Source organism: Peromyscus maniculatus, chromosome 17, assembly GCF_049852395.1.
Source record: "Peromyscus maniculatus bairdii isolate BWxNUB_F1_BW_parent chromosome 17, HU_Pman_BW_mat_3.1, whole genome shotgun sequence".
Classification (NCBI taxonomy): Eukaryota; Metazoa; Chordata; class Mammalia; order Rodentia; family Cricetidae; genus Peromyscus; species Peromyscus maniculatus.
The window spans coordinates 4,682,224-4,743,171 of record NC_134868.1 but is presented as its reverse complement, the minus strand read 5'-3'; the positions used below and the strand labels follow the sequence as shown (position 1 = coordinate 4,743,171).

General features: G+C 38.7%; 2 protein-coding genes across 6 annotated transcripts; both read right to left on the bottom strand.

Annotated features, from left to right (window-relative positions):
* Window positions 1-645: 645 nt before the first annotated feature.
* On the bottom strand, window positions 646-27,546 carry LOC102908692 (uncharacterized). Of its 5 annotated transcripts, XM_076553241.1 has the most exons (6): window positions 27,361-27,532; window positions 10,009-10,144; window positions 5,328-5,447; window positions 4,854-4,980; window positions 4,591-4,651; window positions 646-3,449 (listed from the first exon to the last, which is right to left on the bottom strand). In XM_076553241.1, the coding sequence occupies exons 4-6, from the start codon at window positions 4,885-4,887 to the stop codon at window positions 1,721-1,723; spliced, it is 1,824 nt and encodes a 607-aa protein (XP_076409356.1). In that variant the 5' UTR covers window positions 4,888-4,980; window positions 5,328-5,447; window positions 10,009-10,144; window positions 27,361-27,532; the 3' UTR covers window positions 646-1,720. The 5 variants fall into 5 exon arrangements, with proteins under 5 accessions (XP_076409356.1, XP_042118801.1, XP_042118799.1 ...); XM_042262867.1 differs by lacking the exon at window positions 5,328-5,447 and having other exon boundaries at window positions 27,459-27,546; XM_042262865.2 differs by lacking the exon at window positions 5,328-5,447 and having other exon boundaries at window positions 27,413-27,534.
* A 22,396-nt stretch (window positions 27,547-49,942) lies between these two features.
* LOC107402806 (uncharacterized) lies at window positions 49,943-55,721 on the bottom strand. The gene is made up of 3 exons (XM_016008146.3): window positions 55,713-55,721; window positions 52,150-52,276; window positions 49,943-50,769 (listed from the first exon to the last, which is right to left on the bottom strand). Exons 1-3 carry the CDS (start codon window positions 55,719-55,721, stop codon window positions 50,174-50,176), a joined length of 732 nt encoding a protein of 243 aa, XP_015863632.1. The 3' UTR covers window positions 49,943-50,173.
* Window positions 55,722-60,948: the final 5,227 nt, after the last annotated feature.

Below are 60,948 nucleotides of genomic sequence, written 5' to 3'. Positions count from 1 at the left end.
TTAAAAATTTTCATTGCTGTTACATTATTGGCCATCTCTGTATAATTCCCTTTGAAGGCAGTACTTCAAGATGAAGTGCAAAACACATAACTATACTTGGACATGAAGAAACATGGAACATCAAGTAATATATACATATCCAAAGAAATACGAAGCTATGTTATGAGATAATACAGTTGATTGCTGATTATCCTACTTTATTATATCTCTTCCAGACAGACAAAATGCTGCATTGGATATACACATGAAGTATTGTTCCTTATATTCTCTTCTATTAAGTTTTTTAACATTAACATTGTTACAATGTATTGACAAAATAGTGCATGTTGGAGGTACATTATCTACCCTTAGACTTGTATTCATAAGGCTGACACATGAGGACCATGAGTTCAAATGTATCCCTGTCTAATTGTCAACATCTAAGACAGGTTGTATAACAAACAACATCTCAAGAGGATTCATAAAGCTATGAAAAACAAAACCAGGTACCCACCAAATTTTCAGACACCCTTACTTGAAAAGTATAATCCTCCACAGTCTGATAAATAAATAATGGACTACTTAGATGATGGGCACCCCATTCTATACACTGAACAGAAAACTACCTATCTCCAAGTGAAAGCACAATAAAAGATGAACAAAAGCCACAGAAGAAATATAAACTTTATTAAATAGATTTGTCACTCATAAAGCAAACTTTAATATCAATGTTTTCAAATGTTTCAAAATAGAAACTACAATGTAGGGATCTCCACAGTCTTGGGTAAACATGGTAAATAACTTACTTGCTTCATGTCTATGATGAAAAAGAGATGAAACAATTTTTTTTCTATAAACTAGAGACAACTGTGATGCCTAAAGTCTTTACCAAATTATTTACATGAATAGGATTTCTCTTATACAAGTTCTTTCATATTTCCTACCATCAAGATGATATATGAAGCTTTAAAATATTTACAGGAATAGAGATATGGCCAAGCAATGACAAAGTTCATTCCAGGGACCAAGGTCAGGTTTTTGATGACTTCCTGTAATTCCTGCTACAAGAATGTCCATGGGTCTAAACTTCTTGGGAACCAGCATTTACATGCACATCCCCACATAAGATACACAGACATCACATAATTAAAATTAAAACAATGTTTTTCTTCATTCCTGCATTCATTTCTGTAACAGGTGTTAGGCATCTAAAGGCTTATAGTTTTTTTTGTTTTTAACCAGGAATTGCTTCATGTAACAGAAAGACTACCATGAAGTGCAAAATTTAAACACACTGACTATTAATAGGGTTTCTCTGCATATGATTTTTTTTCTCATGACTTCAAGGACTACTTACACATACAAAGGTTGTACTGCTTACCTTACATTCAAAGGGTTTCTTCTCAGTAATGTTTTCTTTTATGTATTCGGAGACTACTGTCACATGCAAAGGCTTTACTACACTGCTTCTATTCATAGAGTTCCTCCCCAGTATGTGTTATTTTATGTATTTGGAAATAACAATATTGTGAAAAGCATATTGATTACATTTGTAGGCTTTCTGTCTGGTATTTATTCTCTTAGGTATTTGACGATGACTATGACATTCAAAGACTTTACCACAATGAGTACATTCATAAGATTTCTCTAGTATGTCTCATTTTCTGCCTTCAGAGATAACTATGATATGCAAAGGCTTTACCACATTGTTAGTGTTCACAGGGTTTCTCTCCAATAAGAATTATTTCATGATGCTGAAAACAATAGAAATATTGTTTTCTCCAGTATGAACTCTTTCATGTCTTTGAAGATTACTGTGACTTACAAAAGCTTTCCCACAATATTTACATTCATAAGGTTTCTCTCCAGTATGTGTTCTTTTATGTATTCGAAGATGACTATGACATGCAAAGGCCTTACCACATTGATTGCATTCATAGGGTTTCTCACCACTATGTGTTCTTTTATGTATTTGGAGACTACTGCAATGTACAAAAGCTTTACCACATTGATTACATTGATAGGACTTTTCTCTAGTATGTATTTTTTTATGCCTTTGAAAATTACTGTGACAGGAAAAGGCTTTATCACACTGCTTACATTCATAGGGTTTCTCACCAGTATGCATTCTTTTATGTATTTGGAGTCTACGCTGACTTACAAAGGCTTTACCACATTGAATACATTCATAAGGTTTCTCTCCAGTATGTGTTCTTTCATGTATTTGGAGATAACTGTGTTGTGAATAGGATTTATCACACTGATTACATTTGTAGGGTTTCTCTCCAGTATGTGTTCTTTTATGTATTTGAAGATGACTATGACGTGCAAAGGTTTTACTACACTGATCACATTCATAAGGTTTTTCTCCAGTATGTATTCTTTTATGTATTCGAAGATGATAGTCATTTGCAAAGGTTTTACCACATTGATCACATTCATAAGGTTTCTCTCCACTATGTGATCTTTCATGTGTTTGAAGATGAACACGACGTGCAAAGGCTTTACCACATTGATTACATTCATAGGGTTTCTTTCTAGTATATGTTTTTTTATGTATTCTGAGATGACTGTGATGAGCAAAAGCTTCACAATATTGAATACCTTCATGTGGTCTCACTTCAGTATGAATTCTTTCATGCCTTCGAAGAATATTTTGATATGCAAAGGTTTTACCACATTGATTACATTCATAAGGTTTCTCTCCAGTATGTGTTCTTTTATGTATTTGAAGATAAGTGTGATGTACAAAGGTTTTACCACATTGATCACATTCATAAGGTTTCTCTCTAGTATGTGTTCTTTTATGTATTTGAAGATGACTGTCTCTTGCAAAGGTTTTACCACATTGATTACATTCATAAGGTTTCTCTCCACTATGTGTTTGAAGATGACTACAATGTGCAAAGACTTTACTAAATTGGTTACATTCATAGGGTTTCTTTCCAGTATGTGTTTCTTTACATATTTTGAGATGACTATGATGTGCAAAAGATTCACCATACTGAATACCTTCATAGAGTTTTGCTTCAATATGAAATATTTCATGCTCTTGAAAAATATTCTGATATGCAAAGGCTTTACCACACGGATTACATTCATAGGGTTTTTCTACAGTATGTGTTCTTTTATGTATCTGGAAATAACTGTGTTGTGAAAAGGCTTTAATCCATTGATTACATTTGTGGGGTGTCTCTCCAGCATGTTTTCTCCTATGTATTTGAAGAAGACTATGAAATGCAAAGGCATTACCACATTGATTACATTCATAAGGTTTCTCTCTAGTATGTGTTCTTTTATGTATCTGAAGATGACTATGATGTGCAAAGGCTTTACCACACTGATTACATTCATAAGGTTTTTCTTCAGTATGTGTTCCTTTGTGTATTTGGAGACTACTGTGATATGCAACGGACTTAACACATTGAGTATATTCACAGGGCTTCTCTCCAGTATTACTTCTTTTGTACCTGCAAGGATAATTGGCACATGGTAAACTTTTACTATAATCATTACAGTGAGGAACCATTTTATCAATATTAATTAATTTTACAATTTTGTCTAATTATAAAGAGGAATCAGAACTTAGTTTTTATTACTTTGCTCACATTCATGTATTCCCCTTCATTAAGAATACCTGTGATGGAAAGAGTCTCTATTATATGGCTCACACTTATACCATCTTTTTTCTATACGAATTTTTTCCCATATTACAAGAGAACTAAAAGAACTCAACTCTTTACCACAGTTAATGGATTCGTAAATTTTCTAGACTATGAGTCATACTACATTTGCAAAGTGAACCAGACAAACAGAACTATTTGCACATTCTTAGTACTCATAGGGCTTCTCTGAAGTTTGAGTTTGTTGATACATTCCCAATTATATCAGAAAACCAATTAATTGTAAACTTGTATCACATTCAACAAGTCTATTCAAAGTGGGGACTACTACATATCTTCTAATTGTTTTGGGAGAGAGAGAGGAACATTGCTCCTTCCCATATCCCTATGCTAACATGCTTTGTATCCAGAGTGACATATGGTATATTCATAAAAGAAAGAGTAACAAATAAATGGTTTCCACATTGCATTCACATAGTTTGACTTTCTAGTCATAGGAGACATTTGGTATTGGGTTAAAGGTTTCTCCACAACAACCTTCTAACCCTCATAAGCTGTCTCTTTAGCTTAACTTAGCAAAGTGAGTACAAGTACACAAGTATATAAAACACCAACTTTACTATGGACAATTTGACTATTAGAAGGTCTTGGATATAAACTTATCACCTATTCAACATGTGTACATTTTGCAGTATCTGAGTGGTATGAAACTAAGTGGATTGGCAGTTCTACAGTATAGCTCTCACAGGGCTATGATCCAAAAGATGATATATATTACGGCATTATTTTCCTGTCTTCTTTCTTAGAAGAATACTTTGCAAACACAAATCAGCTACCTTACATTGATGTATAAAGTTTTGTGAGAATTTAGTAATCATCAATACTCTTAAAGCTGTGCTTAATTACACTGTTGTTTCTTTTAAAACTTCCAGGGCACATCAAAATTTCTTCAGAGGCACATTTGTATCACCTTGCACATGAAAATTACCTTCTCTGTCTTTGAGAACTTTGACAATGTTCTTCCATATTATGGTCTTCCCAACTGTAGCCTAAAATATAGTATCAGAAAATGAAAGGCATATTATAAGAAACTGTGCAATATTTAAGTTACTGTGTTAAGTGAACCTTAGAACCATGCCTGATTTATTCAGCTCATTCTTCCTCTTTCTCAGCCAAAACTACAGAAGTGCATTAATAACCAAGAAGCAGTTATCCCCTTATTTTAAAATGTGAAGGAAAATTCAGTCTTACCTACAGCAGTGAGGTTAGTGTAAGTCTCCACCATCACATCTTTGTAGAGATTCCTCTGGGAGGGATCTAGCAAAGTCCACTCTTCCCAAGTGAAATCTATATGCACATCATCATAGGTTACTGTATTCTAAAATATCCCATACATGCATAAAAGAGAAAGTGTGAAAATGACAATATAGTAAATGTATACTTCTTTGACAATATATTCATAGAATTCTGGTGCTTCCCACACTTATTCCATAACACAGAAATTGTAATGCAATCATCAAATTCCTTTAGGAGGTAGCTGAATAGGTTCACCTCTATCATCTCTGCACCCTATGAATAGGATATAGACTTGAAAGCGAAATGCCAATTAACAGACAGAGAGAGACAAGCAAACAGATCAGTGATACTGAGTATACATCAAAGAAATTTTATGAACAACTACTAAGTACAAAAAAAGATGGGCAAGATGGGTGTACTGGTTCATACCTTCAATGCTGGCACTCAGGAGGCAGAGGCAGGTGAATTTAATTGAGTTGGATTTCAGCCTGGTCAATGTAATGAGTTCCAAGACAACCAGGCATACATATTAATAAGAACCTGTCTCTGCTACAAAAAAAATAAAAAATAAAAATAAAAAGTACTCAAATGTTTTAATTGAAGTTCCTAGAAAGAGTTATGTATTTATTCCAGTTCTGTACTCATCTTTTAGAAACCTGAAGTGTTTATAAACCAGTTTATAATGTAACATTAAGAAGATCTTACTAGGGCTGGAGAGATGGCTCAGAGGTTAAGAGCACTGACTGCTCTTCTAGAGGTCCTGAGTTCAATTCCCAGCAACTACATGGTGGCTCACAACCATCTGTAATGAGATCTGGTGCCCTCTTCTGGCCTGCAGTCATACATGCTGTATACATGATAAATAAATAAATCTTTAAAAAAAAAAATCTTACTAAAGGAGATGCATGTTTAAGGAGCTACAAATAGACAAATGAAAATAATAGCAATGCAACTGTTGATCATAAATCAACAACATGGGACAGGAGAGATTAAATCCTCTGTAATGAACAGCATCTCTGGTAATGAACAGGTTTATTTGGCTGATTCTATCAAATCACAGTTTATAATTTTGGGAGTAGAGTATAGAAACTCAAGCTAGCAACTGATGGCAAAACCCACTGACAAACATTGTCTCCTCACTTTCTCTCTTGCTTCATCACTATCTCATGCTCAGATAGGTATCTTATCCAGCCCCGGCCCACTTGTTTAGGGACATTGCCACCATCAGTAGAGGAGGTGTTCCACATCAATCTTCAATCAACACAATCTCTTATATACCCAGCAGGTTCTGGCTATTATGAGTAAAGCCGACATGAACACAGTAGAGCAAGTGTGCTTGTGCTACAATGGAGGAGTGTCTTTTGGGGATATGTCCAAGAGAGGCATTTGGGTCTTGAAGTAGATAGATTCCCAATTTTTTGAAGAACTGCCATATTGATTTCCACAGGGGCTATACAAGTGTGCACTCCAACTAGCAATGGAGGAGTGTTCCCCTTGCTCCACATACTTGCCAGCATGAGCTGTCACTTGAAGTATTGATCATAGCCATTCTAACGAGTGTAAGATAAAATCTCAAAGTGGCTTTGATTTGCATTTTCTTGATGACTAACAATGTTGAAAATTTCTTTAAGTGTTTCTCAACCATTTTAGATTCCTCTATTGACAATTCTCTGTTTAGATTTGTACCCCATATTAATTGGATTATTTGGTTTGTTGATGTCTAGTTTCTTGAGTTAGTTGTTATCCTGAGTGAAGCAACACAAAGCCACATAGACAAATGTGATATGTACTCACTTATAAATGGATATTAGTGCTAAGTAAAGAATAATCACAGTACAAGCACAGACCCAGAGAGGCTAAGTAACTAAGATGGCTATAGGGAAGATTCATGGATCTCCCTGGAAAGAGGAAACAGAATATATTTTGCAGGTTGACTAGGGGCAGGTGTGGATGGGAACATGAATGATCAGGTGAGTAAAAGAGGGATGGAGATAAGGAATACAGAGAGAGATGACTGGGATGAGGGGAGGGGGTTTAAGGGTGGATACAAAAATTTAGTGCAGTGGAAACTTCCTAGAACCTATGAGTGTGACCCTAGTGAGTACTCTAAGTAATTGAGAATGTGGAACCTGAACTGGCCATCTTCTGTAACCACATAAGGCTCCCAGTGATGGGACTAAGACACCAATCCAGCCAAAATACAATCCTTCAACTCACACTTCTATTGTCTGCAAGATCTGTTTGGGTAATGGTGACTGGTTAGACCATGTCAATGACTGGTCTAACTTGAGGCCTATGCCACAAGAGGGAGACCATGCCTTGCACTGCCTGGATGAGCAAGAACCAGGAGTTGAATGACTGAGAGAATTAGGGCAGAATAAAATACAACTATTCAAAACAAAATTAAAGAAAAAAGCCAATGAAATGATTAACCATATTTTGCATTAAAATCATAAATTTGTGTCTAGCCCAACTGTAATTAGAGACGAATTCTCCAGCAGCTGATTGGAGCAGATGTAGAGGATGTTCATCCAAACACTAGGTAGAGCTCTGGGAACCCTGTTGGAGCACATCTGGGCTTTACCCAGCAGGTCTGCATAGAGAGGATAACTAGACCACAGGCCTGAGTGCAGGTGTCTGAGATGGTCTGCACTTGGCTGTGATGGGGGGAGGTCTTTTGCTCTACTCCTTAGCATTTCTTTAAAAACCCCAGAGCAGAGACAGTTGAGGCCCAATGGGTTAGGATCCAGGCTCTCCTGAGTCTATCCTATATTTTCTATCTGTCTCTCTCCCCTCTGTCCTTCTATCTAACATTTACTACTCTCCTACCCAAGAGTACTCTGGAGAAATGTGGGGGTGAGGGGTGGTCCCCCAGAGAACTCCATGGAAGAAAAGGGGTGAGGAATATAGAAGGCAGGGACATTAAGGATACCAGAAGAACAAAGGCTACAGAATCAAGCAAGGATCATAGGGGTTCACAGAGACTGAAGTGGCAATCATGGAGCATACATGGGTCTGTGCCAGGTGCTCTGCATATAAGCTGTGGTTGTTTGGCTTGGGTGTTTGTGTGATTCCCAACAGTAGGAGTGTCTCTAAATCCTTTGCCTGCTCTGGTACCTTTTTCTTCCTACTGGGTTGCCTAATCCAGCCTGGAAATGAGGGTTTGTGTCTAATCTTATCACATCCTGTTATGGTGTGTTTGGTTATATCCCTAGGAGGCCTACTGTTTTCTAAAGAGAAAGAGAGTAACAGTGGATGGGGCGGGGAGGTGTGAGGAGGTGGGGCAGAAATCTGGGAAGAATAGAGGGAGGGGGAGGCCTTGGTCAGGATGATGTAGTAGTAAACAAAGGACATACAGGCTGCCAGGATTCCATGTAAGCCACCGCCCAACAACTTCCCACACTTTCTTGGTGCCTCCCACACGATCCCCAATGCCCCCACTTCATCTTTTCTCAGCTCCCAACTTTGGCAAAGACTCTATGCTGGAACAGAGGCCACATTTGCCACCAGATTTTGAACCTCCGACTTGGATATGGGGAAGGAACTGCTGCTGTTCAACCATAGACCACATAGACCAGAAGACCTGAAGACCAGAAAGCAGATATGAACCAAGGAAGAAAACACACATTCAACAATGACAAGCTGGGAAATTAGCACCTAGATCCACCCCCAAACCCAGATACCTAGATGCTAGCTTAAGAATATAATCAACAGGGCTGGAGAGATGGCTCAGAGGTTAAGAGCACTGGCTGTTCTTCCAGAGGTTCTGAGTTCAATTCCCAGCAACCACATGGTGGCTCACAACCATCTGTAATGAGATCTGGTGCCCTCTTCTGGCCTGCAGAGATGTGTGCAGACAGAACATTGTATACATAATAAATAAATTTATATATATATATATAATCAACAACAACCAGGGCAATATGTCACCACCAGAGCCCAGCAATCCTACTACAGCAAGACCTGAATATTCTAACACAGCTGAAGCAAAAGTAAAAGACCTTAAAACAAACTTTATAACGATGATAGAGTTCCTTAAAGGGGAAATGGGTAAATCCCTTAAAGATAGCAAGGAAAATATAAACAAAATATTGGAGAAAATGAATAAATCCCTAAAAGAAAGCCATGGAAAAGAAATCAGTTGAAGGAAATGAACAAAAAAAAATGAAAATAGGAGCAAAAAAAGTACAAACCAAAGAAATTCTGGAAATGAAAAATGTAGGTAAGCAAACAGGAACTATAGAGGTGAGCTTCACCAAAAGAATAGAAGCGAAGGAAAAGACAATCTCTGGCATTGAAGATATGATAGAAGAAATGGACATATTGGTCAAAGAAAATTTTAAATCTAAAAAAATTCCCGAAACATAACATCCAGGAAATCCAGAACACTATAAGATCAAACCTAGGAACAATAGGAATAGAAAAAGATCCCAGTACTTATGCCCATAAAATATTTTCAAAAAAAAAATCATAGAAAAAAAAATTTCCTAACCTAAATGAGGACAAGAGAAGACAGCCCACAGAATCAAATAATCTAGGTTCATAGGGGATCACAGAGACAGAAGCAGCATTCATGGATCCTGCATGGGTCTGCACCAAGTCCTCTGCATATGTATTATGGTTGAATAATTGGTATCTTTGTAGGACTCCTGACAGCTGGGGAGTGTTCACTCTTTTGCCTGCTCTTGGGAACCTTTTTCTCCCTCTGGGTTGCCTCGTTCAGCCTCGATATGAAGCCTTGTGCCTAGATTTACCGTAACTTGTTATGCCAAATTTCCTTGATATTCCAGGGAGAGCTGCACTTCTATGAAGGGAAACCGGGGAGGAGGGGATCTGGGAGAGAAGGGAGCAAAGGAGGGGGCTGGGAGGTACAGAAGGAGGGGAACTGAAGTCAGGAAGGGCTATATGAGAGACGAATAAATTAACAAAGAGAGGAATGTGGACACAATGAGGGAATGTTGTAGCAAGGCAAGACTAAAACTCAGAAGGGAAACCATCAAATTATGTAGCTCTGTCTCAGACATGTGGGGCTTAATTCTCAAAGGGCTCAGATACCTCTATCCATGCAACTTTATATATATATATGTCTCTCCTTTGCTATTTCCACTACCTGTATGCAGGGGTCCATGGCAGATGTCTTATAGCTTGGGTCGCTCAACATCCAATGGTCTCAAAATACAACACAGGCTTCATCTTCATAACTTCATGCAATGAACTCTCACAGTCTTCTCACTGGGTTTCTGACTCTGCAAAACAGGATGGGTGCAACAGGGCTGAACTAGAACCAGAGTGGAAGAATCCATGACCTTTAAATTTTGCATCTTTCTTGTTTCCCCAACCAGTACAACATGGGTGACCCCCCAAAATTTGGCTTCTTAATTGGGATGGATCCTGCCAAGCTTAGACCAGAGTTGTAGCAGGTTCTCTATGAAGTTAGACTAGGAATCACTTTGCTTAATCACTCTTGGCCAATGTTACCCAACTATCTATGATTTTATGTGTTTAGAAATTAAACACGGACTTTACAACTCCCACAAAATTATCTCAAAATGACCCTTAAACTGTTATGTTTCTGAACCCCCAGCTACAGATATTTCTTCCTGACAGGCTCCATGCTGTAGAGCTCTCTCTGCAAATTAAGGTAATCTGCTATGGCTCTGCCAACTGTCATGTCCCCTTGTTGTTTTAGCCCCACTGATGTCCACACAGAAAACAATGTAGAAGAATAATTAAATTTTCAATTTCCTATGTGTGGACTATGGCACAAGATATGGAATCTGCCTCTTCCACCCACCCAACACCATGTATACCTGAGAAACCTCTGCAGTTCAGAAGAACTGCTCTTCCTGCTCTGTGACAGTGAAGACAATGACCCTCACACTCACAAAGGCATGGCTTGTGGAATCCATCACAACTCCCTACAGCTCCATTAGAGATGATCCCTAGAAAGAATCTAGAGCTACTCACCACTGGTACTCTTGATTACTAAGCCTTCCAAGGGTTCCACATTAGCTAGAGCCACCCATCTAAGCCTCAGGACATTAGCATCAGAGATCAAATGGCTCAGACAGCAAAGGTCTTCCCAGCTTTGCCCTTCCACCCCAGGAGACAGGTCTCTAGTATTTTAGCAGACATTCTTCCAGTCTCCCAGAGCACTTCCTGTTCCTCTTCCAAGACACATGGTCCTTTGTGTGAACATTCCATCACACACTCAATGTCCAGTGCATTCAACCCTTTGCTTCTGAGCCAGGAACTCCTACAACCAAACATATGCCAAATGGCAACTGTTGCTACTGTTTTTAAAGGAAAAGGAGGCCACAAATTAGAAAATAGTGAGGGGTCAATGGTAGGACTTGCAAGCAGGAAAGAGTCTGTGGACATGATGTAGTTATAATCTCAAAGAATTATTTTGAAGAGTTCAAACAGGCTTTATGGCCATGTGCTCTAGAGATTAGGGATTTGTATGGGATTTGTACTCCACCAAGGAGTACTCACACCTTTTCTCTCAGGCTGAACATCTTAAACCAGGAAAATAGTCCAGTTAGGCAGGGCCACACCGTTTTACCCAGATCTTCTATTCTGGTTGAACTAGTATAACTACAGCAATTTGGTTTCATGATAAGATCAGTCCTCTATCCAGATTGCCCTTATCTCTGGACCCTAAGAAACGACAAGTCAGGACACTGACGGGTCATCTAAAATTGATTGCCTGACTCCACATTGCTAATCTCAACCATTGTCAAATGGATAGCTAACTACATGACTAAAATAGATAATTTTAAACTCTGTAAGGATACAGCCATTAAATTTAAGAATTTAGTTGGTTTAATCAAGAGGACTGTAAGGTAATTGCCCTGGGGAACAACAGACTGGGATCAAGTCCACCTGAGTCAACACAGGAAAGCCTATCTCAGAAACATTTTTCTAAAAAGCTGGAAGTGTTCTACAATTAATATGACTTCCAAAGGAGAAATCATGCTACACACAATTAAAAGATTAATTTAAAAAGTCTTTTATTATAGCATGCATTAAGCTTTGGCTAATGCTCAAAGAGGAACCAACCTAGAACAGATTTTATATTCCAGGTATGCTGCCATCTTCCTTTTAGATTCAGATTCCAAGTTGCACTCTGAATAATTTAAATAGGGAAAGGAGACTGCAAGTCTAGCCACACAGACAGATGGGAGACACACACAGCAAAGATATTCCCAGAATTATTTCTTAAGTACACCAGTGACAAAATTGTGAGGTACAGGAGCCAGAAGATGAGAAAGATAGGAAAAACAGAAGGCAGAAAAGACAAAAGCAGGGTTGGGGAAGTCTTGCACAAGCTATGTCTCATGCCAAGTAAGGTCTTAAGAAGAATAGCATCTTGTATACTACATCCAGTGGAAAATGGAAGGAAACATGGAGCTTCTATGAAGTCAGCAGAAACTGTCACAAAATGGAACTAACTCAGGAGAAGGCAAAGAAAACAATGCTGCACAAGTGAGACACAGGGAACCCCAAGAACACCACTAATCACACCCAAAGCGCCCTTGGGACTGACAACCACAGCCCCCATGTGGTGGAAAGAACTGGGTTCTCAGGATCTGAAGCAACCCCTCCACAAAGGCCCTGGCCCCAGATCATTACCAGATCTTCCAAGCATATCCCTGGTTTTAGAGAAGGTCTGTTTTATCCTCTTATATTTTTTATTGTGAGCCTAGCCTTTAACTGCTGAGACATCTCTCCAGCCCTGTTTTATTCTCAATCATTCTGAGCTGGTCTTCAAGTATACACAAGAAGTCCTGAGGAGCAGGTTCTAACGACAGGAAAGAAATGAAGTTCCCAGCACAGCTAGAGCAAGCAAGCAAAGGGAAAGTGCTTCCTTCTTCAATATTCTTTACATATGTAGGCTGGCCCTTACCAGGTGGATCTCATCACCTCAAAATATCCAGATTAATGAAGGGTTTTCCTATTTCAAATGCTTTAATTAAGAAAAAATCCCTCAGGGATGTATCCAATTCTTTGGGTTCTAGTTAATCCCAGTGGTAGTCAGTTTGACTACCAAGAATAGCCATCACGATAGCCAAGACAGAAGAACTGAGAGAGATTTCTTACCTGCAGGAGGCAAGCAGAGCATGGGGATTTTGCTTAGGGAGTCTGAACATGTTCCTGTACAGTTCTACTTATTCCTAAGCAGTTTCAATGAACAATCCACTTCTGAACATGGTAACAAAGTAAACACAGAGACCTTTTGAGACCTTACCTCAAAGTCATACAGGAACAAATAAAAATTACAAAAATGATAGAAAGAAATGCCTCTGGCATATTGATCTTATACCACAAGATATTAGCTGAAAATCAAGTAAATGACATTGTGAAATTAGACTGCTTTGGAAAGTATGCTTCATTTAAAAAAGATAGATGTACTGATACCATAATTCTCACAAATACAAAGGACAGAGAACACAGCTATAGAAAACATCAAGGAAAATCACCTAGGAGCACTGTGGTTGCTCTTTTGAGTTGGATGGCTATGCTGAGATATTGTAACCTCAGAATAAGGCTGCTTTTACCAATGAAAAGGCTGGCTCAGAGGAAGGCCATGGCTGCTCTCATGCGGACCAGCAGGAGTTCATTTTAATTAGCCCTGGCCACTGTCTGGTTCAGGGCTGTGACATCACTCTAGAGAATTCCATTCTTTTCTTTTTTTTTTAATCTTTAGTTATTTTAGTTATAATGTGTTTTGCCTGCATGTGTCTGTACATATTACATACAGAGGCCAGAATAAGGTGGCAGATGCCCTGAAGGGGAGTTACAGCAAATGGTTAGCTACCATGTGGGTTCTGGAAATGGAACCTGAGTCCTCTGCAACAACACCCAGTGGTCTGAATAGCTCAGTGATCTCTCTAGCCCCTCTTTTTATTTAAACTTTATTTCTATACATTTATAATAAAAAGGTATTATACCACTTTCCCCCTTTGTTGTCCTCCGTCAATCCCTTCCAAAATACTTTTCTTCTAACTTCTTCCTGTGTCTTGAAACATATGAATGCAACCTTCTGAGTCCATCTTTGTTGGCTGTAGGTATATGGTTTAAGGGCTAACAACATTGTATTGGATAAACAATTAGGGAGCCCATCCCTATCTGAGACTAATTCTCTCACCTGAAGGAGAATCCCACTTTTTAATAAGCAACAGGTGTCTTACCCCCTGACTAGGCTGCCTTGAACAGGAAACATTATCAAGAACAGAAAACTTGGGATGAAAAACATTAGCAGTTAAGAGCACTAACGAGTCTTGCAGAGCAGGTTCCATTCCCAGTACACATGGAAGCTCAGTACTATCTGTAACTCTAGGTCCAGAGATTCAGACACCACTTCCTAGCCTCCCTGATCACAATGCATGAATAGGGTATAAAGACACACATACAGGAAAATACACGTACACATAAAATAACTAAAATTAAATTTGTAAAATAAATAAAGACAGATAGATAACTTGCACCATAAAACTTATTTTTCAAGCTGCATAAGGTGTTGCATTCTTTTAACATGAGGACCCCACACAGAGAGACAGGAAGGTCACTGAGTTTTAAAACCTGTGCTACAAAGTCAATACACACACACACACACACTAGAAAATAAGAACAAAATGAAGTAACATACAGGAAAAGGAGCACTGGAAAATTAGGACAATATAATACCTGTTAAAAGTCACTTCAGGGATCTGCGACTGGTGCCCATACAATCATTTTCAAAAATGAATATTGCTGAGCATGCCAGCACAAACCAATAATCCCAGCCATTGGGAGGCAAAGGCAGGCTGATATGCATGAATTCAAGGGCATGCTGGTTGACATAGTCAACTCAAGTAAGACTCATCTCAAAAAAAAAAAAAACCTAAACATTTTACAAAGGTGTATATAATTTTGATTTGTTTTCCTGTTTTGAGACAGAGTCTATTTGGAACCCCAACTGACCTTGATTTAAAGTAAATATATTGCACAATACATGTGTTTTTAATAAATACTCACATATATTCTTAAGTGTGGCTGTCCCTCACAAAACCATACTAAAAGTAGAATTTTAAATGTTAATCATGAGACATAGAGCTGAATAAAGAATTCTCAGAAAATGAAATACAAATGGCTGACATAACACTTAAAAGTGTTCAACATACTTAGGTATTAGGGAAATGCAAATTACAACTTTTCTCTTGATTTCATCTTACCCTAGTTACAATGGTTAAAATTAAAAAACAAGTAAATAAGGACAAGTTCTGGCATTGATTTTTGGAAAAGGGAACTCCATTTTACCGCTTAAGGGGATGGAAACTGATGCGACCATTTTAAAAATCAGTATGGAGATTTCTGAAAAAGCTAACTCTAGATACACCATATGACCCAGCAGTACCACTCATATGTATATATATATATGGGAGTCCATATCTTATTCTAGAGACATCTACTAATCTAAATTCATTGTGATTATATTTACAGTAGCCAGGAAATGGTAACAACCTAGGTTTGCATCAACTGATAAATGAATAATGAAACTTTGGAATACACAACACAATGGAAGGAGCTGGAAACTGGTATTTTGAGAAAGGCAACCCAGAGAAAGGAAAGCAAACATCCCATTTTTTTCTGTCACTGTGGAGGTTAGTGTTAAATCTTCAGATATGTGCTGAGTATGGCGGTGCACACCTTTAATCCTAGCACTCAGGAGGCAGAGGCAGGCAGAGCTCTGTGAGTTCGAGGCCACCCTGGTCTACAGAGCAAGATCCAGTGGACATGGTACCTATCTGAATTCCTTCATGACCAGGATGTGGAAGCAAAGGGCTCTGTGCCTTCCCACAATGAGCAAATAGCTCAGTTGCCTACAGTCCCCATCCCTAAAATGTTCAACACTCACCCAAAAGAGTACCCTGTTGGACTGTGGGGACCAATAGAATGGTCAGAGCATTTGGCTAACAAATGGTTTACTGATGGCTCATGAACCACTGATGGAACCAAAACTAAGTGGAAAGCTTATAGACCAGGGGAAGGAATGGCTAGTACTGAGGAAGGAATCACCAAATCAGCACAACACACTGAAGTAATAGCAACACTGCTGGTTGTAACATGAATCTCAAAAGGTCTTATTAATAAAAACCTGGAGCCAGATATTGGGGTAAATGCTGAAAGATCAGAGAAGCAGAACGAACCCCAGCCAACCTCACCTTGCCAACTCCTCAGCCGACCCTGTTTCCACAAATCCTCAGACGAAATCCTCAGCCTCCAGAAAGTCTGAAGAGAGCAAGTTCCTGTTTTCTCAGACTAAAAGCCTCTCAGTCCTCACCCGAAAGATCTTAGCTGAACTGCTTAAAAGCCTCTAGTTCCTGGTCCTCATGCCTTATATACCTTTCTGCTTCCTGCCATATTACTTCCTGGGATTAAAGGCATGTGTCCTTCCCAAGTAAAGATCTCAAGTGCTGAGATTAAAGGTGTGTGCCACCACACCTGGCTCTGTTCCCAGTGTGGCCTTGAACTCAAAGAGATTGAGATGGATCTCTGCCTCCCGAATGATAGGATTAAAAGTGTGTGCCACCATGCCTGACCTCTGTGTCTAATTTGCTGGCTGGCTCTGTTCTCTGATCTCCAGATAAGTTTTATTGTGGTGCACAAATAAAATATCACCATAGCAAGCTATAGCACAAATAGCTAAGGAAGGTAAAAGGAAAATCTGCGTCTTCTGATTCATGGTGTGTGTGCAATGGTATGGCGATATGGTCATCAAAATGGAAAACCACTAACTGGCAAATAAATGACAAAGATATTTGGTCAAGGGAGGCGTCAAGGAAATAGCAATGCACAGCAAAGACATCAAAATTTAAGTAACTCATGTAAACACGCACCCAGGCAAGACTAAAGAGGCATTTAAAAATAATGAAATAGCAGACAAATTGGCATCATGTTCAATTAAGACGAGAATACTAAAACTTGCTAGGGAACAAATTCAGAATAAATTATCAAAGGCCGGTACACTACACGGTTTGTAAATTTGGAAGTTTACCCCTAACGCTGAAAAATGAGGTGAAGTGGAGAACTGAATTAAATCATAACAACCCTATGAGAATGACTATTAAAAAAAAAAAACAGACTGGAAAATTAAGAAACCTGAGAATGTTAGCCTAATTAGTAAAGAAGAAATCCTAAAATTATATAAAACAGTGGGATATGTAGGCACACATGCTTTGTTCCAATGGTTTTATAGAAGGAACCTGGAAAGCCTGTATACATGCAATTAGAGACTGTCACTTTGTCTAGCACTTAAAACTAGATCCAGACATGAAGTCCAATCTGTAACATGGTCTCCTAAACAATTTAATTATAAACTACAAATAGATTTCATTAGACCCTTGAATATTCACAGGAACCTATATGTCTGCACCCTTGTAGATATAAGCACAGGGCTTAGATTACCTAGAGAAAGTCATAGACCACACCAGTTGGAAACAAAATAACATACTTGGGTGCTGGATAGCCTGATATGGCTGCCCAATAATTATTGAGTCAGATCAAGGAACACATTTTACAGGTTCTAAAGTTCTGAGGTGGTTCCAGACTATAGATATATAGTGGGTCTTCCACTTAGCATATAACACAACTTCAGCTGGCAACATAGAAAGATAGAATACACTGCTTAAAATCAAGTTATTATAACTCAAAGATACCCCTTGAAAATGGCTATTAAAAGTGCATGCTATTAGTTAAATACTAGACAAGATCAAATAGAGCTTTTCCCTTAGAAGAAGCTATTAAATCAGACTTAAGGTTGGACAACAACCAGATATTTCTGGACCATGCAGAATAATTCCCTATAAATGTGTTTACAAGACAGAAATACTTAAGACTTAAAGGAGACATAAGTCTTGGCACCTGGAACAGTCAATATAATCTGGACCAAAGACAAGAAGGGAAATCTGAACCTCAGAAAATTAGATGATCTACAACCATAATGTAGCTAACCCAATATATATGATTTGTACTTTCATAGGGATAGTAAAAGCCTTAGGATTACTTTACTAAGCACTGGTACTAACTGGGCATTATACCTTCTGTCCAGACAGAGAGGGAAATAGAACATGGCAAGGTAGAGTCATAACAAATTACACCCTATGCCTCATAGAAACTTTACCATGAAAATTAAAAGAGAACACAAGATGAAAAAATGTCACAGTATCAATCTGCTGGGCCAAGGCACCCAGGGCACTGTTGCTGGGACTCCTCCTGTAGATTTTATAATTTAAGATTACCCAGTGAGTCAAGCACAGGCTCTTCAACAACACTATCATTCATTTCACCATCATGAACACCACTGAGATGGACAAAGTCAGAGACATCATCACCCTCATCAACAACCATATCTATAGCAACAGGTATGATGAATGAAACAACCACCATACCAACAGCTACAATAACAAACAAACCAAGAGAAAACTATGAAATTGGTGACTTACCCTACTACACTTGGATGGATTTCTGCCAGAATACTAGAACCATGAAGACTTCATCCTAAAACTCACCTACACTAAGAATGCATTCTATGTTCAACATGTTCATTGTGAAGCTATTATTGGCAATGCAGCTTGGTATAGCTATTGAGGTGAATGAGAAAGGCTAATGCCCATATTGCACCAAGTTTGAGAGCTAGTCACCAAACCAGGAGTACACTGAAAACAACAATTTTAAAGAAAGAAACCCAGTGGAATGACATTTAACACTGATTTGAAGAAATATCACAGCAGCAACAGCCATCTACCACTTCCACTGGAGAAATATCTCTTAAACCATCCTTATGCCTTATAATGAAGAACAAGGGAGAATAAGATTAGAGATGCCAGACATGGAAACAGCAGCAAACACAAAATTCCCCTCATTATTCTTCATGCCATACATACTGAAGATGAACATTGTATTTGGCTACCAGTACAATGAAACTATCAGGATCACAAGTGAAAATGTATACAATTATCCAGATTAGAACCAGAATGAAGAGCCAGGTTACATGGCTGAGAAGACATCAACATCAACCACAACAAACCCATATGAACCTATGATTTGGCAGAACTGTACCTTTGACCCAGACACTGATAGGAGAACATTAGGAAAGCATTTTCTCTCTTGGAATACAATACTACTACCATATGGATTCAAATGCCCAAATTCATTTTAGACTAAAACCACAACTGAAGAGGCCAATTGTGACTGTAGTGTTTGTGTCTGATTTTCCCAACCTACTCTACTATGGTAAGACAAACATATGTAATAACTACTTGATAGGGAAGGCAGAAAATGATTCATTTCCTCCTATTGATGACTGGCTGTAAATTACAGCATTAGAGATGCAACATTGTAATTTTCCATTGATCTTAACTGACCCACTGCCACAACCCTTCATATCTTATGATATCAAAGCCTCGCCACATTGAGGAGAACCCATGCAGACACCTGGATATTTCATGCCTGCCTAATGTTCTACAGAACTCAGATTATACCTTAGCACAGCCAGCCATATTTTGTACTGACATGGTCAATATACCACCACAAAAGGCCTCAACCCTCATAATAGACTCTCTGGGATGGGAACCAACTGATGCAAACAGTAATAATGTACTGACTAATGTCACCTCTTCCATATGGGATGACCTCTCAATGCAACCATCCAATTCACACTGGACTTGTGAGGGCAAGTTCATTCAAATTACTTTGCAGTCCATCAAGGGCTCCAACTTCAACTGGACCACCACTATACAAAGTTTAGTGTTTAATACACCACCAATAAAACAAGTCTAAGTGGTGGAAGAGACAATGGAGTAACCAAACTGACCTACCAGTCTTTTTCATACACCACTCTTAGAAGATATACAACTTGACAACTACAGACACATTTTTAAGGAAAATTATGAAACCAAAGGAACAATGGACTGCACTAATTATCAATGATATACTGAAACCCATCTTTATAACAAAAAAAATCTGCTTGCCAAATGAGGAAGAATTTTTGTAGCTATGATACCATGCTCTATAACGATGAAAACAATAAACCACCCAATTCCTTTGGATATACAAGCCAGAAACATCACACACTGGTTCCTTCCAGAATATAGAACATCAGGTCCCAGACTGTTGAAATTACAGGCTAGATTTATACTAGCTACCAAACTGATTACATCAACCCAAAAGTAGAAATGATACAATTTGTAACCAGAGGATGCTCTAGATCCTATGACATGACCTTGATCTGAACAGCAGCTAGAGCATTTTCCCCAAATCCTGACCCTTGAATCAGAGACTTCTGTTAGAGACTGGACCTGAACTTCAGCTAAGATACATCACACAGGTGGGCAGCCTTGGGGAAATAGTCTTAGGATCTTAGTTAGGAATTTAGAGTGTGAAATTTGTGTGATGTCCATCAGCATAATAAAATATAACTTTTGTTATACTATCGATGCATACCTACCTTTTTGCTGATAAAAATTAGGATCATTTTCCTATGATTGATGATTAGGTATAAGTCTGCATCAGAATGAGGAAAGAAAAACTTTCCCAAACCAAATGCAAGATAACAGATTTTTAAAGAAACAGTGTACAACTTGTATTATGCATCTAAAGCAACTTGTTTTGCTCTAATTGTTTTATAGGTCCAAGAACTTTTGAAAACAAATTTAGCACTGTTTTTATGTGTATGTTTGTGTGTTTGGGAGAATGTCTTTCATGAATGTACAGGTGACACACCAGAACAGAGGATAGTATATCCCCTGGACCTGAAATAGCAGGTGGTTATACCGCCAACTTGGGTGCTGGGATCTGAACTCAAGTCATGCCCAAAAAGAATATGTGCTGAAATAAAAGGGGTGCATGAAAGGCTGTAGAGCCATAGTAGGCTCTGGAGGAGATCACCACCATTTGCAAAGAAAGCTCTAGAGCATGGGGCCATTCTGTTTGGAAGAAATATCAACAGCCTAACAAGACCTATAATACTTTTTATCCAATAATCTAAGCCTTCCACAAATTAACACCAGCAAAACCTAAATAAATGAAGTAAATAAATGGTCTTTGGAAACATGATTAATCTATATTAATATATATGGTTAATTTGCACCATAAACTTAATACAATCCAATGACAATGTCTAACAATTCATAACAGAAAAGCTGATTCCAAAGCTACATGCAAAGTGGAAATACAATGCTCAATGGGATTACTAAAAAATAGTACACACATTGACAAAATGTGATTTCTGTATTTACCATGAGAGCTACAATAATCAAGAATATTTATAATATTTGTAAAGGAATAAAGGGGATGAAGAGAACAAGCCAAGAACAAAAGAAAGAAAGTACAGTCAACTTTTAATCTGAAGTCCAAAGGAAACTCAGCCAGGAAAAGTGTGATCTTGACAAATGTTACCCAGCTACCTATCATTCTATATGTACACAAGTGTACTAATCACAGACTTCACAACTCCCACAAAATTAACTAAAACTGATCCTTAAACTATTATGTTTCTGACCCTCCAGCTACTGATATTTCTTCCAAACAGAAAGGCCCATGCTCTAGAGCTCTCTCTGCAAATGGTGGTGATCTCCTCCAGAGCCTACTATGACTCTACAGTCCCTCACGCACCCCTTTTGTTTCAGGCAAATGCAACACCAATGATGTCCAGTCACAAAACAAGGTACAAGAATAATTTAATGTCTGCTTCCTGCCACGTGGATTATGATCCACAACATGGCATCTGCCCTATCCCCTGCCCAACACCCTGCACAACTGAGATACCTCTGCAGCTCAGAAACTCCTATTGTGCACTGGAACTGAACTTTTCTGAATCACACCACTGTGGCTGCTGGTAGTGCGAAGGCAATACAGACCCTATCTTAGGGTAGGGCCACCATCTTAGACCACCTGCTGTACTCAGTTCCAGGAAGGACCTCAGGAATGTGCCATAACAACTCGAACAGATACAGAGCAGAATGCTCCTGCAGACATTCTGTCTGCGGTTTATGGCCCTTGAAGATATCTAATCATCCTGCTGAAGAGTCCAGATAATCCTGTTCAACAGGTTGTGGTTCCCCACCAAAAGTCTAACCCAATGGTTTTAAAGTCTAGATCAATAGTTTCAAAAAATCACCTTGCGCCATATCCCTTCTACCCAATCCCAAGTTGCCAATTTCTGGCTTGCAGTTTTTTCCTATAAAAACTCTCTACACCTGGGCTCACCACTGCCGCCACATTTCCCTCCATCTGCCTGATGGTAGCCCAGGTTGAACCTGACAATAAAAGGACCCTTATGTGCTTGCATTGGAAACCAACTACTTGCTGGTCTCTGGGGGTTTCGAGAAACGAGCACAACAGTAGCAGAAAGTTAAAAGTATTCTAATCATGTATTGCTGAAGGATGATCCCCATCACCTCCTTTCTACCAGGTTCTAAACTATCTGTAACATTTATAAGACAACTGAAAGTGGAATGCAACATTCAAAACTTCTAGAAACCAGACCTTCAGTTTTCCAATCTGGCTTCCCTCTGCACACCCAAACAGTTGCTGGGTGTCCACACAAGACATGGATATTACCAGCATCTCAGCCTCCCATGCCAGTGCAGCATAGCCTCCCCTCCCCAGGGAATCCACACTCAGAGGTCAAGGGCCACTGCCCAGGTCAACACATGGACCAAAACCACAGTCTAACTTAGAGTCCATCATACTCCCAGCAGCTCTGAGAGCTCAGGAAACTTGCTCCTTCTGGTCTGGGGACAATGACCCTCACAATCACCATGCTATGGCTTGTGGTCTTCCTTATAGCTCCCTACAGCAGAAACAGGTGAATCCTGGTAAAAAAAAAAACCTGTAAGCTACCTCCAACTGGTGCTTCTGCCTTCTAGAGTCCCTCATTAGCTAGGACCACCCAGTTGGGGCTCTAGACATTAGCAGTAACCCCCCTGGGTGAGCAGAAATCAAATTACTCAGACAGCACAGCTCTGCCCCTCTACTCTATGGTCAGCCAAGGCCCTAGTCTGAGAAATTTGTAGTTTAGTAGAACCTTCCATTCTCCCAGAGTACTTCCTGTTCCTCTTTCAAGGCACAGGGTCCTTTGTGTTGCACATTCCATTACACACTCAGTGTCCCACACAACCAACCCTTTGCTTCATAGCTGAGAAGTCCTACAGCCAAACACACATCACGCTCAAACAGTAACTGTTATTAAAGCAAAAGAGGCCATGGGTTAGAAAACAGTGAAGGGTCTATGGGAGGGCTTCGATGCAGGAAAGAGACAGTGGAAATGATACAGTTATAATCCCAAAACAATATGATTAAAAACTTAAAATAGGCTTTATGGCCATGTGCTCCACAGACTATCAATGTGTATTAGAGCACACCAAGTACTACTCACACCACTGTTCTCAGGTTGTACATCTTAAACCTTGAAAACACAGTCATGTCAGTCAGGGCCACACCATTTTATCCAGTTCTTCCATTTTGGTGGAACTAATGTAACTACAGTAATTTGTTTCCATGAATGTTTGGCTATTTATCCAGATTCCTGATTGTCTGGTCTTTGAACCCAAGACATGGCCAGTCAGGACATTTATCAATCACCTAAAGTTGATCACCTCACTACTCATTGCTAACGCCAACTACCGTCAAAGCAGGAAAGCTTTTGCCCTCTTTCTTGTCCCTCCCTTCCTGTGCTGTGACTACACCTGATTTAGAGTCAGTCAACTCAATTTGTACACAGGTCCCTCTTCATTTGTAAGTTCCCAATAAAATCTAGAGAACTTGGGGGACACTCATTCACTGGTCTATTTCTCCTTCTCACAGACCAAAGTCCAGCCTGGAAGGAGTGACAGGACTCTCTTTCCATCCCTGGGCAGCACAGGCAGGATTAGGGATTCAAAGCAATTCTCAACTACATCCTATAAGGCAACTCTGAACTACAGGTGACTGCTGTGGGCCGCAGGAATACATCATAAGAACTCAGCTGGTTATGACAAAGTCACTACCTGGAGGGATCAGGGAATTCCTCCAGAGGAAGTCAAATTCCAAGGAGCGTTTGGTGTTACTTGGCTTGTTATATATCAGCTGTCTTCTGTTATGAAAATCATGTGTGCCTTCACAGTTTTCCCAATTGACTTTTCCCTAAGAAGGGCTAACAGTGTAGACTGATCACTCTCTGGACACACACATTCCAGGTATTTGGAGAACAGCCTCAGGAAAGGCTTTCTCTGGAATCAGATATCTCCCATGGCCACTTTCAAGGACTAGCAGTAATAACAGTCCACATGCAAGTCTTCTGATTTGAGATAAATTCCACAAGGAGACACCGCCTAGATCAGGTGGATGTTAAGTAATAGCTTTACACAATTTAGCTCAGACCCTCCTTTCTTACAGCCTTACTAACTTTATAGACCTCTAACTCCTTACCTAACCACTTCTAGGAATATTTAGATAACTTTCTGTGCTGACAGCTATGCTCAGCCAGAACCCCAGTTCAAGCCTCCCTGTAATTATCATCATTGGCAGCATCCGGCCAGGTCCATCCCCAGTTGAAGGAAAGTACCTTATCAGAGATATCTCTGTACTCTCTAAGAAAAGACTTAAGCATCCAGGCTACCTGTTTGAGAAGGCCTGGCGGATGTGCTAATTAAGCTTTACTTCCTGCTTTCCCAAACCTTACCTCTAGTTCCAGATCTCCCTTTAACTATCACCAAAGGCATCTAGCTGTACACAGGTTGCCTAGCAACTGAGCACACTTTCCCCCACCCTGCAGAAAAAAAAACGGCAGATAGCTTGGATAGATAGGAGCCACAGGAAAAAAGAAGGCAGTTTTATTTTCTCCCATTGATCTAGCAACTTATAGATTCTTAACATTTTCTACCATTCATGTTTGAGGTTATAGTTGAGCACATAAGAGCCCTCTTCTTAGATATTACCTGAATTTAGCCTTTAGTTAATTCATTCCCCATTGGTCACTTCCCTTTGGGGTTGCAAATGATAATTAACGGTTACTGCCTCTCTGTGATTCTTATCACCCCTCCATTTGACCCTGGTAGCCTGGCTTTGCACTGCCAAGAGATTACGGTTTGTAAGTGTATATATACCAGGACTCCCTGGGCACGACAGGACAGAGAAGAGAAAAGAGAATGGAAGAACTAGACGGGTAAGAACTTGCAAGGAACAAACTGAGATGGGGAAGAACTAGGTTGAATGGCTAGAAGAGAGGACTAGAGGAACGAGATGGAAGATGAGGAAGAGCGAGATGGTGAAGTACTAGCTGGGTAAGAACAGCTGAAAAGTACCTAGATGAGGCAGAGTTAAGATAGAACTTAGAGGGAGCAATGGATAATTACAGAGAAAAATCAGGCAAGAAAGGAGCTAGGCATGAGAGCAAAACTGAAGCTGTGTATAAAGGATGTTATGCCAGAGGAATTAAAGCAAGTGGACTATAGAGCTCGGTGTGCTGAGATTCTATTTCCCGAAAATAGTCTTCGCCGTTAGTAGTTCTCTCTCCTGAGCCCCTGGGATGTATAATATATTAAGGCTGGTCCCTCTAATATTATACAAGAGGTGACATTGATCTAAATCAGTGGTTCTCAACCTTCCTAATGCTGTGACCCTTTAATACAGTTCCTCGTGTTGTGGTGAACACCTCTCAATGGTAAAATTATCTTCACTGCTACTTCATAACTGTAATTTTGCTACTGTTATGAACTGTAATACAAATAGCTATGTTTTCCAATGGTTTTAGGCCACTACTATGATAGGGTCATTTGATCCCCCAAAGGGACCACCACCCACCAGGCTGAGAACCACTGCTTTAAACTGATATCAGTAAATAAATAAATAGGAGTTGGGAAAAAAACAAAATGAAATTCTTAAAGACTGGGAAATATTGGAAAATATAAACAAATAAGCTGGGCGGTGGTGGCACACGCCTTTGATCCCAGAACTTGGGAGGCAAAGCCAGGCAAATCTCTGTGAGTTCAAGGCCAGCCTGGGCTACAGTGAGCTCCAGGACAGGGACCAAAACTACACAGAGAAACCCTGTCTCAAAAAAAAAAAAAAGAAAAAAGAAAAAAGAAACAAACAAACAGAGATTATAGCAGTAATGCATTTAAAGAAAATGAAATTTTTAAAATGATACCAATAACTGATACCAATAGCTGCTGAGTGCTATAAACTGACCTAGATTTACAGCCAATGATCTGTCTCAAACCTCTAAGATGACTTAACTGTGTCAACCAGGACTGCACATATCTGCATAGGAGAGTTCCCTAAGTGAAAATTTGAGTACTCGGTGGTTCGAGCTACGCTCCCTAAATTGTACACCCATGAATTGTTTGTCTTCATTCACATGGAAGGAATTAATAGACACACAAATCCTATTCCTGTCGCTGCAATGCACAGTCCACTATGTGACTCAAACTGGTCATTTTAGAACTCTGTGGTGCTACAGGCCTGTAATCCAAGAATTTAGGGTGGTTAGTCAGGAGGACAGCAAGGGCAATGCCCTGTGGGGCTACAGACAGGGTTCAAGTCCACCTCAATCTTACATTGGAGACTTTTACTCAAAACCACGTTTCAAAAAGAATGGAGATGCAGGGGGATGGGGGTTGTGGTGGGGTTGGGGGTAGGATTGGCTGGTTATAATTTAGGGCTATCTCCTTTGTTATGAGAATTGTAGTTTAACGCCCAGTTAGTCCTGGTGAACAAACATATACATTTTATCACATTAATCTGTAACAGGCATGGTTTCCATATTAGTTGTCTTTGGGGTATTTGGAAGGCAGCCCTCCTTTTGCTAAATTCTACTTAGTGTGACTTAATGTCTCCTAAGAATTGGTAAATCCTTATACCATTAATTCAGTTCCATCAATTCTACTTGTTTTTTGTTTTCTTTTGTTTTGTTTTTGGAGGGAAGTTGGGGGCGGGGCGGAGGGGGGGGCGGTTCGAGACAGAGTTTCTCTGTGTAGCTTGTGGAGCCTGTCCTGGAACTCACAGAGACGCACCTTCCTCTGCCTCCCGAGTGCTGGGATTAACCACAGCCCAGCCTAATTCTACTTTTCTACATCACAGTTTAGCAGTGATTCACTCTGGACGGATCCTAAACCTAAATGTTACATGTTAAAAGTGCAGAACTTCTGGAAGATACTAGAGAGACCAGGGCTCTCCGAGTCTGGCAAATCTGCCTTCCATAGTGGCAATATGAGCACCACAGGTGCCAGCTTTTCACGGTGATGTCCACAATAAGGGCATTCCTAAGCACAGTGCCGCTCCCAATACCCTGCACAGACACAGCCCATAGAGTGAAGGTATTCACAGGCTGCCGCGCTGGCCCTGGGAGTTGCAAGGACCACGCAGGACGGATCAGGACTACACCAGGACCTCCCACTCAGCCATGGGAAGTCCTACTACATTGGCTCACACGGCTCACCCGGCTCAGCCGACTGGTCCTCCCAGTCTGGGGACAGCAGCCCCTCGCTCACCATGGCCGACCACTCCTCCCAGCCTGGACAGCAGCCCCTCGCTCACCACGAAGCCGACTCTGTGATCAAGCGCACTTGGCCCGACAGCGGAGATCAGCAGAGGAAATAAACCTAGCGCCCGGAAGAACCCTCCCATCTGACTGGCAGTTCAACTGGAGGCTCTGATTGGTTAGTGAGGCCCGAGTGACAGGACCTGGTGAGCTGAAAGGATAGAGCAGGGATTCCCAGTCTCTAGCTTCCACCTGAAGCTCAGACCTATGCCAGATTTACTGGAGATTTGTGGCAAATTCAACAGTAAATATCTCATTAATGTAAGCCAAGGCATTCCGTTTTAAACGGAAGTATGTAAATTCAGAAGGAGGCTAATCTTAAGACAGTGTTGCACAAGAGGAACATAGGGTATCTCAAGAGCATTTTAATCAAAGTCCACAGTAGTATTGGGACTGATAACCAGAGCTCCATGTGTGGAAAAAGTTGGGTTCTCAGGACCTGAAGCAATCCCTTCCCAAGAACTGACCCCAGAACTTTACCAGCTCTCCCAAGCATGTTCCTGGTTTTAGAGAAGGAGCTCTGCTTTTTGCTCTATACATCAGGGCCTTAGAGAAACCTCCCAAGGCCTAGGCAGGTTGCCAGAGTTATGTCTGGCTATTTAAATAGTATACGGTAGTTAAAAGGACCAAACTGGTGTAAAACTGATCTTCTGGGTGTTTGATAATCATTCTCAGAGCCTATTCTAATGTGCTTAGAGAGGATAAAAGAAATATTTCTCCCCTTTCCCTACAAGGTCAATGAGGTCCCTGGAAACTAAGGCTTGTTGTCTTGTTCACAGAGGCTATGGAGACCCCACTAAATTTGAAATATAGTCCAGTTTACAAAAAGGAGGGTTAATGTGGGGAAGATTTTCTCAAGTCTTCAAAGGAAGCCACGGTACCTAAAGCAAAGCCTTTGAATCATCCTCACATTGATGGACAACTGGTAAAAGAAAGACTAGAAGAGTCTGAGATTCCTCTCAAGCCCAAGTGACCCCTGAGGACTAGTTGCTCAACTGGCCTTGATAGCACAGAAAGAAAGATTAATTTTGGCCACTTTTATGGGCCTCAGCATTCAGAAGAAAAATTTAACCAAAGACTAAGAGAATTGGTAACAACCCAAGGGATCGCACTCCACGCACATTAGATGTGAGTCTACATGAGATGTTATTTAGACAACCAATCTCACTAATATTTTCTTCTTCATAAAAAAAAAAATACTATGTAGATGTGAGATGTCAGACTTTGGCTCCCTAAGCACCTGCACACAGCCAAGAAAGACAGACCCATGATTGTTTTAACCCCCAAATAATGCCTAAATACCACTTCTCTCTCTATCCAGAAGCCTCATGGGAAGAGCATCATGCCGACTTTTGGCTTCGGAAACAGCCTTGAAAGGGTGTGAAAGCTTACTGTGGATTCATCATTCCAGAGACCAACTGTAGAGGTTAAAGAGAAACATCTAATAAACAGGGGCTACTATGAGCCCATCAAGAATGTCTTATGGACTTTGGACATTTTAGTCCTTTCCAGACACCAGTAAAGAAATTCCTTTCCTGTCTATATCTGTGAGATTGGTCTTTATGAGAGGTCCTCTGGAATGGTAGCCCAATATTGCCACATGATATCCCAAATTCAGCTGGAAGAAGCCAAATAATTCATTGCCCCAAACCCATAATGGCAGTTAGGGTTACCTTTTCAAAAGGAGGTGGGATAAGAACTGGAGGTAGAATTGATGAGGCAATATAGGATAAAGAAGACCCCAAAGAAAAGTAACCCATTGCTTTCTTGACTAAAAGCCAGAAGTAACACTAAGACTCTTAGCAGTTTCATCCTTGCCAGAGGCCAAAGATGCCAAAAGAGTTTTGGGAGCACTGTTCTCTGATGCTAAGTGATTCTGGGGGACTTAGGAAGGAGAAATGTTAAAAGTAGTAAAGAAGGCCTGTTAAGAGAAAAGGACCTGTGGTCAAGAGAATTAAATCTCTGTCCTGGATGCAGATCTAACTTTTCAATGGGGACAGGTCAATATCCTGGCCAAGGAACCTGGTCTGGGGAGCCCAAGAAATGTCTACTCGGGACATTTATAGATCACCTATAATTGACTAACTGATTGCACATTGGTAATCCCAACTGCACTTAAAACTGGTAATTGTTCAAGCTCCTTCCTGCTCCTCCCTTTCCATACTGTGACCATAACTGGTCATAATGTGTGGACAATGAATTCCCGTTCTTACACAAATGCCTCTGCATCACCACTACCTAATAAAAGCCTGGGCTGCGTTAGGACACTCCTTCCCCGTCTTTTTTTCCTTCTTACTGACCAATCAAGGCCCAGCCTGGAATAATTGACACACTTGGGCTTGGAGACAGGAAAGAGATGGTGGAAATGGTATAATTATAATTCCCCAAGCTATGTTAAGTTTAAATAGGCTTTATGTCTATGTGCTCCAGAGACTAGGGATTTGCATGAGAGCACACCAAAGATTACTCACACATTTTCTCTCAGGCTGAACATCTTAAACCTGGAAAATAACAGTTCCATTAGGCAGTGCCACACATTTCACTCAGCTCATCTATTTTGCTTGAACTAGAGTAACTACAGTAATTTGGTTTCAGGAAATTGACACATAAATATTGTCTTTTTCTCGCTATGTTAAAAAGAATCACAGGGTGATGCACAGGGCGCTGGCCTTATGTGCTTCTATCAGACCTCCTCAGATTGCTCTAAAGTCACTGTATTGACCTCTACCATAGTCCATTATTTCCATCCTATGACTCTGGCCTCATTCTGTCCTTGTTTCCAGGATGTGGAACTGCAGAGTTGGCTATTTGCTAGAGTATTATTCCTTCATTATGGAGGTATTTCTTCTGCAGAATTCCTTGTGAAGGCATCACTTGATGTATTATTCTCATTCTAGAAAAAAAAACCTTTTTTGTGTATTTTTGGACATTTTTAATTTTGTATTTGTATTTCTAAATTGAGTTAATCATTATTAATTCAAATCTTACTGATTTTTTAGTATTATTTCACAGATTCTATATTCTTTTTTCTTTTTTTTCCTAGAAAGGTGGTTGGAAAATGTTTCATTTATATAATATTCTAACTGGAAAATGCTGATTCTTTGGAGTCACCTATTACCTCTGGTTCTTACAATCTTTGTGCCTCTGGTTCTATAGAAGTAATATCCTTAAGGGGAGGGTTTTAAACAAGTCATCCCATTTAAAACTGGGTTCACGGCCGGGCGGTGGTGGCGCACGCTTTTAATCCCAGCACTCAGGAGGCAGAGGCGGGCGGATCTCTGTGAGTTCGAGGCCAGCCTGGACTACCAAGTGAGTCCCAGGAAAGGCGCAAAGCTACACAGAGAAACCCTGTCTCGAAAAACCAAAAAAAAAAAAAAAAAAAAAAAAAAAAAAAAAAAAAAAAAAAAAAAAAAAACTGGGTTCACACTTACTCTTTATTTTACTCCAGTTTGGGGTCTCTGTGTTAGTTTTCATCTCCTGTGAGAAGATGCTTCTCTAATGAGAGCTGATTGAAACACAGGTCAGTGGGTATGACACTCATTATATCCCTTTGCTACTTCAGTAGAATAATAGTATTGGGTTTCCCCTAGGCTCCTGCCTTATCTATTCTCAGGATCTTGGCTGCTTTAGCAGTGTCAGGTATGGGTTCCATCTCATGGAGTGGCCCTTAAATACAATCAACAGTGACTAGTTACTTCCATAACCTTTGTACCACTATTGCACCAGAATCTCTAACAGGCAAGTCTCTGTTTTAGGTTACAGTATTTGTAGCTTGGTGATATTAGTGTTTACCTTTCTATTCTGTGGGCATGCACGGTAGCTTACACATCATAAATACTAGTGAGTAGAGCTGAAGCTTCTAGTTAGGCACCAGTTCAACTTTTCCCACTTTTTGATTTTTGTTTTCTTAATAGTTAATATTTTAGTTTTTTAATATTCTAAATATTATCCCTCTCTTTCATATGGAGCTAGTGAGATTTTTTTTACCCATACTTGAGGACTCCTTTTCACTCAAGTGATGGTGTTCTTTGTTGTATATAAACTTTTTAGTTTCATGAGGTCTGATTTATTAATTTTTGTTTTAAATATCTGTACTTTTAAGGTCCTGTTCAGAAAGTCCTTCCTTGCTTGAATGAGGTCAAGCCTATTACCTACTTTCTCTTCTGTCAGATTCATGGTATCAAGTCTTAGGTTCTGGCCCTTGATGAAGGTGGAGTTGACTTTTGTGCTTGGTCTGGGTAAAGGATTGAGTTTCATTCTTTTCCATGTAGCTAATCTGGATTGATAAGTATCATTTGTTGAATTGCTATCAATTCTCTGTGGTATTCTCTGGACTTCTTTGTTAAATGACACATGAGTCTATAAGTATAAATTTATGTATAGGTGCTTAATTATATTTCATTAGTCAATGAATCTTTTTTTTATTGAATATCACACTTTTTTCATTCCTATAGCTCTATAGTACAACTGGAAATGTGTGATTGTAATACTTCAAGCAGTTTCATTGTTGTTTATAATTGCTTTGACTAATGTGGTTCTTTTGTATTTACATATGAAATTTAAGATCAGTTTATCAATTTCTGTAAAGAATTGTGTTGGAATTGTTAAGGGGTTTCATTGAGTCTCTAGATTAATTTTTTGGAATGGCTGTCTTCATCATATTAACCCTGCCAATCCAAGAATATAGGGGTCTTTCCAGTTTATTGTATCTTCTTCTATTTTGTTTCATGAAGCTTAGAGTTTTTTTTTTTTTTTTTGTTTTTGTTTTTGTTTTTCGAGACAGGGTTTCTCTGTGTAGCTTTGCGCCTTTCCTGGAGCTCACTTGGTAGCCCAGGCTGGCCTCGAACTCACAGAGATCCGCCTGGCTCTGCCTCCCGAGTGCTGGGATTAAAGGCGTGCGCCACCACCGCCCGGCGATCAGAAACCTTTTGTATATTCTAATGAGTGGCATTTATTAGCAGATAACTTAGTAAACCACTATAGAAGGAATCACTTGTACAATGAAAACTCTAAGTAATTTTTGCCCCTCAAAAGTTCAAGGTATTAGTCAAATAATAATTCTTGTTTCTAGTGTGTTTAATTTTAAAACTGAAAACATTCAGCTCTAAATAGGAGGCCTCTGTCAAATCCCTCCCCTCAGAGCTCAGAGAACTCCTTGGGAGAGGAGACAACAATAGTGTTAGATCCTGAGGGGATGGAGAGGACCACGAAAGCAAGGCCTTTGCACACACTGAGCAAAGCTCCTATGAACCACAGAGACTGAAGCAGTGAGCACAAGGCCTGCGGGGGCGGCACCAGGTCCTCTGTGTGTCTATGATAGTTCCCAGTTTAGTGTTTTATGGGACTCCTGGGTATGTAAGTGAGTCAGTCTCTGATTCTGGTGCCAGGTGTCGGGCTATTTTCCTTCTGTGGGTTAGGCTTGGGTTTTGTTTCATCTAATTATATTTTATTTTGTTCTGTTTTGTTGCTACCTCTTAGAAGCCTGTTATCCTCTAATAAAAGACAGAAAGAGTAAATCAGGATGGGAGGGGAGGAACTGGGAGGATTAGAGGGAAGAAAAATTGTAGTCAGGATATATTTTATGAGAAGAGAATCTATTTCCAATAAAAAGGATAAACAAAAGTAAAAAATGCAAGTGAAAATACTGGGCTGATGGGATGTTTCAATTTGTGAAGGTACCTCTTCACAAATTTATGATACAGACTTCTATGCTTATCTTTGCTTAATACATAATAATACACACAAACAACACACACACACACACACACACACACACACACACACACACACACACACATACCTTTCCCTACTGAAGTTACCTTTATCTGCATGTGTTTAGTGCTAATCACTTAGAATTGAGATCAGTGTCCTTCCTGAAAAGACAGACTGACTTGTCCTAGCCTCATGAGCCTTTGATGGCTTGGTACTGTCTGTCTAGGATTATACAATCTCAAAATGTCATTTAAGATTGAGTAAAGAGGTGTTAATGTTGCAGAGTGTCTCAGTATAGGTGTGTGGGTTCGTGTGGATCCGTGGAAAGAAAACTCAAAGGATTCTAGCCTTTCTTGGCTGCAGGGGGACCCAGCCTCTAAGGACTGAAGCACTTCCTTCACCCAGAGCATTTTTATTTTTCTCAATATTTACACTTTAGCAAGTTGATTTCCATATGCTCAAAACAACCTGAAAGGAGCTCCCAAGAATACAATGCCAAGTGCAAATTCCTGGATTTATCAGGTGCCAGGGTTTTCCAGGTTTCCTGAAGCAAGTTTTGCATAGGCCTTTGATCCTTGGGAGACTCTCAGACAAGATTCACATAGGGCGATAAGAGAAACAAAAGGTGTCGTCGGTGAAACAAAAGCTGGATTAGCGCTTGGTGCCACTCTCTGGAGTCAGGCCAGGAAGAGCTCGGCAGGAATGCCGCCCCGTGCTAACTTTCTGGGTTTAATGGAATGTAAATGTTGTGTGAATATTAAAACCTAAATTTCCTTATAGAATTTTAAAAATGCATATTTCAAATACCTAGAATGAGTGTAAGTTGTAGGTTTCCGTGCTATGGCTGTTGAGGGAGAAAAGTACTGAGGTTTTGATGAATCTTAATTATCTTGCTATTTTTCTTCATTTATTTTTACTTAGGTGGCCTCAAACTGGCTCTATAGCTGAGGCTGGCCTTCAATTCCTGATGCACATGCCTCCACCTCCTCAGTTCATGAATTATTAGGGTGAACTTGTGGCAAATTAAATTATGTTTAATTTAATATATTAAATCGTCAAAATAGGAATATAGTATACCTAATTTGGAAGAACTGACTTAAAATGTTAGAGAATTACAGAACGTTTTATTTGGAGACAGAAAGTGTGGGTTCTCATCCTGTGTGACTTTTGTCTCAGGTAACTAATTGACTTTGGTTAACAAATGAAAATTGGACAGGATTTTCCTCTTGAAGTAATTAAATAGCATATGGCGTATTGTCTCTCATGAAATTAATGGGCAGGGAGCATGGAGGATTGCTGAGGGTCATGGGAGTATACAGCAGGTGACAACTAGTGTTTGACAAGTGGACCCACCAGATGAGAAACTCCCTGATGGGGACCCCCACCTGGCAAAGCCATGGGGTCAACTGGCTGCAGAAACCAGTTGTTTTCTGTCTGTAACTTTCTTGGGTGCTACTGCTATGCCTCCCTAATAAGAACAGCTGTGGGGTTCTTTCCACAGCCCTTTAGTAGTGTGTTTTAACATCTTTGGGTACACATATAGCTGTGGATTTTCAGGAAAATGACTTCTGCTTAAGCTATATAATTTTGATGTATAGAAATAATACTGGAATATTTTACATTACTCAGACTGGCATAGGGTTCTCAGTCTCAAAGACAACATTTTACACATTTTGCAAAGACCTTAGAATTAGCCCAAAACAGAGTAAGCTGCCTCTACAGAGACTATGCAAAGATTAATTCTTAGGTGTTGTCTATTGCTAAATCAAGGCCAGGTTGTTTACATCAAGACATAGTCCTTGCAGTAGCTCCCTTTCTGCATGTACCCTGACCACTCAAGGTTCAGCCAATTATTTACTGTCTGGGACCCCTCACCAACTTAGAGCTATGTGCTTGGGTCAATGTGGCATTACTAGCCTAAGAGAAACTACATGACTTATCCTGTATTCTGAGAATGGGTAGGACCCTGAAAATGTAATTTATAACTGTCCAGATTTTGGCTGTGGAACAGAGCAGGAGTGATGTAGAGACAGGGGCTGAGGAAGAGCAGCAAAGAAAGAGCAGGGCACAGAGGTGCAGAGAGAGAGAGAGAGAGAGAGAGAGAGAGAGAGAGAGAGCAGAGGAAAGGTGTACAGAGAGAGCGAGCTATGGAGGCACTGAATTAAAGTACTTTGTGTACAGTATTAAAGATCTACAACTTCTTGTTAAATTCACGTTTGATCTTCATCTTTTTTTTTTTTTTTTTTTTTTTTTTTTTTTTTTTTTTTTTTTTTTTTTTTGGTTTTTCGAGACAGGGTTTCTCTGTGTAGCTTTGCGCCTTTCCTGGAGCTCACTTGGTAGCCCAGGCTGGCCTCGAACTCACAGAGATCCACCCGGCTCTGCCTCCCGAGTGCTGGGATTAAAGGCGTGCGCCACCACCGCCCGGCGATCTTCATCTTTTTAAACAAACATTTATAATCATTATTTTATAGAGATCTAGATATGCAAATACAACATCAAGTTTAGTGGTCCTTCAGCATTTTCAACTTAAATTTTTTTTAACATAAAAACAGGTGATAATTCCAAATTCCAGAGTTATTTGAAACTGGAAAATATTTTCTCTGTAGAAAATAGTAAAAATGATAACATTTCCCAATAAGCCCTTTTAAGCCAAATAATAGCTGAATTATACATATAAATATTGATTAGATTCTGGGATATAGAAGAAATCTATCTTCATCTGTTCAGAGAGCTATGTTTTGCTTAAGTTGTGTAAGTGAGATTCCTATTCATCTTCCCCTTCACTGTTGATTTACGGCAGACATTTTTCTACAGGTTAATCGATAATCTAAAAAGATTTTAGCCTCTCCTCCTGAAAGTACAGCCAGCATATTCTTTCATCAGCTTGATACATTACAAATTCTTATCCTAATAGTGAAATGTTTCCCTAAAGAATGCCCATTGATGGGGCAAAACCAAAACTTATTATAAGCCACAGTCATCCTAGGGTCCTCCCTGTAGGTAGCCTCCCTGGATCTGTGGGTTACAGACTGATTGTCCTTTACTTTATGTCTAGTATCCACTTATGAGTGAGTATATACCATGTTTGTCCTTCTGAGTCTGGGTTTACCTCACTCAGAATGATATTTTCTAGTTCTATCCATTTGCCTGAAAATTTCATGATGTCATTGTTTTTCTCTGCTGAGTATTTATGTATATGTACCACATTTTCTTAACCCATTCTTCAGTTGACAAACATCTACGTTGTTTCCAGGTTCTGGCTACTACAAATAATGCTGCTATGAGCATAGTTGAGCATGTATCTTTGTGGTAAGATTGAGCATTCCCTGGATATATACCCAAGAGTGGTATGGCTGGGTCTTGAGGTAGTTTGATTCCCAATTTTCTGAGAAACTGCCATACTGATTTCCACAGTAGCTGTACAAATTTGCACTCCCACCAACAGTGGAGGAGTGTACCCCTTGCTCCACATCCTCTCCAACATAGCCTGTCATCAGTGTTTTTGATCATAGCCATTCTGACAGGTATAAGGTGGTATCTCAGAGTCATTTTGATTTGCATTTCTCTGATGACTAAGGATGTTGAGCATTTCTTTAAATGTCTTTCAGCCATTTGAGATTCTTTTGAGAATTCTCTGTTTAGGTCTGTAGCCCATTTTTTTTTAATTGGAGTGTTCAGTATTTTGATGTCTAGTTTCTTGAGTTCTTTATATACTTTGGAGATCAGTCCTCTGTCAGATATGGGGTTGGTGAAATCTTTTCCCATTCCGTAGGCTGTCTTTTTGTCTTATTGACCGTGTCCTTTGCCCTACAAAAGCTTCCCAGTTTCAAGAGGTCCAATTTATTAATTGTTGTCCGTGGTGTCTGTGCCACTGGTGTTATTTTTAGGAAGCGGTCTCCTGTGCCACTGCATTCAAGAGTACTTCCTACTTTCTCTTCTATCATGTTCAGTGTTAATAGATTTACGTTGAGATCTTTGATCCACTTGGACATGAGTTTTATGCATGGTGACAGATATGGATCTATTTATAATCTTTTACATGTTGACATCCAGTTATGTCAGCACCATTGTTGCTGAAGAGCTTCTCTCCAGGTTCCCCAAGCCCCACAGTCCCACATTCCAAGTATAAAATAATCACTCGGACACTTATATTACTTATAAACTGTATGGCCGTGGCAGGCTTCTTGCTAACTGTTCTTATATCTTAAATTAACCCATTTTTATAAATCTATACCTTGCCACGTGGCTTGTGGCTTACCGGCGTCTTTACATGTTGCTTGTCCTGGCGGTGGCTGCAGTGTCTCTCCCCTCCTTCCTGCTTCCCCAATTCTCCTCTCTCCTAGTCCCGCCTATATTTCCTGTCTAGTCACTGGCCATCAGTGTTTTATTTATATAGAGCGATATCCACAGCACACACCATTAGTTGAAGATACTTTCTTTTTTTCCATTGTATAGTTTTGGCTTCTTTGTGAAAAATCAGGTGTTCGTATGCGTGCAGATTAATGTCAGGATCTTCAATTCAATTCCATTGGTCTGTATGTCAGTTTTTATGCCAATATCAAGCTGTTTTTATTACTATAGCTCTATAGTAGAGCTTGAGGTAAGGGATGGTAATGACTCCAGAGGTTGCTTTATTGTACAGGATTCTTTTAGCTATCCTGGGTTTTAAGCTTTTCCATATGAAGTTGAGTATTGTTCTTTCCAAGTCTGTGAAGAATTGTGTTGGGATTTTGATGGGGATTGCATTGAATCTGTAGATTGCTTTTAGTAAGATTGCCATTTTTACTATGTTAATCCTACCTATCCATGAGCATGGGAGATCTTTCCATTTTCTGATATCTTCTTCAGTTCCATTCTTCAGAGACTTAAAGTTCTTGTCATACAGGTCCTTCACTTTTTTAGTGTTACCCCAGGGTATTTTATATTATTTGTGGATATTGTAAAGGGTGATGTTTCTCTGATTCTTTCTCAGCCCTTTTATCATTTTTATATAGGAGGGCTAGTGATTTTTTTAAAGATTTATTATGTATACAGTATTTTGTCTGCATGTATATGTGCAGGCCAGAAGAAGGTGCCAGATCTCATTACAGATGGTTGTGAGCCACCATGTGGTTGCTGGGATTGAACTCAGAACCTCTGGAAGAGCCGTCAGTGTTCTTAACTGCTGAGCCATCTCTCCAGCCCGCTACTGATTTTGTTTTTGAGTTGATCTTGTATTCTGCCACATTACTGAAGGAGTTTATCAGCTGTAGGAGTTGCCTGGTAGAATTTTTGGGGTCACTTATGTATATTATCATATCATCTGCAAATAGTGAAAGTTTGACTTCTTCCTTTCCAATTTCTGTCCGTTTGTTCTCATTTTGTTGTCTTAGTGCTCTAGCTAGAACTTCAAGTAATGTATTGAATAAATGTGGGGAGATTGGACAGCCTTCTCTTGTTCCTGATTTTAGTGAAATCACTTTGAGTTTCTCTCTGTTTAATTTGATGGTGGCTGTTGGCTTGCTGTAAATTGCCTTTACATATGTTATTATGTTCCTTGTATTGCTGATCTCGCCAAGACCTTTATCAGAGAGGGGTGTTAGATTTTGTCAAAGGCTTTTTCAGCATTTAATGAGATGATCATGTGGGTTTTTTTTTCTTTCAGTTTGTTTATATGGTGTATTACATTGACAGATTTTCATATGTTAAACTATCCTTACATCCCTGGGATGATGCCTATTTGGTCATGGTGGATAATTTTTTTAATGTGTTCTTGGATTCAGTTTGCCAATATTTTGTTGAGTATTTTTGCATTAATGTTCATTAGAGAGATTGGTCTATAATTCTCTTTCTTTGTTGCATCTTTGTGTGGTTTGGGTATCAGGGTAACCATAGCCTCATAAAAAGACTTTGCTAATGTTCCTTCTGTTTCTGTTGTGTGGAACAATTTGAAGAGTATTGGAATTAGCTCTTCTTTAAAAATCTAGGTAGAATTCTGTGCTGAAACCATCTGGTCCTTGGGCTTTTTTTGGTTGGGAGACTTTTTTTTAGATTTATTTATTTACTATGTATACAGTGTTCTGCCTGCATGTTAAGTCATTAGTGTGAGAATTCTCCATCTTCTTTATGTGGGTATTTAGTGCTATAAATTTTCCTCTTAGCACTGCTTTAATAGTGTCCTATAAATTTGGGTATGTTGTACTTTCATTTTCATTGAATTCTAGGAAATCTTTCATTTCTTTCTTTGTTTCTTCCTTGACCCATTGGTGCTTCAGTTGGGCATTATTCAGTTTCCATGAGATTATAGGCTTCCTATCATTTTTGTTGCTGTTGAAATCTAACTTTAAAGCATGGTGGTCTGATAAAATACAGGAGGTTATTCCAATGTTTTTGTATATGTTGAGATTTGCTTTGTGTCTGAGCATGTGGTCAATTTTCAAGAAAGTTCCATGGGGTGCTGAGAAGAAAATATATTCTCTTGTGTTTGAGTGGAATGTTCCATAGGTTTCTATTAATTCCATTTGAGTCATAATGTCTGTTAGTTCCCTTATTTCTCTGTTAAGTTTCTTTCTGGCAGACCTGTTGACTAGTGAGAGTGGAGAGTGGAAGTTAGTGTGTAGGGTTTAATGTGCATTTAAAGCTTTAGTAATATTTCTTTTACATATGTTGGTGCCCTTGTATTTGGGGCATAAATGTTCAGAAATGAGACTTCATCTTGATGGATTTTTTTTCCTGTGATGAATATGTAATGTCCTTCTTGACCTCTTTGGATTAACTTTAGTTTGAAGTCTATTTTGTTAGATATTAGGATAGCTACACCAACTTGCTTCTTAAGGCCATTTGACCAGAAAGACTTTTCCCAGCCCTTTACTCTGAGGTAGTGTCTACTTTGAAGTTGAGGTGTGTTTCTTATATGCAGCAGAATGATGGATTGTGTTTTTGTATCCACTCTGTTAGCCTGTATCTTTTTATAAACAAATTAAGTCCATTGATATTAAGAGACATTAATGACTAGTGATTGTCAATTCTTGTTATTTTTTGGTGGTGATGTGTGTTTCCCTCCTTTGGGATTTGTTGATGTGGGATTTTCTATTGCCTGTGTTTTCATGGGTGAATATAACTTCCTTGGGTTGGATTTATCCTTCTAGTGCTTTCTGTAGGGCTGGATTTGTGGATAGGTATTGCTTAAATCTGGTTTTGTCGTGGAATATTTTGTTTATTTAATCCATCTATGGTGATTGAGACTTTTGCTGGGTATAATAGTCTGGGCTGGCATCTGTGGTCTCTTAGTTTCTGCATAATGTCTGTCCAGGGCCTTTCTGGCTTTCAGAGTCTCCATTGAGAAGTTAGGTGTTATTCTGATGGGTCTACCTTTATATGTTACTTGGCCTTTTTCCTTTGCAGCTCTTAATATTTTTTCTTTATTCTGTATGTTTAATGGTTTGATTATTATGTAGCAAGGGGAATTCCCTTTTGGGTCCAGTGGATTTGGTGTTCTGTAAGCTTCTTGTATCTTCATAGGCATGTCTTTCTTTAGGTTGGGAAAGTTTTCTTCTATGATTTTCTTGAATATATTCTCTGTGCCTTCGAGCTGGGATTCTTCTCCTTTTTCTATCTCTATTATTCTTAGCTTTGGTCTTTTCATGGTGCCCCACATTTCCTGGATGTTTTTTGTTATGACTTTGTTTGTTTTAATGTTTTTTTTTTTGACTGACAAATCTATTTCCTTTATCATATCTTCAATGCCAGAGTCTCTCTTCCATCTCTTGCATTCTGTTGTTTATGCTTGCATCTGTAGTTCCTGTTCATTTACTGAGATTTGTCCATTTCCAGCATTCCCACAGTTTGTGTCTTGTTTTTGCCTCTACTTAAATTTTCAAGTCTTGAACTGTTTTCTTCACCTGTTTGATTGTTTTTTCTTGGTTTTCTTGAATTTAAGGAACTTACAGATTTTGTAAAGTGAATTTTTCATCTCTTCTTTAAAGGCCTCTATCATCTTTATGAAGTCATTTTTAAGGTCATTTCCTTCTCTTTCTTCTCATGGGATGTTCAGGCCTTGCTGATGTAGAACCACTAGGATCTGGTGGTGCCATATTGCTCTTTGTGTTCTTGAATGGATTCTTGCATTGGCATCTACCCATCTCTTCCTCCAATAGGTGCAAACAGTGTCTGTATCTCAGGGAGCCTCTTGGTCCAATCAACATGCTTGGTCCAGTTGGAGACTTTGGTCCAGTTGGAGCTGATAGAGACTGTATCTCAGGGAGCAGCTGCAGTCTTGGAGTATGGGTGGGTTTGAGGGATGGAGTGGGGTTTGTAGGTTACAGATGGGAGGTGTTGGTAGTCAGGCCTGCCTACAGGAGACCTGCCTGCTGGCCTAAACCTGGGGCTGCAATGGGTGGGGGCATAGGGACACTAGTTGTGCCCCTCAGCCTAAAGCCTAAAGGCTGGGGTGATTGGCTAGGAGAGCTAGACTCACCTCTTGTTCCAATTGGAGCTGGCGCAGTCTGTGTCTCTTATTTGTAACATTTATAAGACAAACCATGTCATGACTTCAGAGCTCACCCACGCTTCTCTTACAGCTCCCTGCACAGGCACTCACACCACAACACACAAAAACACTCATTTCTGCTCCACTGAAAGGCCCCATTTTATATTTTTAAGTCATGAATTAATCAATATATTTGAGCTAGTTTTTCTGGGTAGCTTTCCTGGAACTCATCTATGTAGACCAGGCTGGTCTCACACTTGGGATAATCCTGTTGTCTTCCATGAGCTGGGATTACAGGTGTGTTCCCAGTAAAATATCAGTGATCTTCAAGTTATTTTTTCCACCCATATATGTCTAAATGGTTGTGTATTGCAGCAAATGTGACATCTGCTATCAAATGTAGCTCTTGCTTACAAGTTTACAATCATTGGGATGACATTTCCTACTCTTTAGTTGGAAGTTAGGACTCGAGTTCAGATTACTTAAATACAGAATACATTTTAGTCCTATGGAAGTATGGAGACATTGTGTGTGCTTCTGTTATGTAAAGCTATTTTTTTTTTTTTACAACACTAACAATGTACCAAGAAGGTTCAGATAAACACAAGTTAAGGAATAAAGTTTTCCTGCAGTCCCAGACTATGTTCTGTTAGGCCACTGAAAAAAGGTTGTTCTCCTTGTAGGGACACTCAGTGCCTTGTTTTGTCACAACACAAGGTCTGTTTAGCCAGCTTGGCTTTAAGGAACAGTTAGGTGTCTACTGTGAATTAGGGCCCTTGGTAAACAATGAGCTGAGGAAGACTGAGCATAGCCAGAATCCACAAATGTCCTTGTCTATAATTCATTCAGCTGAGTAAGACTGTGTATGCAATCCTGGTACTTATTTACACTATTGCCTCTTTATGTTTTTAGCCCAAATGAGCATGTAGCCACTCCTACCCCACTTTTTTTCTTGGGAAATTTCTTAGTAGAAAATAGTATCTTTTATTTAAGTTTTCCTATGTTTATACTTTGCCTACATGTATATCTTTGTACTACTTGCATTTCTGTACCTATGGAGGCCAGAAGTGGATAACAGATTCCCTGCAACTGGAATTATAGATGATTTTGAGCTGCTATGTGGGTGCTGAAAATCACACCCAGGTCCCCTAGAAAAGTAACCAGTCCTCTTAATTGCTGAGCCTTTGCTCCAGTCCTTCTGTTTTAGCCTCCATCATAGGAAATGTGTTTGATCCTGTTTCTGTCTGACTTTATAGTTGTTTGGTTGTTCATTTGTTTGTTTGTTTATGTTTTTGAGACAAGCTCTCAGGTAGCCTAGACTGACCTTGACCTCCTTGTGAATTCTTGAACTTCTGATACTACTTCTATGTCTTCAGAAGTTCTGGCATTACAAGTGTGCACCACTACCATAGCTGTTACATGTGTTGTTGGTAATGTGAATGCAAGGCAACTCCCCTAACTAGGTGAGCTACATCCCCAGCCCTGTCATAGTGCCTTAATATCAATTGGTGATTTGCATATGTGGTTTATATACTATGCTATAGGCTTCTGGTAATCAGAGATTGTTACTATATTTTGTCCATCCCTAAAAATACTGATACATTGTGCTCTATCTTCATTCTTGAGAATCACCATTCTCATTTAAACTAGTGATTTATTGTGTCGGGATTTTATTCCTGAAGTGACTAATGCTGAGAGTTCTTTTGAATCCAGGAAAAAAAATGAGAATGCCAATACTATATGAGCAAACTTTAGCTCTTGCACATTTTTTACAATAAATTGACTTTTGAAATTAAACCCACTGAAAGCATTAAAGCTATCCTCATTCAGTAATGGCTCAATATTTTCAAGTCTTGGAGACTGGTTGATTTATTTGGCCAAGCCACTTGGCAGATAAGTCAATGTCTCTGTAGTCACATCTGATTTTCCCTTCAAAGATGGAGGATTGCAGGATGCTTACACTGGCAGCTACACCATAGTTGCCAAGAATAAGGAATGAGTAGAAGATATGGCAACAACTAACCCACCACAGCTAAGTGGACAGAGCATAGTAGAAGTCAGCTTGTCCTCAGGTACACCCTGAGCAGTGCTCTCTGGCCATTTGATCCTCTGGCTTTCAAACCCAAAGCTCCCTCTGTATACATTCCTGTATATTTCACAGCTTTTTGTAAATGCCTGATTGCTCTAGCCTTAGAATGGCTTCTTTAAGTTTCAGGATCTCCAGACAACCTGGATGTCATCTGAAGTCACCATCATGCAGGCCTTCTGAGGGTTGTGCAGGTACCAGAGAAGCAGAATATCATCCCTTTCAAACATGCAATTATTCATGCCTGCATTTTTTCTTCTTTGAAGAGACATTATCTCAAACAGGGGTACACCTGACACATGTCCTCATGGGCTCCCATTGCTGCCTATTTATTATATTTGAGATAAACTCAGTCTTGTGGCTTTTGTCAAGTGGTCAGCCACTTTTTAAAGACTTGTATCATCAGTTTCTCTCCTGATAATTCCCTCATTTTGTGGAGATTTCAGCTCAGAAACTTATTGAAGTACCATGTCTAAGTGAGTTTGATGCTATCTATTGGTGAAATTATTAAGGCCACTCCACATAATTAAAAGGAAGATTTATTTAGTGGGTAACTTACAAATGAAGGGATAAGTAGGTCACAGGGTCTGGGGAAGGTGTATCGCAGTCCAGCGGAGTTCTCTGGAGCTCTGCCCGGTCAACCTTCACCATCTAGGGTCCAGGAACAGAGAGTGCGCTGGCCCATCCAGATCTCGGGTCTCTCGGCACCTCCCTTGGCCCCGCCTTGTAGGTGTGACAGTTGCTGAAGCCTCAATGGGGGTTGGAACTTCCAGATCAAGCTGGAATGGCTACCCACTACATCTCCCCCTTTTTGTCTAAATAAGAATGTTCTAAACTAATACAAGACTATATACAAAGGAATGGTTATCAAATATTGTCCAGGAATAATGAGGGATAATGACTTAGATAAGATGGAACTACAACCAATGTGAACAATATCAAGCAAGAAACACATACTAAAATCCAGAGAAGTATAGAGCATAGGTAAATGGCATGTTACAAAGATCATTCCAAAAGGTGTCCTATCCTAAAGAACTGAATCTAATACTTAATATGTTCTATCTAAGATATATATGTATATATATATATATATATATATATATATACATATATATATATATATATGTGTGTGTGTGTGTGTATACACACACACACACACACACACACACACACACACACACACACAAAGTTGTAACTATAACTGTTAATCTTCAATCCCATCAAAGACCTAAGAAGGAATATAATGGTACCTGAGAAATGGTAGATGGATGCAAGCAACTTTCGGGAATCTTGTAAGAGTAGACTGAGACAGCTGGCAGCCTGGACAGTCACATAATGTTTCTCAGCGTTGTTGGTGCATTCAAATTGGCTACAGACCTAGAGTATCTGAAAGACCATTTTCTGAAGCAAGAATTCTGAAAGACCATCTTACCCTGTCTTGGCAGAGTACAGTGGTCGTTTTCCTTGTGTCTCGCTTGTCCAGAAAGGACAGCATTGTATTTGTACTGTCAGCAGTTGAGGCAAGGGCAGTTCTTTGCCCAGTAGGCCATTTTGTGCCAAGAAGAAAAACTTCCAAATGGAAATGTCTTAGAAGCCCAACATTCTCTCGGAATCAAATTGGTGCAGCCAGGAGCAATTGTGTCTCATGTCAACAGAATTCTAAGTTATTTAAATGCCATATTTTCTAGGTCTATGAAGTGTTTGAAGATTACCTGTCCATCTGACCTATGTATCTGTAAATCTGGATAACATAACTAACCTAATTATAGAGATGACAAGCATAGGTGACTATAAATCTATAAATCTTATCTACCAAAATAACCTAAGGACTAAGGCTTCATGTAAACAAGGTAAACAGTCTATAAGCAAATGTATGATAAAGAACGATGACCTCAAAATTGTGACAATACACAAGATATTTATAACAGAGGTAGGAATATATAGTGTGATATGCAATATGACAATAATCTTAAATATATATCAATATACCAAATATCCTAAACAGAAGTAGAACATATATAAAATATGACAGATATAAATTTACATTTGTATCAATATACAAATATTTCAAATAAGAGTAGAAATATATGTACATTATAACAAATATAGTTCTATATTTTTATCAATATACAAATTATCTTAAACAGGAATATAAAAATAGTTTACATTTGTATCAACATATAAGAATCCATAGCAGTGCAAATTATCTAAGGCTGCTATTTTACTAAATTTGTTTACTAGTATATACAATAATCTACCATAATATCTTATACCTATCCACTCCATTTCTTCTTTCCCCCTTTTTTTTAGAATACTGAGTCTAATATTTTCTTCCACCCCCAACCCTATAACCATCATCCATAGCCCTGAGAATTATGAAACCTAAGGGAGAAGGGGAGTCATTTTCTTAGAATTGCTTCCTGCTGTTTAGGGAGTGATGTTATCTCTGTTGGGTACTGTGAGAAAGCTCAGATAGTTAAATCTCAGTTAGACTAACTGTAGGTTCTGCAGCAAGTCTTAGAGTAATGAGTAAGATTGTCTGAAATTCTGGCAAGAAGTGTAGTATGATGATGATTGCCATGGCACCATTCTGGATTGGGTAGAGTTATTGTTGGGGCCCCATCTTATATTGCTTCTGGGTCATCAGGGATGAAATAAGATAAGCTTAGGATAAGGCATTCACACCTTACTGCTGTTAATGACATGCTCATGGAGCTGAATTGATGGCTCAGTAGCTAAAAGCAATCGTTGCTCATCCCCAGGAACTTGATGTAATTTTCAGCACCCAAAAGACAGTTCAGAACTCTGTTAACTTCAGTCATAGAGGATCTGACATCATATTTGCTCTCTACTGGTATCTGACATGCATTTGGTATATACAGTGAGCAAGACTTATACATAAACTAATTGTAATTCTTTTTTAAAAAAATACTATATACATGAAGAAAACAATTTTTATAATCTGGAATGACATATATGTCTTTTCACCATTTGTATATCTGGTGAACTGGGAGGCTAGAAGAGGCATCAAATCTTCTGAAACTGGAAATACAAGTAGTTCTGAACCATCTGATGTGGGTGCTCAGAACCAAACATCAATAGCCAAGAGGAGCAATATTACTGAGCAAACCCTTCAGCTCTGAAATATGCCATTATAATGCAGAAGATGAAGATGCTCAATTACTCCTTCTGTCTCCTATCACTTGAAGGAGATGAAAGTCCCTGTTAGATGGTGGTCGAAGAATTCAATGGATTTCTATCCCTCTGTGAATGGACTCTCCACATTTCTTATTTTCATTGTTAACATGGTTCTCTTAAAGAAAGCAAAGATTGCAAAAGGTTTTGTTGCAACCAGAGTCCAGTCAAAATGTATTAGATAAAGTTCCATAATTTGAAATACGCTCTTTTTTTCTGGAACTTTTTTTTTTAATTTATTATGTATACAGTGTTCTGTCTTCATGTATCCCTGCAGGCCAGAAGAGGGAGCTAGATCTCATTACAGATGGCTGTGAGCCACCATGTGGGTGCTGGGAATTGAACTCAGGACCTCTGGAAGAATAGCCAGTGTTCTTAACCTCTGAGCCGTCTCTCCAGCCCTCTGGAACTTTTTTTGAACAAGATATTTGTACACAGCCATGGCTGTCCTAGAACTCACTATGTAGACCAAGCTGGCCTCAAAATCAGAGAGACTGACCTGCCAATGTCTCTCAAGTGCTGGAATTATAAGCATGCACCTCTAAGACCAGCAGAGATGTTTTTTAAAATGAATGAGTGAATGAAAGGATAAAATAAGATTTAAAAAAGAACCACCATTGTTTTGATGTGCAGTAATACTTCTTGAAATTCTATAATAATAATTTAAACTGGCAAATCATTTCATATGTTCTTAACAATTGTCTTATTTTCTTTGCTTTGTTAATTTCATCCACTTAAAAACTGTTTGAACTGTGTGTGTACAAACCTGTACAATGATGTAAATATAACAATGAGAGGACAACTTATATGTGTCTAATGTCTACTTTCCCTATGTGAGTTTTAGAGCTGACATGTAGGGAGTCTAGTTTGGCTGTATGTGACCTCATTTGGGCATTATTTGGGTATAAGATTCATTTATGTATGTGCTGGTATGTGGCTGTGCATATGCCAAAGCCCAAATGAAAAATAATAGAAAACTTGTAGGAGTAATATAGGTCTCCTAGAGACTAAACTCAGGTCATCAGGCTTAGCAGTAACGAATTTTAGCCACTGAGAAACATCTTAGGCATTCATTTATGGTTCTGAGGAAGTATTATGAACAAGTGTTTAGTCTTAACACGTCCCCCCCTCAAAAAAAAAAGAAAGAAGGAAGGAAAAAGAAGAGACATCAGTATATCATTTTCATTTACAAATAGAATTTTTTATTCAAATTGTCCTACTTTCCTCCATCTTTAGATAACAATATGTTTACATACTGAAAAGATATTTTATTGTTGTAATGTTTCAGCTAATCTTATTTGCGCATCATTAAGACAGCTAAGTGGGAAATGTCTGTGGTGTGCAGCGCTGGAACATGACCTTGATATCCATATAAAGATGGCCCAAATTAGACCCCACAAAGTTGTCTTCTGGTCTCCACATATATGTCATGGCCTAAAAACCCATAATCACATCACATCACACACACCAGAATTTTTTAAATAAATCTCATTGCTGTTATTGTTATTTGGCATCTCTAGATAATTCCCCTAGAAGGCAGTACTTCAAGATAAAGTGCCAAATATATAACTACTGTGTACAGGAAGAAGCATGGAACATCAAATAATATATGTATAGCCATATCACATCAAGTGATGCTGTGAGATATACAGTAGATTACTATTTGTCCTACTTTATTACATCTCTATCAGAGAGATTAAAATGCAGCTTTAGATACACACATGAGGTATTTATTGCTTCTTATATTCTCTTCTATTAAGCATTTTAACATTAACATTGTTAAAATGTATACACAAAACAGTGTACATTGCAGGTATGTCTTCTATCCTTGGACTTGTACTCAAGAGGCTGACATAGGAGAATCAAGAGTTGAAATGCATCCCTGACTAATTACTGACATTTAAGCCAGCTAGATAACAAACATCTCAAAGGAATTTGTAAAAATATGAAAACAAAAACTGGAACAAAAACCCACCATCCTTTCACAGATACCCTTACTTGAAAAGTATGATCACACAGTGCCTGATGTTTAAATAAACAATGGACCACTTAGATTCAACCTATTCTATACATTGAAGCAGAAAAATACCTATAAACCAGATAAAAATACAATAGAAGATGAATAGAAACCACAGAAATAATATAAAAACCGCCCAATAAAATTTACTAAATGGATTAGCCACACATGGAGCAACCTTCAATACCTATTCCCAAATTTTCAAAATACAATCCACAACCACAATGGTTGACTTTACTATTACACTTGATTCAACATGGTAAATAATTTACTTCTTTCAGGCTATGATGAAAAAGACTTTTTTGAAACTGTAGACAACTATGAGGTTTAAAGTCTTTACCAAATTGTTTACATAGATAGGGTTTTCCTCTTGAATATGTTCTTCCCCACTTGCTAACATCAAGATGATAAATTAAAACAAGTCATTAAATTTTCACTCATGAATGTTTGTCTCATGTAAGCATTCATTCCTGTAATACAAGTGTTGAGGCATTCAAAGGCTTACTTACAAAGATTTTCTTCATCAGGAAATCTCTGTTCATTTAACAGAGAGCAAGCAAGAATGCTTGAAGTCAGAGAAATCAGCCCTACTCAATAGGTAGTATCATTTGGGAAGATTTAAAAAATGCTGCCCTGCTGGAAAAAAAAATATGCCACTGGGGTGGGCCTGAGAGTTACATCCACACCACTTCCAGGTCCTCCTCTCTGCTTCATATTACAGGCTCAGGAAGTGAATTCTTAGCTTCCTGCTTTAGCTGCCATGTCTGATATTTGTTGCCATGCCATTTTCATGGTGATTCTATATCCCTCTGCAACCAAAGGGCCAAATTAAACTCTTTCATAAGTTGACTTAGACATCATATTTTACCACAGCAACAGAAAAGACACTAACTCATATCCATAAAATTTAAGACCTGCATGAATTATTTCACAAAATTGAAGAAGTATAAAATTTAAAAGGGTTACCTTATGATTTAAATTCATAGGGCTTTTGTCCATGAGTTTTGCACATGAAAACAAAATAAAGAGGGACATTATAATTCTTAAACAGATTGTTGACACTTGTCAGATTTTTTTTCTCCAGAATCTTGTGTAACTACATGTAATTGGCTAAATATCTTTCCAAATCCTTCATAGTCAAATTCTCTCCTGTATTAGTTTTTTTTTCAGGCCATCAAAGACTATTGTGATATGCCAGAGACCAATTCATTAGATCAATTATACACTGAAAGTTTTACTCTTGTATAAAGACTATCATAAAATGCAAAATGGTAACACACTGACTACATTTATAGAATTTCTCTACAGTATGACTTTTTCTCATGAACTCGAAGACTACGGATATATGCAAAGGCTTTATCACACTGATTACATTTGTAGCGTTTCTCTCCAGTATGTGTTCTTTTATGTTTTTGGAGATTACTATGTAGTGAAAAGGCTTTCCCACATTGAATACATTCATAAGGTTTCTCTCCAGTATGTGTTCTTTTATGAATTTGAAGCTGACCATGACTTGCAAAAGCATTACCACAATGATTGCATTCTTAGGGTTTCTCTCCAGTATGTGTTCTTTTATGATTTTGGAGATTACAGTGTTGTATAAAGGATTTACCACAATGATTGCATTCATAGGGTTTCTCTCCAGTATGTGTTCATTTATGTATTTGGAGCATACTGTGGCATCCAGAAGCTTCACCATACTGAATACCTTCATGGAGTTTCTCTCCAGTATGAATTCTTTCATGCCTCTGAAGAGGACTGCAATATACGAAGGCTTTAACACATTGAATATACTCAGAGGGTTTCTCTTCTGAATGACTTCTTTCATACCTACAAAAATAAGTGGCACATATTAAAGCCTTACCACGTTCATCACACTGATGAATCTTTATATCTGTATGAGTTAATTTTTACAATTTGGTCTAATTGTAAAAAGTAATAAGATGTTAAGATTTATACTCATGGTATTACTTTTCATTAAAGGTTGTTTTCCATCTTTGAAGATACCTGTGATGGTAAGAGCCTTTATTACATAGCTCACATTTATAGCATCTTTTTCTATATGAGATTTTCCACAACTTGAATAGAACTGAAAGAACTCAGAGCTTTACCATACTTACTGCATTCATAAATGTTCATACAGTGTGAGTCATACTACATTTGCAAGGTGGACCAGGACAAACAGAAGTATTTATACATTCCAGTACTCATAGAGCCTTTCTGCACTATGAGTTTACTAATGTATTCCCAAGGAAGTTGGAAAACTAATTAATTGTAAATTTGTTTCATGTTCAACAAGTTTACTCAGATATCATCTAGTTGTTCTGGGAAAGAAAGTTATGTTGTTCTTTCCACATCCCTGTGCTCTCATGGCTTGTATACATATTGAAATATGCTATACCTATCAAAGGAAGAGTAACAAGTAAATGGTTTCCACATTGCATTCACACAGTTTGACTTTCTATTCCTTATAGACATGTAGTATAGGGATTAAGGTTTCTTCACAACAACCTTTTTTGACTCATAATCTGCCCATCTCAATGAACTGAGTAAAATCACAACAAGTATATGAGTAACACTAGCTTTGCTGTGGATTATTTGCTTATTAGAAGGTTTTGGACATATGCTTATCACCTATTCAATGTATATATCCTTTGCAATGTCTGACTGAGATGAAACTAAATGGACGGGCAGTTCTACAGCATAGCTCTCCTGGAGCTATGATTCAAATGGTGATATCAGTTAAGGAAGTATTTCTTTGCTTTCTTTCTTAGAGGAATGCCTTGGAAATATAGATTAGCTACCTAATGTTGATGTATATGGTTTTGTGAGAGTTTAATGATCATCATTACACTTTAAACTGTGCTATTTACACTGCCGCTTTTCTTTAAAATTTTCAGGACATATTAAAATTTCTTCAGAGGCACATTTGTATCAGCTTGCATGTGAAAATTACCTTCCATGTCTTCTAGAATGTTCTTCAATGTTATGATCTTCCCACCTGTACCCTGAAATATAGTACCAGAAAATGTATGATATATTATTGGAAATTATGCAAAATTTAACTTACTATCTTTAGAGAACCCTAGAAATTTGGCTCATTTTTCACCTCATTCTTCCTCTTGCTCAAACAAAATTACACAAGTGTATCAATAAACAAGAAACATTGTCCCCTTATTTTGAAACATGAAGGAAAATCCATAGTCTTACCTATAGCAGTGAGGTTCCTATAGGTCTCCAGCAATACGTCTTTGTAGAGGCTTTTCTGGGAAAGATCCAACAACATCCACTCTTCCTGAGTGAAGTCAACATGCACATTATTGTAGGTTACTGCATTCTAAAATTCCCCATACATGTGTACAAAAGAAAGCAGGATAGTGATAACACTGTAAATGTATACTTCTTTGACAATATAATTGTCAAAGCCTCATAGTTCTGGTGCTTCCCACACTTATTCCATGACACAGAATTTCTAATGTAATCACCAAGTCACTTTAGAAGTAAACTGAATAAGAGGTTCACCTGTCATTTCTATACCCTTTGAATAGGATATAGCTTTGAAAGAGAAATGCCAATTAACAGACATAGAGACAAGCAAGCAGATGAATTGTACTGACTACATATCAGAGAAGTTGAATGAATAATTGCTAACTACAAAAAGATGGGCAAGCTGAGGATATTGGCTCATGCTTTTAATGATGCCAGCACTCAGGAGGCAGAGGCAGGTGGATTCAATTGCATCAAATGCCACTTTGGCCTACCTAATGAGTTTCAGGATGTCCAGAGTTACATATTAATAAGATCACATCTCCCTCACAAAAAATCAAACAAACTAAAAAGGTAGAAAGAAATCAGAAGTTTTTACTAAAGTTCCTATAGAGTTATTCACTCAATCCAATTCTGTATTGATCTTGCAGGAACCTGAAGTGCCACAGTTTAAACTGTAACATTAATAAGATCTTTACTAAAAGGAATGTGTTATAGTTATAAATAGACAGATAAAAACATTAGCAATGTAAATGTTGATCATAAATAAACAACAAAGGACTGGAGAGATGGCTCCACATTTAAGAGCTATTGCTTGTTTTGCAGATAGGTGGGCTCAATTGTCAGTACTTACATGGGAGTTCACAACTATCCATTTACTCCAAGTTCAGGGATACTGAGGCCATCTTATGACTACTGTGAGGGACAGGCACATATGTGGTGCATATCCCTGCATATAGGCAAAAGACTTATATCCATTTAAAAGGATTCAAAATAAACATAGTAGGTAAGAAGAATGTAACAAACCTATAATCCAATGACTCAGAAGTTTCAGAAAACATTAATTGCCATCCTGGGAAAGAGAATGATACCCTCTGCCAATTTTGAAAATTCAAGATGTAGGTGAAGCTCAGCACAACAGCATATGCTTGATATGGACATAAACCTACGTTCCAGGTCCATTAGCCAATAATACAAAAAACAAAAAACCCACAGGCATGTTGGCCCAGCTTTAATTCAAGCATTCGGAGACAGAATCATTTGGATCTTTGGGTTGAGGCTAGCCTGGTCTACAGAGCTACTTTCAGGACAGCCAGGACTTCACATAGAAACCTTATCTTCAAAAACCATCTATAATAGTGTTGAAGGCATGACAGCAGGACACAAGGAACAGAAAATGGGTTCAGGCTATAGATATGCAAATCCCATTCCCAATGAGGAATTTCAAACAGAAAGGCTCCTCCTACTAAAGGTTCTACAAGAACCCCAAGGAAAGCCACAAAGAAGAAACAAGTGTTCAAATCATCCTATCTGGGAGCTTTTCATTCAATGACTCAGGTCACTATAGGCTCATGCTCATTCCATGAATAAAATGTATTTATTCTAACTTTAATGATTGCTATAGTCTGCAACAGCCCCTAAACTGTTCAAATATCCAAAGTCTCTTCTGAGACTCAGGCAATCTCATGACTGTCACATCTTGTAAAATCAGAAAACAAGTTACCTCTTTCCAACATACAGTGGCACAGAATGCCCATTCCCATTCCAAAGGAGAGGAATGGGGACATGGTGAGAGAAGATTGGACCAAGGCAAGATGCAACCCAGCAGGACAAATACCAAATCCTGTAGCTCTGTCTCAGACACATGGGGCTTCAGTTTCAAAGAGCTTGGGTGGCTCATTTTCCCTGCAGCTTCTCATACATCTCTCTCTTTAGCTACTTGCAATCCCTATATGCAGCTCTCCATTGAAGATCTATCATAGCTTAGATATCTCAACATCTTGTGGTCTCAAAATGCAATCCAGGTTTCATCCTCACAGCTTCATTCAATGAAATCTCATACTGGATCTCTGAGTCTGCCAAACATAGATGCCTGCAACAGTGGTGAACTGAAACCACAGACTAAGAACCATGACTTGAAATTTTTAGTCCTTGTTTCCAGAACCAGCACAACATGGGTGATCCTGCCAAGTTTGGCTTCTTAATTGGGATGGACCATGCCAAGCTTGGACCACAGTTGCAACAGGTTTTGTATGAAGTTGCTTCCTGAGACTAGGAATCACTTTGCCTAGTCCTTACATTAACTGAAGGCTTAAGAAGATCAAGTCTTACACTTAAGGTACCTTGCTAGGCTTCTGCTCTTCAATCAGGATGATCTCCTTGAAAGTTCCTGCCTCTGTTTTAGCACCTAACTGCTATCTAAAACTATATTTTAATTTAATTCTGTCCAACATGTTGCTTTTATTTCACTGTAGAACTGAATGAGTCATCGGTTATAACCATCCAACAAAGTAAATATTCCATCTAAGAAATCAACCCAGTACCTTTTAATTCTGTCTTACTCAATTTCTCATGGCATGGAAAGAATAAGAAAGATTTTGGGCAAAAATATTACACAAATGACCTCTAGCTTAATTTTTCAGAGTCTCTTCCCAACTGAAAACCCTATGACATTGACCTCTACTGTACTGTCTGCATTACTTTCAACATTCCCATCTTCCAGGTTCTACAAGAAGAGCCAGTTAAGCTCTATGTAAAGCTTTCTATGCCTTTTGTGATCTAAAGTCCTGATATCTTCCACACTCCTTCAAAAGACAACATTTCCCAGGTTTTTGCCTAGCAACAAAAACCACTTTTGGGGTGTGTGTGTGTGTGTGTGTGTGTGTGTGTGTGTGTGTGTGTTATGGTTTTGTTGTTGTTGTTGTTCTAACTTGCTATTCTGTTGCTGTGATTAAATTCTCTAACCAAAAGCATCTCTAGTAATGAATGGGTTTATTTGGCTAATTTTGTCAGATCAAAGTCTGTCATTTTTTAAGTTTAGGACAGCAACTCAAGCTAGCAACTGAAAGCAAAAACCATGGACAAACATTGTTCCCTGGCTTTCTCTCTTCCTTGGTCACTGTCTCATGCTCAACTAACTCTCTTATCCAGCACAGGCCCACTTGCTTAGGGATATTGCTACCATGAGTGGAAGAGCCTCCCCCCACATCCATCATCAATCAACACAATCACTTACAGACATAGCAGTTTCTGGATATTATGAATAAAGCTGCTATGAACAGAGTTGAGCAAGTCTCCTTGTGGTAAAATGGAGGAGCATCTTTTGAGTATATCCCCAAGAGTGGTATAGTTAAGTCCTGAGAATATGAATTCCCAATTATCTGAAGAACTGCCATATTGATTTTCACAGTGGCTGTACAAATTTGTACTCCCACCAGCAATGGAAGAGTGTTCCTTCCACTTGTTCCACATTCTTGCCAGTGTGAGCTTTCTCATGTGCTACTAACCTTAGCCATTCTGACAGGTGTGATGAAATATCAGAGTAGTTTTGATTTCAATTTCCTTGATGGCTAAGGATGTTGAACATTTCTTTGTTTATCAGCCATTTCAGATTCCTCTGTTGAGAATTCTCTGTTTAGATCACTACTCCATTTTTTTTTATTTATTTGGTTTGTTGATGTCTAGTTTTATAAGTTCTTTATTATCCTGAGTAAGGCAACCCAGAACCACATAGACAAACATGATATGTACTCACTTATTAATGGCTACTAGCTGTTAAGTAAACAATAATCATAGTAAAATCTACAGACCTAGAGAGGCTAAGTAACAAGGATGGCTATAGGGGGCATGCATGGATCTCCTTGTGTCTAGGGTTTCTATTGCTGTGCCGAAACACCATGACCAAAAAGCAAGTTTGGAGCTGAAGCTGAGACCCTGGGGGTAGCTGCTTACTGGCTTGCTTGAATTACTGTCCTAATTTTCCCCAATGATGGACTATGATTTGAAAGTGTAAACCAAATAAAGCCTTGCCTCCCCAACATGCTTTGTGGTCATGGTGTTTTGACACAGCAATAAAAACTGCAACTAAGATCAATTGGTACCAGGGACTAGGATACTGTTTTGATAGGCTTGACCATGTTTTTGTTTGGAGAAATTTGGACTTTGGTACTTTAGGTTAGGAAAGCAGTGGAATGTTTTAAGTGCTGCTTAATGGGCCATGCTAGTAGGAGCATGGAAGATAGTGGTACTGAGTGTGATTTGAACCACTGTTGGGTGGATCAAGAGGTTTCAGAGAAGAATGTTAGTATGTTGCCTAGAAATCATTCTTGTGGTATTTTGGTGAAGAATATGGCTTTTTAAAAAATATTTCATAAAATCTTTATTAACAAATAATTCACATAGCATATAATTTGCCTGTTTGCACAGTTTGATAGACTTTAGTCCAGCATCATCATAAGCCTATGACACAATCACCACTTTCTATTTTAGAACATCACTGTCTTCAATTTCATACACACATATAATGTATGGTGATGACATTCCACCTTATTTTTTTTAAATGAACACAATATTTGCAATTGTAATCATTTTAAGTTCACAATTCAGTGGCATGAATTACATTCAAGATATTAATTACACCCATGATATTCATTAATTACACTCATGACATTAATTACATTTATGGTATTCACTGATTACATTCACAGTATTCATTCAATAACTATATTTATGATATGATTTATTACATTAATGATATTATGTCTTGATAATACTGTCCATTTGTGGGGCTTTTCCATTACACAAAACAGAGAATCTATACTTAGGAATCACTGCTCTATATTCCTTTCTTCTCCATCTTGAGATAACGTCTAATCTTCTTGTCTCTATGAATTTGTATGTTCTATATATTTCATGTAATACAATTCTATAGTATTTTTCCTTTTTTTAATGTAAAAACATTTTATGTACAACTGCAGGCAAATAATACACAGATAGCTTGAACATAAAAACAGGTTATAATTCAAAAGTCTAGGGTTATTTGAAACTGGAAAAATATTTTCTCTGTAGAAAATAGTAAAAATGATAACATTTCCCAATAAGCCCTTTTAAGCCAAATAATAGCTGAATTATACATATAAATGTTGATTAGATTCTGGGATACAGAAGAAATCTATCTTCATCTGTTCAGAGAGCTATGTTTTACTTAAGTTGTGTAAGTGAGATTCCTATTTATCTTCCCCTTCACTGTTTGATTTACAGCAGACATTTTTCTTTAGGCTAATCCATAATCTAAAAAGATTTTAGCCTCCCCTCCTGAAAGTACAGCCAGCATTTTTTTTCATCAGCTTGGTACAGTACAGATTCTTATCCTAATAGTGAAATGTTTCTCTAAAGCATGCCCAATGACTGGGCAAAACCAAAACTTATTATAAGCCACAGTCATCCTAGAGTCCTCCCTACTAGGTAGCCTCCCTGGATCTGTGGCTTGCAGTCTGATTGTCCTTTACTTTATGTCTAGTATCCACTTATGAGTGAGTACATACCATGTTTGTCCTTCTGAGTCTGGGTTTACCTCACTCAGGATATTTTCTAGTTCTATCCATTTGCCTGAAAATTTCATGATGTCATTGTTTTTCTCTGCTGAGTGTTTGTATATATGTACATTTTCTTAACCCATTCTTCACTTGACTGGCATATAGGTTGTTTCCAGGTTCTGGCTATTACAAACAATGTTGATATGAACATAGTTGAGCATGTGCCCTTGTGGGAAGATTGAGCATTCCTTGGGTATATGCCCAAGAGTGGAATAGCTGGGTCTTGAGGGAGGTTGATTCCCAATTTTCTAAGAAAGCACCATATCGATTTCCAAAGTGGCTGTACAAGCTTGCATTCCCACCAGCAGTGGAGGAGTGTTCCTCTTACTCTACATCCTCTCCAACATAAAGTGTCTTCAATGTTTTTTATCTTAACCATTCTGACGGGTGTAAGATGGTATCTCAGAGTCATTTTGATTTGTAATTTCCCTGATGATTAAGGGTGTTGATCAATTCCTTAAATGTCTTTCAGCCATTTGAGCTTCTTCTGTTGAGAATTCTCTGTTGAGATCTATAGCCCATTTTTTAATTGGACTATTGGGCATTTTGATGTCTAATTTCTTGAGTTCTTTATATATTCTGGATATCAGCCCTCTGTAAGATATGGGGTTGGTGAAGATCTTTTTCCACTCTGTAGGCTATCGTTTTGTTTTATTGACCATGTCCTTTGTTCTACAAAAGCTTCTCAGTTTCAAGAGGTCCCATTTATTAATTGTTTCTCTCAGTGTCTGTGCTACTGGTGTTATATTTAGGAAATGATCTCCAGTGCAAATGCGTTCAAGACTTCTTCCTACTTTCTCTTCTAGCAGGTTCAGAGTAACTGGATCTATGTTGAGGTCTTTGATCCACTTGGACTTAAGTTTTGTGCATGGTGACAGATATTGATCTATTTGCAATCTTCTACATGTTGACATCCAGTTATGCCAGTACAATTTGTTGAAGATGCTTTCTTTTTTCCACTGTACAGTTTTGGCTTCTTTGTCAAAAATCATATGTTCATAGATGTGCAGATTAATGTTGGGGTCTTCAGTTCAGTTCCATAGATATACATGTTGTTTTTTATACCAGTACCAAGCTGCTTTTATTACTATAGCTCTATAGTAGAGCTTGAAGTCAGGGATTGTGATGCCTCCAGAGGTTGTTTCTTTCCTTTTTTCTGGGCTGAGGATCGAACCCAGGACCTTGCACTTGCTAGGCAAGTGCTCTACCACTGAGCTAAATCTCCAACCCCAGAGGTTGTTTTATTGTACAGGTTTCTTTTAGCTATCCTGGGTTTTTTGTTTTTCCATATGAAGTTGAGTATTGTTCTTTTCAGGTCTGTGAAGAATTGTGTTGGGATTTTGATGGGGATTGTATTGAATCTATAGATTGTTTTTAGTAAGATTGCCATTTTTACTATGTTAATCCTACCTATCCATGAGCATGGGAGATCTTTCCACTTTCTGATATCTTCAATTTCTTTCTTCAGGGACTTAACGTTCTTGTCATACAGGTCCTTCGCTTGTTTAGTTAGAGTTACCCAAAGGTTTTTTTATTTTATTTAACAATACCATTCAGTTCTACATGTCAGCCACAGATTCCCTTGTTCTCCCCCTCCCCTTCCCCCAAGCCCACCCCCCATTCCCACCTCCTCCAGGGCAAAGCCTCCCCCAAGGACTGCGATCAACCTGGTAGACTCAGTCCAGGCAGGTCCAGTCCTCTCCTCCTAGACTGAGCCAAGCGTCCCTGCATAAGCCCCAGGATTCAAACAACCAACTCATGCAATGAGCACAGGACCCAGTCCCACTGCCTAGATGCCTCCCAAACAGATAAAGCCAATCAACTGTCTCACCTATACAGAGGGCCTGATCCAGCTGGGGGCCCCTCAGCCTCCCAAAGGTATTTTATATTATTTGTGGCTATTGTAAAGGATGATGTATCTCAGCTCATTTGTCATTTGTATATAGGAGGACTACTGATTTTTTTGAATTAATCTTATATCCTGCTACATTGCTGAAGGTGTTTATAAGCTGTATGAGTTCCTTGGCCAAATTTTTGGGGTCACTTATGTATACTATCATGTCATCTGCAAATAGTAAAAACTTGGCTTCTTCCTTTCCAATTTGTATCTCCTTGATCTCCTTGTGTTGTCTTATTGCTCTGGCTAGAACTTCAAGTACTATATTGAATAAGTATGGGGAGAGTGGACAGCCTTGTCTTGTTCCTGATTTTAGTGGAATCACTTTGAGTTTCTCTCCATTTACTTTGATGTTGGCTGTAAGCTTGCTGTAAATTGCCTTTATTATGTTTAGGTATGTTCCCTGTATTCCTGATTTATCCAAGACCTTTATCATGAAGGGGTGTTGAATCTTGTCAAAGGCCTTTTCAGCATCTAGTGAAATGATCATGTGGTTTTTTTTTTCTTTCAGTTTGTTTATATGGTGTATTACATTGACAGACTTTTGTATGCTGAACCACCCTTGCATCCCTGGGATGAAGCCTGCTTGATCATGGTGGATAATTGTGTAAAACCCTTTGAAGATGACTGCTTCATCTAGATTCTGGGCTCTTTTTGCCCTTCATTCTCTATTGCTACCTGCAGTGTAGACAAGATGACAGATGCTCTCACATCCATCAGACAAGTGAGAATGCATTAGAGATTAAAATCAGAAGGGAAAAAGAAGTGCACTGACACTGCCTAAGCTATAATTACATGCTGTCCCATGACCAATACAACACTGACTGTGAGAGTCCTTCATAAGTGTATAGTCCTTTAACCACTGCTATTGTCTTCATTCATTTATCACAATGGCTTCCTGAGATACCCATCTTGTCCTCAACACGTGAACATTTAGGTTATTTTCATCTTTAGGCCACCATGAATATAACTGCCATGAGCATGAGAATTCTGATACTTCATAATACTAATTTCAAGCATATGGAAAATATACTGAGAAGATTGCTGGGATCCATACCAATTCTGTCATTTTATGAGAATTCTGTACACTGTAGACACACATAAACACATGGATAGAAAGAAAATGTCTAGAGAATGAGGCTTACTGTTTTGTTTGTAGTAATGGAGTCACTTGGAGGTAGGTAATATGTCTAAATGCATCAGAACACGTACACTAAAAATGTACAATTTACATCAACTACAGCAATGTAA

What these genes read in the sequence shown, in the direction of transcription:
- LOC102908692 (XM_042262867.1), bottom strand. Translation starts at nt 10,059, where the DNA reads ATGTTGAGCGACCCAAGCTATAAGACATCTGCCATGGACCCCTGCATA. An exon ending in CACTAACCTCACTGCTGTAG is followed by an intron (nt 4,652 to 4,853) that starts GTAAGACTGAAT and finishes ACTATATTTTAG; the next exon opens with GCTACAGTTGGGAAGACCAT. An exon ending in AGTTCTCAAAGACAGAGAAG is followed by an intron (nt 3,450 to 4,590) that starts GTAATTTTCATG and finishes TTATCCTTGCAG; the next exon opens with GTACAAAAGAAGTAATACTG.
- LOC107402806 (XM_016008146.3), bottom strand. An exon ending in TAGGAACCTCACTGCTATAG is followed by an intron (nt 50,770 to 52,149) that starts GTAAGACTATGG and finishes TTATTTTTGTAG; the next exon opens with GTATGAAAGAAGTCATTCAG.